Source organism: Cannabis sativa, chromosome 1 (genome assembly GCF_029168945.1).
Source record: "Cannabis sativa cultivar Pink pepper isolate KNU-18-1 chromosome 1, ASM2916894v1, whole genome shotgun sequence".
In the NCBI taxonomy this organism is placed as follows: Eukaryota; Viridiplantae; Streptophyta; class Magnoliopsida; order Rosales; family Cannabaceae; genus Cannabis; species Cannabis sativa.
In genome coordinates this window covers 49,498,651-49,570,739 of record NC_083601.1, presented here as the reverse complement: position 1 = coordinate 49,570,739, position 72,089 = coordinate 49,498,651, and the positions used below count along the sequence as shown (strand labels likewise).

At 33.4% G+C, this 72,089-nt stretch overlaps 6 protein-coding genes across 8 annotated transcripts; 2 read left to right on the top strand and 4 right to left on the bottom strand.

Moving 5' to 3' along the window:
• The first annotated feature begins 36,558 nt into the window (after positions 1 to 36,558).
• Positions 36,559 to 36,912, top strand: LOC133034958 (uncharacterized). The gene has a single exon (XM_061110527.1). The coding sequence runs from the start codon at positions 36,559 to 36,561 to the stop codon at positions 36,910 to 36,912; it is 354 nt and encodes a 117-aa protein (XP_060966510.1).
• Positions 36,913 to 37,058: 146 nt separating this feature from the next.
• On the bottom strand, positions 37,059 to 38,441 carry LOC115703690 (uncharacterized). The gene is made up of 3 exons (XM_061108468.1): positions 38,058 to 38,441; positions 37,421 to 37,944; positions 37,059 to 37,317 (listed from the first exon to the last, which is right to left on the bottom strand). The coding sequence occupies exons 1-3, from the start codon at positions 38,376 to 38,378 to the stop codon at positions 37,179 to 37,181; spliced, it is 984 nt and encodes a 327-aa protein (XP_060964451.1). The 5' UTR covers positions 38,379 to 38,441; the 3' UTR covers positions 37,059 to 37,178.
• A 113-nt stretch (positions 38,442 to 38,554) lies between these two features.
• LOC133034956 (uncharacterized) lies at positions 38,555 to 41,607 on the bottom strand. The gene is made up of 4 exons (XM_061110525.1): positions 41,368 to 41,607; positions 39,462 to 39,927; positions 39,059 to 39,414; positions 38,555 to 38,968 (listed from the first exon to the last, which is right to left on the bottom strand). The coding sequence occupies exons 1-4, from the start codon at positions 41,374 to 41,376 to the stop codon at positions 38,555 to 38,557; spliced, it is 1,245 nt and encodes a 414-aa protein (XP_060966508.1). The 5' UTR covers positions 41,377 to 41,607.
• A 7,436-nt stretch (positions 41,608 to 49,043) lies between these two features.
• LOC115706754 (aquaporin PIP2-2) lies at positions 49,044 to 52,453 on the top strand. Its single transcript, XM_030634488.2, has 3 exons — positions 49,044 to 49,534; positions 49,619 to 49,914; positions 51,887 to 52,453. Exons 1-3 carry the CDS (start codon positions 49,240 to 49,242, stop codon positions 52,148 to 52,150), a joined length of 855 nt encoding a protein of 284 aa, XP_030490348.1. The 5' UTR covers positions 49,044 to 49,239; the 3' UTR covers positions 52,151 to 52,453.
• Positions 52,454 to 60,731: 8,278 nt separating this feature from the next.
• On the bottom strand, positions 60,732 to 65,683 carry LOC115706733 (bifunctional dihydrofolate reductase-thymidylate synthase). Of its 3 annotated transcripts, XM_061108475.1 has the most exons (14): positions 65,576 to 65,683; positions 65,421 to 65,489; positions 65,232 to 65,306; positions 64,050 to 64,550; positions 63,564 to 63,963; positions 63,423 to 63,471; positions 63,177 to 63,238; positions 62,889 to 62,950; positions 62,733 to 62,807; positions 62,468 to 62,633; positions 62,252 to 62,375; positions 61,767 to 61,873; positions 61,436 to 61,615; positions 60,732 to 61,209 (listed from the first exon to the last, which is right to left on the bottom strand). In XM_061108475.1, the coding sequence occupies exons 4-13, from the start codon at positions 64,496 to 64,498 to the stop codon at positions 61,505 to 61,507; spliced, it is 1,605 nt and encodes a 534-aa protein (XP_060964458.1). In that variant the 5' UTR covers positions 64,499 to 64,550; positions 65,232 to 65,306; positions 65,421 to 65,489; positions 65,576 to 65,683; the 3' UTR covers positions 60,732 to 61,209; positions 61,436 to 61,504. The 3 variants fall into 3 exon arrangements, with proteins under 3 accessions (XP_060964458.1, XP_060964457.1, XP_060964456.1); XM_061108474.1 differs by having other exon boundaries at positions 64,050 to 64,589; positions 65,421 to 65,674; XM_061108473.1 differs by having other exon boundaries at positions 64,050 to 64,555; positions 65,421 to 65,674.
• A 1,198-nt stretch (positions 65,684 to 66,881) lies between these two features.
• On the bottom strand, positions 66,882 to 70,717 carry LOC115706734 (diaminopimelate decarboxylase 2, chloroplastic). The gene is made up of 8 exons (XM_030634457.2): positions 70,129 to 70,717; positions 69,785 to 69,959; positions 68,785 to 68,934; positions 68,372 to 68,533; positions 67,930 to 68,115; positions 67,542 to 67,664; positions 67,322 to 67,411; positions 66,882 to 67,189 (listed from the first exon to the last, which is right to left on the bottom strand). Exons 1-8 carry the CDS (start codon positions 70,617 to 70,619, stop codon positions 67,109 to 67,111), a joined length of 1,458 nt encoding a protein of 485 aa, XP_030490317.2. The 5' UTR covers positions 70,620 to 70,717; the 3' UTR covers positions 66,882 to 67,108.
• Positions 70,718 to 72,089: the final 1,372 nt, after the last annotated feature.

Sequence of the window (72,089 nt, the reverse complement as noted above, 5' to 3'; positions counted from 1 at the left end):
TCCCTGTAGGGTAAGATTATTATGTTCACATAATTCATGTCCATTATGTGATCTTAATCCACTTAATATATATAATTTTATATAATTAAGGATGCTGTGGCTACTCCCTAATTATTTAAAATTATGTGGTTCACTAGACACCAAAGTATAAACTGAAGATTAAAATTTTACTAAATCCAAAATTGCCTGTGGGCTAAATTTTAAATTTAATAAAATTAGATGAACTTTATGATAGATTTAATTAAACAATTAGTTTTGGAAAATGAAGGTTTATTATCTATCTTTAATTAAATTTGTGATAACACTATTAAATTAAATCCCCATAACTCCTGTGGGGTAAATTAAGAGAATTTAATTTAACATATTATCCTAATTAATTATACAAATATAATAAAATCCCTGTGGGGTAAAATTATTATACCTATATAATTAATTACAAGTTATGTCCATTAAGGTGAATTTTAATTAATATATAATTTTATACAAATAAGGATGCTGTGGCTACTCCCTAATTATATAAAATTATATTTTCACTTTGACATTAGGTATTTGGCTCTACCTAAAAGTAATTTCGTTATTAACATAGTAGACAATCACTGAGATTAATGCTCCTAGTGTGGTCGTCCGAAGATCATTAAAAACCGTTCTAGATATGAGCATTTGTCCCAAATTCATGTTTCTTATGTCAAACCACAAAATTACTTACATTTTATTCATATTTTATTCATTTTAGGAAGTTTTATGAATATTTTATGAAGTTTTATGAAACTTAATGTGCTATATAAAATATTCAACCTATCTTAATGTTTGAATATTTCTAAATATATCTAGCACTATAAAAGGAATTTATGTATAGCATTTAAATCATACAAATCTAAATTAATTGCATTAAACATAAATTTGCCAAATAAATACAAATTAATACAATTATTGTATGATAATAAATTAAATGCTTAATTCCATAATATATAATTAATTATGCATTTATGACCATATAATATCTTAAATATTTATACTAATAATTAATTTGTATAAATAAGGTAATTATACAAATTAGTACAATTAATTATATGGAATGAATTAAATGCAAAATTAAAGACTATACTTAATGGCAGATTTTTTCAAATTTTATTAATTTAAACAATAAATTACATAAATTTGGTAATAAATAATTAAATGCACAATTATACAAATTGCACAATTATTACATGCCTAAATAAATCATGTAATTAATTACCATATTAAAACAAATTTCCATTTTCAGTTTATACTAAATAACATATTAATTCTAAATATATGTATTAAATTAAAAATGGAAATTAATGAATGTAATTTATTGACTAAATTAACAATAGGAGAATAATTTATATTTCCAAATAAATAAAAAATATATAAAAAAAAATCGAAAATTTTTCCCTTTTTTTTTTTTTTTTTTTTTCGAAAAATACACTGCCATAAACGACATGATAAAATTTCCTTAAACTTCCAAAAATCATGAAATCAATTCCAAATGAATCTAAATGCAAAAATTAAGACATTCATATAGATTTTATGCATCGAAAATACATAAAACAAAGACTTTAAAAATCACCAAAATTTTCTGAAAAATAATTTTGAGATTTCTTTGTTTTTTCAAAGTGGATTTTCATGCTTAGAACAATCTATATTAATATATGAATGTATTAATATATATACAATATATATATATAAATATATATACATATATATACAGAAAAATAAAAATACTGTATGTATATATATAAACATGAAATGTATATATATGTATATATTTGTATATAGCATTTAGATATATAAATAATATATACATATACAACATATATACGTAATGAAATGAAGAAAAAAAAATATATATATGTATATGAATATATATATATATATGAACTGAATGAATAAACAAGTATATATGTATGAAAATATATATGTAGATATATAATTGGGATTGAATGAATATGAATATATAAATATATACACAAACGAAAATAAATATATATATCAACACTGAATTAAATATATATATATAAACACTGTATATACGAGTATATATATATATATGAAACTCAAACTAAAATCAAGGCAGAGATAAAAACCGCTCTGATACCAACTGTTAGACATTTATATGTATAATATAAAATATATGTATGTGTATATAACATGCGGAATAAATAAACATATACACAATATAAGGATCGAAATACCTCCAGCCATTGATTCTTTGAGCATTAATCCCACATAAGCTTGATCTGCAAAAGAAACCGATTGATGTGGGTAATCGGGCTTCCTCGCTCTCTCAACTCTCTTTAGATGGATTTTCTTTGTTATGAACGAGAATGAGTGAGGAGCTCGGGGGCCGAGACCTATATTTATAGGTGAGATACTCCATCGATATACGTGCCACATTAATTGTCAGAATATTTTGACAATTAATTCAGGAAATCAAATCAGGTAATGAATATAGAAATCTGACCATATATAGAATATTACGTAATTGATTTTGTCCAGATTCAATGAATATAAAATATTCATTTATCAGAAAATCAATTATTTATTTATTTCCTTAAATAGAAAATCATTTCCTTAATTAGAAAATAATTTCCATAATAAAAATATTCTAATATTTATAGGACAAGTAGTGTCTTCATTTTTCTTTTTATGAAGAAGATTTAAATTTAACACCTCTTTATTTTTGTTTTTGAAAGAAACTAGTGTTCTTATTAGAAGTTAGAATCATAATAAATCACACCTTTTTTTTGAACAAAACTAAAGAATTTTATTCAAAACTGAACAATACAAAACAAGAGACTAAAACCTCACCACCTCTTTACAACATTCAAAATATTATGTTAAGCACACTTACTTATTTTACATATTATGTTAATCTATTTCAAGTCATTTGATGTAGGATAAACAATAAATAAGAAAAGAGGGATTTTGGTCACATCACTCAAGGTTTGATCACGCTCAATTATTAATGTTATGTATTTGTTTTGTGGACCACAAATAAGTGTAGCACATATGGAATCGAATAGTGGTCCAACAATACCTTATCACTCATTCTTCATTAATGAGGGTCTCTTAGTATTTTTTTTTTAAAAAAATTGTGAATCCTATTTGGTATTATTGATTGCATAATCTTAATTTCTAGTCCCCACAAAATCTTTTTGTGGTGCAACTTCATGTACAAGTTTTTGAGAACTACACATGCTAATGGAACATATAATTAAATATGATTCAATGACATTCTTGTAAGAATTTGTTTATATTTTTATTTTTATTTGGGTGTCTTAAATTAATATGTTACTCATTTGTGGGAGTCAATTAAGTTTTCTTTCATTATTTTGGATAGAGAAAAATAGATAATTTGAGCTATGGTTCTTTGGGTTAGAGCATTTTCAATAGGAGCCCACCATGTGCCAAAATTATACATATCATCACTAAATATTATTAGTTTTATTTTCTCTCATCCATATAAGTTTACTATATTTTTCTACAAAAATGATCCAATAATAGTCAACTCCAAAAATTATCAAAAATACACAATCTATTTTTGTTAATTGAAAAGTATAGTCGGAGAAATTTAGACAATACAAATAATGCGAGTATTCAAGCAAAGCAAGAATAGTCACCAGCAGTTATGCTAGTACTCACCAAGAATAGCGAGTACTCAAAGTATAAGTTACGAAATAAATAAAAAAGCAGAAATATAGAAAAAATAAGAGAACTATAGTGGTTCAATCAGAGCTTGGTCTGTTTAGTCTATTTTAAGAAAGAGAAATTTACATGGTATACTTGTTGGAATTTATTTTACCACGATCTTAGATCTACTCGCAAGTATGTTGTTTAACACCCTAAATATGAACTTTCTAAAACGATAAATAAACACATATAAAGTTAAGAAAACCTTACATTGATGCAGCGGAATTAATGTCTCCTTCCACTCAGATCTCTAACCCTTGTATCCTTTCTGTCGCAGAGTATTATCAAGATCTGAGCCCGAATGTCCTTCTTTTTGTGTGTGATCCTTCACAGTCTTCCAATCTATGATTGAGTTACCACTTGCTGTGTGTGGGCACTTACTCTATCACTAAGGTTCGAAATTTATGAAGAAGAAAAGAGAGAGAATGATTTCGGCCAAAGAAGAGAAAGGGAAGGCTCAGTTTTTCTGAAGAGAAATTTTCTGACAGAAAAGGTTATTCAAAACATGTGATTTGACTGAGCCATCACTTTCTATTTATAGGCAACAACTAGGTTTAGGTTAAGAATTATTTGGCATTAAAATAATGAAAATATCAATTTGAAAATCCACTTTAAGTGGTCGGCCATGGTGTGTGTAATGGGCCCCACTTGGTTTTGCAGTTTTCACAAATTTTATTTCTATTTTCTCAAAAACGCCAATTTTCCAATTCTAACCTTTTAAATGCCAAAACTAATTATTTAATAACTAAAATAGATTATTAAATAATATTGTCATTTAATTTAATTATTAATTGACATATAAAGTCTATTAATAAATAAATAAACCTAGAATCTCTTTTCTTTACAATTTCGCCCCTGCTTAGTGAAAATTCACAAATTAGACATAGTCTAACTTTTGAATTATAATTGATTAATCACAAATCAATTATTGAGTCTTACAAGCAGTATGTTCTCAACTAGAATGGGGACCATGGATCTATATGCTGAGCTTCCAATAAGTGAACCGAATTTACTAAGTAAATCCCTACTTATTAATTCTTCGTTGAATCCACTCTTAGAACTTAGAATTGCACTCTCAGACTTATATAGAGCATATTATATGTTCCACGATATAGATATGCTATCTCATTTAACCATTGTTATAATCTTATTGTGATCAAAGATCCTCTATATAGATGATTTACATCGAGATGGGATAATTTTACCGTTCTCACCCCTCAATGTATTTTGCCCCTTAAAACACTTAGCTACCTGTAAATGATGTTTAGTGATCTAAGAATTAGTCACTTAAACAAGAGCTCATCCATTTACTTCTATTTAGCTAAGTTCGAAGGGAATCATCACTTGACTTCTATACACCAGTAGAAGCTATAGATTCCTTATTTATGTTCAGCACTCCCACTCAATCATACTATCATGTTCCCAAAATATACGGATCACCCTGACCCAAAAGTAGGCTTAACTAATAAATCAAAGAACATGAATAGTACTCCTGAGTTGAGCCCAAGCATATCAGGATTTAGATTCTTTTAATCTTAAGATCAACTACTGATATTGACTTGGAAAGATATAACGGTAAGTTTATAATATCTTAACTAAGTTGCAATATCGGTCCAATCCAATGTATACTCCTTACATTCGAAACTAGTATACTTTACTAATGTCCTGGAACGAACATAACACTTACTCCAAGTGTAAGTACACATCATCGCTGATTATCACATTAGTGTAAATCCAAAATACTGATGAAACAGGGACTTAGTCTTTTGATTCATATGATCACAATCACATTCCACTGTGTTGACGATACTGTAATTGTGAATAAACATATGATCTGGATTTAACTGATTTTGTGTATAAATATAATAAACATATTAAACCTTAGCATGTAAAATTCATGCAAACATAAATCACTTCAAATTTCTTATATTGATTACTAATGAGATTGTAAAGAGTTTTATTTAGGGCATAAAACCCAACAATACTAACTTTTGTCATTTTTTTACCAAAATACTGCTAGGCGAAATTTTTTACTTTTTTACTGTATTTTTTTATAAGTTTCATACTGCAGTATACTGTATTAAGTTTTCACTGGTGTTCTACTAGTGTTTTACTAGTGTTCTACTGTTGTTTTGAGTTGTTCTGCTTTGTGTTTTACTAGTGTTTTATAAAAACATAGTATTTTTGAAAAGATATCCGTGTGACAGTATTTTTGTAAAAGTTAACTCAAATTCCAGTATTTTTGTAAATTTCCCAAAAAATAATTTTACCTTAGTTTATTTTATTTGGATCACCCCTTTATATAAAAAGTTAGTGTCCTTTAGGATTACATAATCAGCCATATCTGTTTTTACAATAAATGACATAATTAAATCAAGATAAACGTTTAATGAATAAATTAAGAACAAGTTCGTCTGTTCTTGATAAGTCGCAGATTGTCTATTCATATTCTAAACACACGAGCTTGCAGGCTCTACGGTGTTGTACTCGTAGGATGGGCCTTTGGGCCTATTTCGTTGAATGTCTACGTTCACCCTTGATTGCATAATCGGACATTCTATGCGTTGATAACTTGAAACATGCAAGTCCCTGATGAGTCGTCGAATACATTAGTCATTCGGACTAAACTTATGTAAAGAAACCGTCTTTACTCATTGCAGGAGAGATATGCTTGGTTATCACATATAATCGGTATATGCGCAACCAATATTAATTTCTCTTGGCTCTACTTATCGTTGACTATGTGGGGCATAGTATGCAACTAGACCCTGTCTCAATTGCATCTTCTCGCAAGTTCACATCATGCGAGGTGAACTGATCATTCTTTCTCTAACTGCACTGGTTGTTGTGTCCACACTTCTTCTTTCTGTAGTTAACAAAACTTTCTGCTGTTAATAACACTTCCTGCGATTAACAACACTTTTTGCAGTTAATAGCACAAGAATGGAGACAAGCGTACACTTGCAGCAAATCATCTTTTTTTGTGAAAACTGGTGCCACGTGGCAACTTTTCACGAGACTGTACTCGTATTTCTAGACAAAAAATTTTCACTATAATACATGCCCCTAGTTTTGCGATGACAACTATTTGTCAAATAGCAAAACTATTCATGAGGGATAGGCAAATTGCTCTGTCACATGGCGGTGATCTTTGATTATTTTGTCGAGGGTTTTGAAAAGACAACCATATTTATTACTTTATCTTCCCAAGACGCCATGTCATTGAACCCTTAGAGGTTTGTGCAGGTGTGGTTTGAGACAACCGTTAGATTGGATGACCTTTGGTTTTCAAATGCCACATGTCATGATCTTAACAGGTGAGATTGATCTATCTTCAAACCACTTTGATAGAAAATGATTAATTTAATTTTCCCTCTCATTTTCGATTTTCATTGAAACTTTTCTCTCTAAAATTTCAAAAACTATTTTCAAAATCGTAATCTACTTTGAAGAATTTCCTTTTGCTGAAGATCGTTTTGAGGTTCAAAGGATTCTCCGAAGTGGTAATCAAGCTCAGAAACTCTAATAAGCTTTTGGATTAAAGGTTGGTTTCCTCTAAAAACTTTCTCTCACTTTAAAGTGTTTTCTTTGAATAATCACATGCTTTCTGAGTTTTTTGGGTAAAAATTGTATGAAAACGATAGGTTAGATTTTGGGCAATAAATCTCTAAGAAGAAATAAGCCAATAGGGGGACTTTTTTGGAAAACTTTTACTTGTAACTTGAATATTCTCATCTTTTTTGTTATGAACTACGAATGCTTGCACCTTTTAGGTAGAACTCTTTGAATGTCCGCACATGCCTGCAGGTTTTTCACTTAGGACATGAAAAACAGCATGAATACTTGTGATTTTCTTGGAATTTTATTTTTACTTGCTTTATTATTGTCAACTTATGCGTGTGAGGATACTTTTCTTGAAATTTCACGCACAACACGTTGAAAAGATCCTCTATCTTTTAGATGAGCTGTAACGCCCGTATTTTATAATAATAAAACTCGAAAATTATTTTAATAATTTATATCTTAATAATCACATGGATCGGGATCCCGAGTATCAAAATACAAATTAAAAGTACATTACTACTATATACATATATATTTTTTTTTAAAGTTTAGCGGACATGCATCCTCAAAATATAGACTCCAAAATACTAGTAAACCGGAACCCTCCAGGTTGCACTGCCGCGATATGTACAATCATGCCGAGTTCCGCCTCACTGTTCCTCCAGCTTTGCTTTTCCTTTACCTACACAAGGTAGCAAACTGATGAGTCAACAGACTCAGTAAGATATGCAAGAGATATATAAAAGTAGCACGCTGCCAGCTTTATGATCAAGCTGCCCTGAGCTTAACAATGAAGCTCATCAAATGATTAAGAACGTTCTTAAGGGTAGTACGACTGCTATACCAAATGCACTAAAGTACCAACTCTGTACTTGTGTTGGTAGAGCCCTAACTGTACTCCCAGAAATACTGAGTGTTGTACCACGAACACGACGTACCCTGGGTACTCGTGTTGGTAACACCGTAACCACCTTAACATTCAAAACAAGCATATACATTCATATATATATTCTTACGCTATCTTACCTCGTTCCGTGCTCAAGTGTGCCGGTCAGCCTGAGTGGAAGTGCAGCTCGACGTTTAACAGGGCCCTAAACCATTATGTTCAAAAACCGATGAGAGACTCGCTAAAATACTTATCGGGGATATAAAATAGAAACTAAACTTAGCCCTATCGATAAAAAGGATGCCAACATCCTAAATTACTTGAAAATGGGAAAAACTAGGGCTTGGGAAAAAGTCCCAACCAAGCAATAGGTTGCCAACCCAGGAAGTCCGGTTCCTGGCACCAACCGGTCGACCGGTTGCAACAGGGCCCCAGGAACCGGAATTCCGGTTCTGAGCTGGGAACCCAAAAACTCCTCCCCTTTACTCAAATCAAAACCAAATCTTCTAAAAACTTCCAGAATACCTGCATATACTATTCCAAACCAAACCCAACCAACAGAATTCAACAAATCAAACAATATTCCAATTCACCATTAGAGCTCCAATTGAACTCACAAACTCAAATTCACTTCAAACATTAAAATACTCACCTAGCTTAGCTTACAATAAAGATAACAATCTCTATTTAACACCAGAAACTAACCTAAACAATTCCCAAATCAACAGCCACCAATTTTCCCCAATTTCACTTCAAAACCTAACCTAAACTACAACAAACTTCAAGTAAGAGTTAGAGAGAAAGATTACCTTGAACAAAGCTTTAATTACCACTAGAATCCCTTAATTCAACACAAATTCTCAATCCCCCAGCTTCTGCCCAAGAGAATCGAAAGAGAGAGAGAGAGAAAAAGCTATTTTCCTATTGTTTTTCAATTTTCCTTCAAACTTAAGTAACCCCTCATCATTCTTCTTCTTCTTTTTATTTATTATTACTTAATAATAATCCATTCCCAGCCAAAACTTGACTACTTAAGTCAAAAGAAAAGTCTTACAAAAAGACTTCCTTGCCCCTCCATTAATAACAAAAAAATTAAACTACTCAAGGGTAATTTAGTCATTACCAAACCCCTAAAATACCAACACCGCTAAAGCTTAACAATGATACCCCGAAAAAATATTCTAAACCATATAATACAATTCTCTAAAGGCCCCAACGCCGCTTTCCACCGCTTCCGAACACAAACACAGAAATTGGGTAATTAAACATTAAATAGCATAATAAATACATACGAACTCAAATAAATTCACATAGTTGTCTTATTATCAATAAAAATAAAATCTCATACATAAACCCTAATTATTTAATAATTCAAAGTATTATTCATATGCGGTCTTTAAAATTATCCCCCCGTTAAAAAGGATTTCGCCCCCGAAATCTACCTGAACAACTCAGGATGCTGAGTCCTCATATCAGATTCAAGTTCCCAAGTGGCTTCTTCCACTTTACTATTCCTCCAGAGTACCTTGACTAATGATATAGTTTTGGTTCGGAGAACCTTTTCCTTTTTACCCAGAATTTGCACTGGTTGTTCGTCATATGATAAGTCAGGTTGCAACTCCAATGTTTCATAACTCAGAACATGCATTGGATCAGACACATACTTCCTCAGCATGGAAACATGAAATACATTATGCACTGCTGATAATGCTGGAGGTAAGGCTAACCTATAAGCAACTTGCCTAACTCTTTCCAGAATTTCAAAAGGTCCAATAAACCTCGGGCTCAATTTACCTTTCTTCCCAAAACGTCTGATTCCCTTCATCGGGGATACTCGTAGAAAGACATGATCACCAGGTTGGAATGTAACATCCCGTCGCTTAGGATCTGCATAACTTTTCTGCCTGCTTTGAGAAGCAAGCATTCGAGCTTTAATCTTGTCTATTGCTTCATTCGTCTTCTGGACTAATTCAGGGCCCAAGTATTTCCGTTCTCCTGTTTCGTCCCAATGAATTGGGGAACGACACTTTCTTCCATAGAGCAGCTCATAGGGAGCCATTCCTATGGTACTTTGATAGCTATTATTATAGGAGAATTCAAGCAGAGGCAAATACTTACTCCATGACCCTCCAAAATCCATGACACAAGCTCGTAACAAGTCTTCAAGTATCTGAATGGTTCGTTCAGATTGCCCATCTGTTTGAGGATGAAAGGCTGTGCTGAATTTCAAATTAGTTCCCATAGCCTTTTGCAAACTCATCCAAAACTTTGAGGTAAATTTAGGATCCCTATCTGAAACGATTGACTTCGGTACTCCATGAAGACGAACAATTTCTTTCACATACAAATCAGCATACTGATCCACTGAATAGGTTACCTTAACAGGTAAGAAATGTGCTGACTTTGTAAAACGATCCACCACAACCCAAACTGAATCGTACATTCCTGTGGTTCTAGGCAAGCCAACCACAAAGTCCATTGCAATGTCTTCCCACTTCCATTCTGGAAGTGTTAATGGCTGAAGTAACCCCGCCGGTCGTTGATGCTCAGCTTTGATTTGCTGACAGGTTAAGCATTTAATGACGTAGTCCACTACATCCCTCTTCATCCCATACCACCAGAAATAGGGCTTCAAGTCTTGATACATTTTGGTGGTTCCTGGATGTAATGAGTAAGGGGTAGTATGAGCTTCTTCTAAAATTTCCTTTTTAAGCTCACTGAAATCAGGGACGCACACCCGTGCTTTGAACAACAACATCCCATTGTCAGAAATGGAGAAGTCCTTAGCTTTGCCTGCTAAGACATCTTCTCGAATTTTAGTCAATTCTGAATCTTCTAACTGAGCCATTCTGATTCTTTCCAACAAATCTGACTGAAGTGTCAGATTAAATAATTTCTCAGTTACCAACTCAATGTTTGCTCTAGTCATTTCCGAGGCTAGCTGAGAGGAAATCATAATCATGTTGGATATCTGATCAGGTCCTTTTCTGCTTAAGGCATCAGCCACAACATTTGCCTTTCCAGGATGATACAGGATTTCACAGTCATAGTCCTTTACCAATTCTAACCACCTTCTCTGTCTCATATTCAAATCCTTCTGAGTGAAGAAATACTTGAGACTCTTGTGGTCAGTATAGATCTCACACCTTTCACCATACAAGTAATGTCGCCAAATTTTCTAGGCGAACACCACTGCTGCAAGTTCTAGGTCGTGAGTTGGGTAACGCTGCTCATAATCTTTCAGTTGCCGAGAAGCATATGCTATGACTTTATCTGCTTGCATTAACACACAGCCTAAACCCTGCCTTGAAGCGTCACAATATACCACAAACTTTTCTTGATCAGATGGCAAGGCCAGGACAGGAGCTGTAATCAATCGTTGCTTCAGCTCTTGAAAACTCTTTTCACATTTATCTGACCATATAAATCGCTGATTTTTCCTAGTTAGCTCGGATAACGGCATCGCAATTTTGGAAAATCCTTCCACAAAACGCCGATAATAACCCGCTAATCCGAGAAAACTTCGAATTTCAGTGACTGTTTTAGGTCTAGGCCAATTCTTCACCGCTTCAATCTTCCCTGGATCAACCATAATTCCGTCTTTCCCAACAATATGCCCCAGAAAAGACACTTGTGACAGCCAAAACTCACACTTTTTGAACTTTGCATAGAGTTTATGATCTCTAAGCCGCTGCAGAACCATTCGAAGATGTTGCTCATGCTCTGCTTCTGACCGAGAGTACACAAGAATATCATCGATAAATACAATTACAAAATTATCGAGGAAATCCTTGAATACCCTATTCATGAGATCCATAAAAGCTGCCGGTGCATTTGTTAACCCAAAAGACATAACCAGGAATTCATAGTGACCATACCTGGTTCGGAAAGCTGTCTTCGGGATATCCTCTTCTCGAATTCTCAATTGATGATACCCAGACCTCAATTCAATCTTAGAGAATACAGTCTTGCCCTGAAGTTGGTCAAACAAATCGTCAATTCTGGGCAGAGGATATTTATTCTTAATGGTTAACTTATTCAGCTCCCGATAATCAATACACATACGAAGAGTTCCATCTTTCTTCTTCACGATTAGCACAGGGGCTCCCCAAGGTGACACACTAGGCCGAGTAAACCCTAGATCCAACATCCCTTGGAGTTGTATCTTTAGTTCTTTTAATTCAGCAGGTGCCATTCGGTAGGGTGCCTTTGAAACAGGTTCTGCTCCAGGAATTAAATCAATGATGAAATCTATCTCCCGCTGAGGTGGTAATCCCGGCAATTCCTCTGGAAATACATCCAGGAATTCCTTAACCACTTTAACTTCTTCTGGTCCAAGTAACACAGGTTTACTGGAATCCACTACCACTGCCAGAAATCCAACACATCCATCTCGTAATAAATCCCTAGCTTTCAACGCTGAGATTCTTGGGACACGAGAACCTTGGACCGAACCAACAAAAACAAAAGGTTCCTCATTTTCCGGCTCAAAAGTTACCATTTTTCGTTTACAATCAATACTAGCAGAGTATTTGGACAAAAAGTCCATACCAAGTATAATATCAAATTCGGCCAATGGTAACTCCACGAGATCAGCATTTAATTCTCTATCTTCAATTCTAATTACTACAGATCTAATCCACTTTCTTGAAATAATTAATTCTCCATTAGGCAACAGGGTTCCAAACCCCGTCTCGAGAATATCACTAGGCCTATCAAACTGATCAAGGAGTCTTGATGACACATAAGACCGAGTAGCACCCGAATCAAATAAAACAGTATAGGCAAAACCATTGATTAGAAGCTGACCTGAAACTACTGAAGGACTGGCAGCAGCATCAGCCTGAGTTATTGCAAAAACACGAGCAGGTGTAGGCACAGGTTTGACCTCGGGCTTCGGTTCCTCTTTCTTCAACTGAGGACAGTCTTTCCTGAGATGTCCCACCGAACCACACTGAAAACAGGCTCTCCGGTTACAAACCCCGGGATGATGCTTCTTGCAACGCGGGCACTCAGGATAAGAATAAGTCTGACGTCCTCCTCTATTCTGGTTTCCTCGAAACCTTTTTCCTTGCCCTGAACTTCCCGAAGATGGAAAAGTTCTTTTCCTCTGTTCAAGGGTAGAACCCCCACTCTCTTTTTCAGGACCCGACATAGGGAGAGTAGTGATCCCACCAACACCAGAAGACTCTCGGGTTTCTTGTAAAAATTTAACTGCTCCTTCAGCTCGAAGAGCCTTATCAACCATTTCTGCATAAGTTGTGGTATCATTCGTTGTAATAACCAAGTCATGTCTAATTTTAGCATTCAGCCCAGCCAAATACTTTTCTTTCTTGCTGAAGTCTGTTGGTACTATTCCGGAGGCTAACTTGGCCAAGCGATCAAACTTGGTTGTATATTCAGTCACTGTCATACCCTCGCCTTGTACCAACTCAACAAATTCCTTCCGCTTTGCACTGCGGACCGCCTCATTGTAATATTTGGCGTTGAACAATTCCCGGAACTCTTCCCAGGTCATTCTAGTCACATCTCTAGTGAGGGATACCATTTCCCACCAAATCAGGGCATCCTCCTGAAATTGGAACGTGGCACATGCCACCCTATCATTTCCAGCTACTCCCATAAAGTTCAATATTTTCTCAATAACGGTCAACCACTGCTCAGCTTTTAAAACATCAGGGCCTCCCAGAAATACTGGAGGCGCCTGCTTTCTGAACCTCTCATATAAAGGCTCCATGCGGTTACCAGCAATATTTTGCTCAGCTGGCACCACAGGGGCTGCAGGAACCACAACAGGCGGTTGCAGGGGAGGCTCAACAGGGGCATCCCGTTGCCTGAGTCGTCGGATCTCTTCTTCTTGTTGCTCAATTCTAGTTTGCATCTCGGCAAACCTTTGTTCCCAATCAACAGGGGCCTGAGGTGGATTCTCCTGTCCACCTCTCGGGACTCGACCGCGGCCTCTACCGCGTCCACGGGGGTTTTGGGGATTTCTACCACCCCGACCACCTCCGGTCTCAACCAATTCACCCTGCCTTCTAACGTTTCGCTGGTCGTCCATTATTTAGGACTTAGCCTGCGAACCCACAAGGCACGTAGGTCAGACAGTGGTCAAAATATTTTCAAGACCGCAATTAAGATTTAAAACATCTTATTTAATCATATATATATATAACACAACATATCTTAAAATAGTTTGCAAAAAGAAATAAAACTTACGGAACCGTGAGTTGAACTCGACACTGGCCTTGATTGTACATATCTTGACGGTCTTCAGTGAACAACCCGGTGGCTCTGATACCAAACTGTAACGCCCGTATTTTATAATAATAAAACTCGAAAATTATTTTAATAATTTATATATTAATAATCACATGGATCGGGATCCCGAGTATCAAAATACAAATTAAAAGTACATTACTACTATATACATATATTTTTTTTTTTAAAGTTTAGCGGACATGCATCCTCAAAATATAGACTCCAAAATACTAATAAATCGAAACCCTCCAGGTTGCACTGCCGCGATTGTACAATCATGCCGAGTTCCGCCTCACTGTTCCTCCAGCTTTGCTTTTCCTTTACCTACACAAGGTAGCAAACTGATGAGTCAACAGACTCAGTAAGATATGCAAGAGATATATAAAAGTAGCACTCTGCCAGCTTTATGATCAAGCTGCCCTGAGCTTAACAATGAAGCTCATCAAATGATTAAGAACGTTCTTAAGGGTAGTACGACTGCTATACCAAATGCACTAAAGTGCCAACTCTGTACTTGTGTTGGTAGAGCCCTAACTGTACTCCCAGAAATACTGAGTGTTGTACCACGAACACGACGTACCCTGGGTACTCGTGTTGGTAACACCGTAACCACCTTAACATTCAAAACAAGCATATACATTCATATATATATATATATTCTTACGCTATCTTACCTCGTTTCGTGCTCAAGTGTGCCGGTCAGCCTGAGTGGAAGTGCAGCTCGACGTTTAACAGGGCCCTAAACCATTATGTTCAAAAACCGATGAGAGACTCGCTAAAACACTTATCGGGGATATAAAATAGAAACTAAACTTAGCCCTATCGATAAAAAGGATGCCAACATCCTAAATTACTTGAAAATGGGAAAAACTAGGGCTTGGGAAAAAGTCCCAACCGGCAAACCGGTTGCCAACCGGAAGTCCGGTTCCTGGCACCAACCGGTCGACCGGTTGCAACAGGGCCCCAGGAACCGGAATTCCGGTTACAAAGAACAAAAACTCCTCCCCTTTACTCAAATCAAAACCAAATCTTCTAAAAACTTCCAGAATACCTGCATATACTATTCCAAACCAAACCCAACCAACAGAATTCAACAAATCAAACAATATTCCAATTCACCATTAGAGCTCCAATTGAACTCACAAACTCAAATTCACCTCAAACATTAAAATACTCACATAGCTTAGCTTACAATAAAGATAACAATCTCTATTTAACACCAGAAACTAACCTAAACAATTCCCAAATCAACAGCCACCAATTTTCCCCAATTTCACTTCAAAACCTAACCTAAACTACAACAAACTTCAAGTAAGAGTTAGAGAGAAAGATTACCTTGAACAAAGCTTTAATTACCACTAGAATCCCTTATTTCAACACAAATTCTCAATCCCCCAGCTGCTGCCCAAGAGAATCGAAAGAGAGAGAGAGAGAGAAAAAGCTATTTTCCTATTGTTTTTCAATTTTCCTTCAAACTTAAGTAACCCCTCATCATTCTTCTTCTTCTTTTTATTTATTATTACTTAATAATAATCCATTCCCAGCCAAAACTTGACTACTTAAGTCAAAAGAAAAGTCTTACAAAAAGACTTCCTTGCCCCTCCATTAATAACAAAAAAATTAAACTACTCAAGGGTAATTTAGTCATTACCAAACCCCTAAAATACCAACACCGCTAAAGCTTAACAATGATACCCCGAAAAAATATTCTAAACCATATAATACAATTCTCTAAAGGCCCCAACGCCGCTTTCCACCGCTTCCGAACACAAACACAGAAATTGGGTAATTAAACATTAAATAGCATAATAAATACATACGAACTCAAATAAATTCACATAGTTGTCTTATTATCAATAAAAATAAAATCTCATACATAAACCCTAATTATTTAATAATTCAAAGTATTATTCATATGCGGTCTTTACATGAGCTATCTCTTAGACAACCAAATCTTCAAGTTTGATGGAGGAGCACTTGTGGATGAACCTAAAAAAGATGATAGCTTTATTCCAACATCGCTATCAGAAGATGAGGTCCCAGCGAGATCAGATTCGCAAGCTTTATGGTCCATTGGAGAGATAGCTTGCATGGTTAAAGAACTTGAAGAACTAGTAGTTATTGAAGTCCAGGAACGTGAATCCACTGTATCTGCCCAAGGAAGCTTTATCCATCCTAGGGCTGCTCCAGATAATGAAGTCGAGAAAATAGGGTGAGACTTTGAATTGCCTACTTGTGGGGATGAAGGTAAAGATGATGAGGATGTCGCGGTTTTTGCTAAGGATGCACCATTAGACGAACCATTTTCCTGTGAGGATTTGGTTTTGCGTGTAATGAAGTCTAGCTTGATGACATTTTAAAAGTTGAAATTGATCAGCACCGGTTGTACAAAACCTGTGTCAATACAAAGTCCACATAGGGGTGAGCAAAAAATCTAAGAAACCGACCAAACCTAATACACCGACCGTCCGACCACCGAAAAAACCGACAACGAAAAAACCAAAAATTAAAAAACCGTCTTTGATTAAAATTGCCTTAACATGGTCGATTTTAATGTCAATGACAAACCGACCGAACATATATATATTATATATAGTATATATTATTTTTGTACATATTTAATATACAATTTTATTAAACTAGTTTTACTTATATTTTTTTATTTAAAGTCTCAATTATTCATTGTTTTATTTTATTATAATTTAATACATTATACACACATTCATAAAATAATACGAGTTTTATAATATAACTCACTACCATATTAGTAGCACAAATAATTTGAATAAATTTAAAAAAGTTTATTTTACATTATTTATTTAACTAAGAAAGTTTTATTCTTAAATTATATGATATTTGGTACAATACTCTATTTTTTTTTTTAGTTTTCAAATAATTATAAAAAATTTAAAAACTTACTTTTTTTTTTTAAAAAAAAAATGAAGTTCAATTTGGTCGGTTTAAACTGACCAAACCGTGGATTAAAACGGTCGGCTTTTTTCTACATTTGTATAATGGTCAGTCGGTTTTCGAATTATAACTGTTGTAATTCCAGCGGAAATAACCTTGAGGATTCGATCATAACATCTGCAATGAACTCACAACTTTTGACAGTAAAATGAACATAAACCAATTAATCTCCACAATGAATCAAATCCGAAATCAAGCAAAGAACAACACACGATTTTATCCTGGTTCCGGTCCTAGAGATCAATATGATCCCTGGCCATACTCCAACTGAGAAACATCACCAATCTTCATTAATATGTGAATAAGAGAGCAATAGTACAATTACAATAACCAGAGCAATCACAGCTCAGATGGTACTCGACACACACCAGAGAAACCAGTCACAGTTTTCTCTCTATCAACCCGAGTACACCCCTTGTTCTTGACCCTCTTCAAGAACAGAACTCTCAGCTTAGAACCCTAAACAATTCTCTCTGTTATGTTGGAAATTATTTTACCAGGATCTTAGATCTACTCACAAGTATGTTTATTAACATCCTAAATAAGAACTTTCTAAAACGATAAATTAAACACATATAAAGTTTAAGAAACCTTACATTGGGTGCAGCGGAATATAATGACTCCTTCCGTTCAGATATCTAGCCCTTGATTCCTTTCTGTAGCAGAGCATTATCAATATCTGAACCTGGATCTCTTTCTCTGAATCTTTGATGCTGAAACTCCTTTGCTGATGATCTTTCTTCACGATCTTCCACACTATGATTGAGGTATTGCTTGATGTGTGTGGGCACTACTCTAATCACTAAGGATTTCGAAATTCAAAGGAAGAAGAAAGAAGAAGTGGTAGCTAAAGATAGGGAGAGAGAAGGTTCAGTTTTTCTGATTCAGAAAGTGTGAGAAGAAAAGTCTTATTTTTTTGAAGCCTTCACTATCTATTTATAGCATTCCACTAGGGTTAGGTTTGAATTATATGGCATTAAAATAATGAAAAAATCAACTTAAAAAAGCTACAATAGGTGGCCGACCAAGCATTAGTGGATTGGGCCTTGGGCTTTGCAATTTTGCAATTTTAACACCTTTTGTATCTGATTTTCTCAAAAATGCCAATTTCCTAATTCAACCATTTAAATGCCAATTCTAACTATTTAATAACTATAAATAATTATTAAATAATATTGTCATTTATCATATTTATTAATTGAACCATACAAAGTATCATAATTAATAAATATGCCCCTATAAACTCTTTCTTTACAATTTCGCCCTTACTTAGTGAAAAATTCACAAAAAGACATAGTCTAATTTGACAATTATAATTGATTAATCAAAACCAATTACATGAGTCTTACAAGCAATATTATCTCAACTAGTGGGGGGACCATGGGTCTATATAACCGAGCTTCCAATAAGTAGATCAAGAATTTAGCACTAAAATTCACTAACTTATTAATTCTTTGTTGAATCCACGCATAGAACTTAGAATTGCACTCTCAGTATATAGAATGCTCTATATGTTCCATCATATAGACACATCATTAGTTATCCATTGTTATAATCCTAATGTGATCAATGATCCTCTATATGAATGATCTACACTGTAAAGGGATTAAATTACCGTTACACCCTACAATGTATTTATTCCTTAAAACACTTGACCCCGTATAAATGATATTTCAGCTTATGTGAAATGAGTACTCCACCATTTATGTTCGTTTGGTCAAGCTCAAAGGAGATCATCCTTTGCTTACTATTTGCCAGATAGAAGCTATAGATTACATGTTTATGATAGCGCTCCCACTCAATTGCACTACCGTGTTCCCAAAATGTACGTATCACCCTGACCTAAAAGTAGGTTTTACTAACAAATCAAAGAACACGAATAGCCTCTCGAGATTGAGCCTAATCATATCAGGATTAAGATCATTTGATCTAGGATCAACTAGGCGATATTGACTTGAATAGATATTACGGTAAGTTTAATAAATCTAAGTCAAAGTTCAATATCGGTCCCTTCCGATGCATACTCCATGCATCCAACCTGAGCTTTACTTTAACCAATGATCTGGAAAGAACATAGTATTTCTCCAAATACAAGTAAACTCTTGTTGTAGATTATCATATCAGTAAAACCCTGTGTCTGATAAATCTAGGAAACTTTATTCACATAGTCATGTTTACTTTCCAATGTGTTGACGGCACAATAAAGAGGATCAAGTATGTGAAAAGGATTTCAGATGAATTTATACATTATGTAAATATAATCATGAAATAAATCATGTGAACCATGCAACATTAAATGTTATTTCTGATCTATATTAATAAGTAAATCTGATTATATAGAAATGAGTTTTATTTAGGGCATAAAACCCAACAAACTCCCACTTGCACTAATATAAAACAAAAAGTGCGTTTCAAATAATCTCAACACCTTGATATACAAATCAAGTGTAGTAGTAGTAACCTCCTCGTAATAGGATCTGAAAGGTTGAATTAACCACAACCTTTTCTCCACTATTACTCTTCCTTTAATCACAAAATCATTGATAATGTGAAATTCCTCGCTATATGTCGACTCTCTTGGGATACTGGATTCTATATCTTTAGCAACTACTTTTGGTTAATCAGGAAATTAACACTAGTAGTTTAAGGCAATTTGGAATGGTGCCAAAGATGTATAGAACTTTCCTTAGACTGAATAAGTACCTTTCCTGCAACTTTAACATTCAGTCCCTCTCTGGTAGACCTAGAGACTTCAGATAGGTTTTTACACTTCTCCAAAATCACTATTCCACTCCCAGAGTAACCACCATCTTATCAGAAAGATTTACTAGTACAAAGGCAAATTTCGAAATCTGATATGGTGTAGTCTAAGAGTTTTAAACACACCCTTATAGACTAACATATAGTTCCTCTTCTTTATCTTAAGATTTACTTGATTGTCTTCCAATGTTCTTCTCCTGGATTAATCTGATACCTACTCATTACTCCCACTCAACAGCAGGTGTCTGGTCTAAGGCATATAAAAGCATATCTAAGACCTCTCACTGTTGATATAAGAAATTCTTTCATGGCTTTATCTTTTCTGGAATAGTTAAGACTTTTCCTTAGATAAATAAAATCTATACCTAAGAAGTTGTGAAGCTTCTATAGATTGCCATTAGAAAGAAAATGCTTCAGCATCTTACTAAAGTAAGTTGCTTGCATTAGAGTAAGTAACTACCAGGTATACCACAAGCCATAGGTTTAGATAAACTCAAACCTATAATACTAGGAACATGAAGTTTTGTTAAGTCCATTGAATGGACTTATAAACTAAAATTTCCTTTTATGTCCTTGTAATAGAAAACTTTAGGTTATTCCATGTGAATGGATTAAACCATAGTTCTATTGGCTTTCTTCTTAGTTTCTTATCTTGACAATCCATTACTTGTTTAAACTCACAATGGATTTTAATCACTAGTGTCTCCCAAGTCATAAGAAGGTGAGTTCCTAGAAACTCTCCCACTACGACAAGGCACCGTGAATTATGTCTAAGAAAACTAAATGGTATTGATCTCTTCGGTTGTGACAAGACAACAGAGGCAGTGGGATCATCATATGTTATATAAGATGATAGAATACTTTTGGAATCAAGAATTAAATATCTCCTTTATTTGCTACTTGTTTTCAGACTTAGTCATTTTCTTAGAAAAGTAGTATTTGTTTGAACAAACACTTTCTTATCTATTGACAATGGGATGGTCCACCCCTAATCACTTAGAATAGCTAACAAACCATGGTTAACAGTTCTAGCTTTTCTTAAGATTTTGATTAGGTCATCCATGAATCTAGTAATGATTTACATTAAGTACCCAACCATTACATCATTCTGAAATTGTATTACCATAGAAGGATTTAGGCAACGACTAGTAACTAATCATCAACATGCAACTCGAAATTTCTGGGGAGGTAAGTTTGGATATAATTCAAAAATCAATTTAATGATCTTTGAACTGCATATCTTCTAACTATTTCTCCACCCCTATCAGTTCGCAAGATCTTTAACCACTTACCTTAATAGTTTTAACCATTGCTAGAAATTAATGAAATTTTTCAAACATTTCAAATTTCTTTCCTAAAAGGTATAATCTAGAGTTATCGTTTTAAGAATACAACGAAAAACTCATATCCACCCCTGAATGTACATCCATCTGCGAATGAGATGAACTACTTTCAGTGGATATAGGCATATTAACTCTTTGCAGAGATTGATCTTGTCAAATCCACTATGAACAAGATACAAATACCATAGATTAAAAAAAAAGTGGTAGTGTCTTTTGATGACTTAGGTATAGTTACATCAAAGAGTTCTTAGAATACTTCAAGTGGATCCTGGTCACAAAATACCTAACTCATATTCCATACAGTTTGAATCCATTAATAAAAGATGGATATTAAACACTTGAGAAAGTGTAACTGTATTGTATCTGGAATTAGAAATATAAGAAAATTTCTGTTTGGATTCTAAAATTAAAGTCAAAGACTTAAATTCAACCAAATATAATGAGTAATTCTTTCTTGGACCACCACTACTAATACAAACTCTAAGTCAGATTTGCCCATACAAGTAGGAGATTTCTAAGATTGAGGATTTATATCAATTGGGAATAGAATTTTGGGATTATAATCATATGCGTCATTTAATTTCTTAAGAGAAAATATAGAATGATATGAAATGATTTATAGACCATTCATCCAATGATATGTTATAAAGCTAATTCGAAATGAATAAGCTAAGAGGAATTAGGATAATTTCGTTTAAAATAAGAATCCAACGATGCTTCGATTAGCGAAAGACAAAGTAATCTTATTTATGTAATCTTCTTGTTTTATATTGTAAAAATACTAGTCTAAGGTGTCATCAATTGATGAACAGTTAGATGTCGCATATACAATACTTATCTTTCGAGATCTTACACTATTATGTATGTCTAATGGTGAAAATCCACTAGGGATTTATCTCATTAGATAAACAAACATGTTGGACCAACAATGAAGATTCGAAATTAAACTACAACTTAATAACAGAAAATAACATGGTTCAATATAAATTCATACACAATTCAGAAATTATAAACATATAGCAAGTAGGAATGACTAGTGAAAATACTAAAACATACAATCCTAAATAATTTCCAAGGTTTTCAATAAACTGATACAGTGTCCCGGTAGGCGAGAGTCAAAGCATCATTTATTGAATAGAGTTGTCAGCTCATCTAAAATAGAAACCATTCTAGCAACCTTTTATTCGATCAAAATAAGAATCCAACGTTGTCCCGGTAGGCGAGAGTCAAGGTTATTCTCATTTTATGAGCTTCCACCATTGTTTCATGTTTCATAAGTTTATCTCTAAGTAGTCACCGTAGGGGAGAGTCTAATAGAGACGAAAACTTACAAAACACTTATCAAATGAAATCTTGCGGTGTTAAATGCGTTCAACGAATAACCATCCATAGGGGGACGAAGTCTAGCGTCTCGAGGTTATATTGAAAACATTTAACTTTTGTAAGACCAACAATGGAGATCGAATATCTTAATAATAATCAAGCCCATTATTTAAAGTGTGTTGTATTTTCTTTGATTCTCTTTATTTAATTTATTTATTTTAAATATATATTTATTTAAAATTTCCAATTTAGAATGAAAAATTCTAAATATAAATTTTAATTTAATATTTATAAATTTTACTTAGATGAATATGAAAATAACATGTATTTCTTCCATCTTAGTAATAATTTCTAATAAATATTTAGAAAAATATTCAATTTAAGTTGTTACAAAATTAATATAAATTAATTTACAACTCAAATTTAATTTTCTATAAATATATATTGCATTTCGAAAAATTAAAGTATTTAAGAATACAATTTTCGAAAATGCATGTTAAAATAAAAAATTAATCCTGGAAAAATTATTCTAATTTAATGTTGGCCCAAAATTAATTAATAAAATTAATTTACAACAAAAAATATAATTTTCCTATTTAATTAAATATATAAGAAAAATTTCTAATATTTAAGTATGATGATGAAAATCAACTTAAATATTAATTTTCTATTTAATTAAATACACTAGAAAAAATACTTCAAGCAAAAATATCACCTATCTAGATTTTCCTTTGACTAATTAATTTAATTTCTAATAATATACTTTAATTCAATTTATTTTAAATTAATCAATAAATGAAAAAATCATTGATTTAAGTTGATCCAAGAATTAATTAAAATAAATAATTAATTTACAACTTAATCTATTTTTCAAGATAAAATTCGAAATTCTAGCATTTAAGAAATGCAATTTCGAAAATTGATTAATAAAATAAAGAAAAAATATATTTTGAAAATTATTTAAATTTAGTTGAAAAAATAAATTTCAGCTAAAAATAATTTTCTATTTAATTAAATGTTATGAAAAAGAAATATTTAAGTATGATGATAAAAATCAACTTAGATATTCAATTTTCAAATTAATTAAATGTATTAAATTCAAGAAATAAATAATTAAGTGTAGAGAAGGCTTAATTATTAATCTCTAGTTTAATACTAGGAAAAATATACTTACAATAAATTGTACCAAAATTAATTATTTAAATAATTAATTTCACAATGTATAATATTTTCCTATTTAATATTAGAAATAATAAGTAGTCTAGAAATAACTATCTAGAAAATATCTTATTTGACTAAGTATCTTTTCCACAAAATTTGAAAAAATATCTAATTTAAGTTGTATTAGAAAAAATCTAGAACTTAAATATTTTTCAAATTTAAATTTAATTAAATATCATAAATTAAGTTGTAACCACTTAATTTAAAAATATTCCATTTTAAGTTAATATTCGAAAAGATATTAACTTAAAAAATATCTAAAGAATCTTAATAACCAATGCCTAAAATTCCTCAACTTAATTTTGAAATTTGAAATTCAAAAGATATTCAGATTTAAGTTGGTTAGTTGAAGATAACTAAATATCAACTTAAATAGGTATATTTAATGAAAAATTTAAATTAAGTTCCAGAAAGAATCTAGATGGTTATAATTCTATATTTAATTAAATACAAGAAAATACATATAGTTTAGCTTAGAATAAAGAATTCTTTAAACTATAATTTTCTTAAATTAATTTCAAAATAAATGAAATTACTTATGTTGCTAATCAATTTTATTAGGTTAAACTAGTGTAATTAACCTAGTACAGTTATTCAAATCAGGCAAATGGGCCTTCACAATTGGGGTGATTTGTGTGAGGGGGTGCTGGGTTCAGTATGTCGTACCCACTTCTATGGCTCCCAACTCTCACACAAGGCCCAAAAGAGAGGAATTTAACCTTAATAAGAACAACTGTTATTAATTGATTAGGCCCAAAAACTAAATGGGCCTAAATAAATTCTATCAATAACTATGATAATTTATTTTAGCAACATTAACCTATATGCATCTATAATAAAATTAAACACATAGGCTCACACAGGCACACTTTGGATGGGTCCTATCATGTTGCTAGGTCATACACAGATGAAAGAAGATTGTAAATATACCTGTTACAAATTATTATCTTGACCAAGGGAGCCATCAGATCATTAGATCTGGCAAAAGGTAACCATGGCTATTTGCAATCAAGTAATAATAGGTTTTGAAAACTTACACATAAGCTAAAACACATACTCCTGCAACAAGGTTAGCTGGATAGTTGGATGTAGGATTTATTTAATTTTAAATTAAATATTTAATTTCGAAAATAAAAAAAAAAATTCGAAATTTTAAAAGAATTTGAAAAAATTCGAAAATTAAAAAAAAAAAAAAATTTAAAATTAAACCTACAATTTTGAAAAATTAGGTTTCAACCAACCTAAATATCATTTCAAAAATTTGCTAACTACTTTTAAATTTTAAATGTTATTTTAAAAATAAAAATTAGAAAAGATAAATGAAATATCTTTTCAGATTTTAAATTTAATTTAAATAAATAAAATAACAAAATTTAAAAGTTAGCAAAATATCTTATATCTATTTAAAATTACATGATTATAAATATCTTATTTTAAATTTAAATAAGGTCAAAATATCTAAAAAGATTTAATTTTAAAAATATCTTAAAAGATAAGATATAATTAAAATAGGGAAAAAAACAAAAAAATACAAAAAAGGAAAAAAAATTACAAAAATACTTTGGGCCGGCCCATTAAACATTTATACAGTCCACATACAAATATTTACAAAAATACCACATGCACTAAGCCTTCAGCTGTACTGAGCGAACCATGAAGATGAAAATACGCGCTCGTTTCAAACTGCAAAACAACCAAAATGAAACCAAAATGAGAAAAATACAACTATTAATTCAATTGATTTGATTCAAATAAAACTGATGAAAAAGCACAATGACCACAACTATATTAAATTGAATTAAGTGTTGTGGTTTTTCAAGTTGATTTACAGTTGCATCATTATTTTATATTAGTTTAATTCAATTGTTTGCAAGAATTTATTTTGGAAATAAGAAAAGGAGAAAACACTTTGAGAAATAGTTAGTTTCTGAAATAAATTTAAACGTTTCTTAATAGTTTCATTTTAGTTTTATTATAGTTTATTAACAGCAATAAATATAAATTGTAAATAAACAAGTATACAAACTATAATAAAACTATAAAAAAACTAAAAACAAACTGACAAGCAGAAACAACTCTACGAATATAAACTACAAACATCTAAATCGAATTGTTACCTAAAAAAGAACAGCAAACAACTATACCTAATAATATTCCCAAAACACATCATACATAAACATATTAAACTATTAAAAAATTAGAAAAAAAAAAAAACTAAAACCCACTGATTAGAGACACTAAAACAAAAACAAATGTTTCAAAATATCTAAAAAAAACTAGAAACACAAACAGAACATAAAACACAACAAAAATGAAACGAAAGTAATAAGAAACAAACTAAAATGCCAAACCCAAGAACAAAATAAAATTGATTAAACAAAATTAAAGTCCTAAAAATCCAAAGAAAACCAAACGAAATTTTAAAATGAAAAACCTAAAATATCACAAACCAGAAAAAACCAAAACGATGAAATGGAAATACAAGAAAATGTTTAAAATGGGGGGAAACGAAAATGAAACCGAAAACAAATCTCAGTTCGAACAGCAGCACCAAACATTATTGTTTTTCCCATAAACATCTTCAGCCATTTTTTCTTGCACACGGACCTTTGTTTTCTTCTTAGGAGGAGCTCTCCCACGCTTCGTTAATGGAGGAGCAAAATCAGAGTCTTCCTCCTCAATAAAAGGACGTTTTCCCTTAGCTTTATTAGCTAGTGATTTCAAACCCATTTTGAATTTTTTTTTTGAACAGGGGAAGGAGATGAAGAAGAACGGGTCACATCCATTTTATATAAAGATTGGGAAACAAAAAGAAAGAGAGAAAAAGGTTATGGGATGGTTTAGTGGGAGTTGAAAAAATTTGGAAGAACAAAAATGAGAGGGAAAATGGTTGAGGAATCGTGGGGAGTTAAAGGTTCAACAATGGAGGTTATTTGTTATTTCAAAAAAAAAAAAACTGAAATGAAATAAAAAAATCAAAGGAAAACAAAAAAAAAAAGAGAGAGAGAAGTGATTGAGGGATGCATGATGGTTGATAGGTGAGTTGACGTGACTGATGCATAGATGTGATGTGTATGTGGTATATGTGTAATAAAATATAAAGAAAAGGTAAAAAAGTTGCTTTAACCGTGTATAGGTTTATATGTAATAAAGTGTGCAAAATGGATTTTTGGTATAAAAATTTCATTAAAATATCTTAAAAGATAAGATATCTTAAAAATATCTTAAAAAATTTTATAAATATCTTATAAAATCTGACCTTAAATTTAAAAAAAAAAAGATATAATCAAATTTAAAAATAAGATAGATTTTTAAGCAAGAAGATAGATACTAATTCTATTCAAATTCAAATTACACTAATATCTTGAATTAAATTTAAAAAATATTAAATTAATTCAAAATGATACAAATTCAAATTACACTAATATCTTGAATTAAATTTAAAAAATATTAAATTAATTCAAAATGATAATTAGAATTGAATTAGGAATAGTAATAGTATAAATACAAAACTATACAAAAAATTGGAAGTTAATTCCATGAAAAAGCATGAAAAATCGAAGAAAAACAAAAAAAATTCGAAACTGTACGGACAGATTTGCGATCGCAGGAAAAATCAGCACATCCCCGATTTTTTCAAATCTTCAAAAAATCATAACTAATTCAAATAAAATTCAAATTAAGTTCTGTAAAAGGCTAACTTGCTTAATTTTTTCCATACTATCCAATAAAAATAATTCCAGAGATTAAATCGCAATTATTTTTCACGAAAATTTCACAAACATCAATCAATCATCAAATAACACTCAATACAACATGATACCATCCAAAGAACATACAAACTATCGTTTTAAAGTCCAAATTTCTTGCAAGTAAATCAATTACCATGGCTCTGAGGCCAGTTGTTGGAAATTATTTTACCAGGATCTTAGATCTACTCACAAGTATGTTTATTAACATCCTAAATAAGAACTTTCTAAAACGATAAACTAAACACATATAAAGTTTAAGAAACCTTACATTGGGTGCAGCGGAATATAATGACTCCTTCCCTTCAGATATCTAGCCCTTGATTCCTTTCTGTAGCAGAGCATTATCAATATCTGAACCTGGATCTCTTTCTCTGAATCTTTGATGCTGAAACTCCTTTGCTGATGATCTTTCTTCACGATCTTCCTCACTATGATTGAGGTATTGCTTGATGTGTGTGGGCACTACTCTAATCACTAAGGATTTCGAAATTCAAAGGAAGAAGAAAGAAGAAGTGGTAGCTAAAGATAGGGAGAGAGAAGGTTCAGTTTTTCTGATTCAGAAAGTGTCAGAAGAAAAGTCTTATTTTTCTGAAGCCTTCACTATCTATTTATAGCATTCCACTAGGGTTAGGTTTGAATTATATGACATTAAAATAATGAAAAAATCAACTTAAAAAAGCTACAATAGGTGGCCGGCCAAGCATTAGTGGATTGGGCCTTGGGCTTTGCAATTTTGCAATTTTAACACCTTTTGTATCTGATTTTCTCAAAAATACCAATTTCCTAATTCAACCATTCAAATGTCAATTCTAACTATTTAATAACTATAAATAATTATTAAATAATATTGTCATTTATCATATTTATTAATTGAACCATACAAAGTATCATAATTAACAAATATGCCCCTATAAACTCTTTCTTTACAATTTTGCCCTTACTTAGTGAAAAATTCACAAAAAGACATAGTCTAATTTGACAATTATAATTGATTAATCAAAACCAATTACATGAGTCTTACAAGCAATATTATCTCAACTAGTGGGGGGACCATGGGTCTATATAACCGAGCTTCCAATAAGTAGATCAAGAATTTAGCACTAAAATTCACTAACTTATTAATTCTTTGTTGAATCCACGCATAGAACTTAGAATTGCACTCTCAGTATATAGAATGCTCTATATGTTCCACCATATAGACACATCATTAGTTATCCATTGTTATAATCCTAATGTGATCAATGATCCTCTATATGAATGATCTACCTTTGTAAAGGGATTAAATTACCGTTACACCCTACAATGTATTTATTCCTTAAAACACTTGACCCCGTATAAATGATATTTCAGCTTATGTGAAATGAGTACTCCACCATTTATGTTCGTTTGGTCAAGCTCAAAGGAGATCATCCTTTGCTTACTATTTGCCAGATAGAAGCTATAGATTCCATGTTTATGATAGCGCTCCCACTCAATTGCACTACCGTGTTCCCAAAATGTACGTATCACCCTGACCTAAAAGTAGGTTTTACTAACAAATCAAAGAACACGAATAGCCTCTCGAGATTGAGCCTAATCATATCAGGATTAAGATCATTTGATCTAGGATCAACTAGGCGATATTGACTTGAATAGATATTACGGTAAGTTTAATAAATCTAAGTCAAAGTTCAATATCGGTCCCTTCCGATGCATACTCCATGCATCCAACCTGAGCTTTACTTTAACCAATGCTCTGGAAAGAACATAGTATTTCTCCAAATACAAGTAAACTCTTGTTGTAGATTATCATATCAGTAAAACCCTGTGTCTGATAAATCTAGGAAACTTTATTCACATAGTCATGTTTACTTTCCAATGTGTTGACGGCACAATAAAGAGGATCAAGTATGTGAAAAGGATTTCAGATGAATTTATACATTATGTAAATATAATCATGAAATAAATCATGTGAACCATGCAACATTAAATGTTATTTCTGATCTATATTAATAAGTAAATCTGATTATATAGAAATGAGTTTTATTTAGGGCATAAAACCCAACAAACTCCCACTTGCACTAATATAAAACAAAAAGTGCGTTTCAAATAATCTCAACACCTTGATATACAAATCAAGTGTAGTAGTAGTAACCTCCTCGTAATAGGATCTGAAAGGTTGAATTAACCACAACCTTTTCTCCACTATTACTCTTCCTTTAATCACAAAATCATTGATAATGTGAAATTCCTCGCTATATGTCGACTCTCTTGGGATGTTTGGATTCTATATCTTTAGCAACTACTTTTGGTTAATCGTGAAATTAACACTAGTAGTTTAAGGCAATTTGGAATGGTGCCAAAGATGTATAGAACTTTCCTTAAACCGAATAAGTACCTTTCTGCAACTTTAACATTCGGTCCTCTCTGGTAGACCTAGAGACTTCAGATAGGTTTTTACACTTCTCCAAAATCACTATTCCACTCCCAGAGTAACCACCATCTTATCAGAAAGATTTACTAGTACAAAGGCAAATTTCGAAATCTGATATGGTGTAGTCTAAGAGTTTTAAACACACCCTTATAGACTAACATATAGTTCCTCTTCTTTATCTTAAGATTTACTTGATTGTCTTCCAATGTTCTTCTCCTGGATTAATCTGATACCTACTCATTACTCCCACTCAACAATAGTGTCTGGTCTAAGGCATACAAAAGCATATCTAAGACCTCTCACTGTTGATATAAGAAATTCTTTCATGGCTTTATCTTTTCTGGAATAGTTAAGACTTTTCCTTAGATAAATAAAATCTATACCTAAGAAGTTGTGAAGCTTCTATAGATTGCCATTAGAAAGAAAATGCTTCAGCATCTTACTAAAGTAAGTTGCTTGCATTAGAGTAAGTAACTACCAGGTATACCACAAGCCATAGGTTTAGATAAACTCAAACCTATAATACTAGGAACAGGAAGTTTTGTTAAGTCCATTGAATGGACTTATAAACTAAAATTTCCTTTTATGTCCTTGTAATAGAAAACTTTAGGTTATTCCATGTGAATGGATTAAACCATAGTTCTATTGGCTTTCTTCTTAGTTTCTTATCTTGACAATCCATTACTTGTTTAAACTCACAATGGATTTTAATCACTAGTGTCTCCCAAGTCATAAGAAGGTGAGTTCCTAGAAACTCGCCCACTACGACAAGGCACCGTGAATTATGTCTAAGAAAACTAAATGGTATTGATCTCTTCGGTTGTGACAAGACAACAGAGGCAGTGGGATCATCATATGTTATATAAGATGATAGAATACTTTTGGAATCAAGAATTAAATATCTCCTTTATTTCCACAATAACCATGAAAATTGAAAACCGAATTTTGGATTTTTTTGTCTGTAAAAAACTAACCAAACCGACCGTTGCTCACCCCTACGTCCACACCTTCCTTTCACCAACCCAGCAATTACGCAACTGATGTTGTGGTGATTTATGTTCCCATTCTTTGCTTCAGAGTCCCAGTTCCATTATTCCATTCTTTCGTAAAAGCAATTTTGACGTACTATGACATTGCTCCCTTCCAGCTTACCCCCAACAATTATAGAATTGTCCTTGAATTCTATCCGATGTATATGGAATACACACAAGGGGTACCTACCATCAATGACTTTTGCTATTTCTACGACGTTAATAATGTTGGCCCCGATAATGGCTTCTACTGTTTCAGTAAGTAGGCCAACTCAAAAGTCAATTGAATTGAAGGCACAGTTTCCAACATGGGAGACTAGAAATTGAAATGGTTTTATTCGTTCTCTCTGTCTGGGATTAGGATAGATTTTTACCGTTGCCCTCGTACATTGCATACTTTCACACTTGTATTATTTTTATTCTAACTTTTGAAGATCTTGACCTTTTCTTTATACTTGCAGGAAGACCAGCTTGATCAAAACTCACTGGGAATCATTTTGAGATTGTAGAGGTACTAAGTAATCTACCAATTAGAGATTGTGCTTGGTGCATTCTTTGTACGACAGCAAAGCTCCGAGAACACAGACTGACCCAAAAAGACGCTAGACTCAAGCGAGAACTTGTGTACAAGAAGCCTTCCAAGAAACTAAAGGTAAAGATTGAAAGGAGTCTCTCAAAAAAACTCGAAGCAGCTCATGGGTAATGTTCTCCTAGTATGTTTAGTAAGACTTTCATCAAATTTATGCAATTACTTACACTTTCAAGTAGGCGCGCAAGAGCACACAACTAGCTTCCAACATATGGGCAGCTCGAATGAGCCGACCAAAGAATGTGAGTTTGACATTTTCAGAGATATATCCTATATATATATATATATCTTCATGCTTGCAAGACTAAGAGCACACAACTAGCTTCCAACATATGGGCAGCTCGAATGAGCCGACCAGAGAATGTGAGTTTGAAATTTTCAGAAATATATCCTATATATATATATCTTCATGCTTGCAAGACATGAAAATATCTCTAATTTTATGAGATGGATACGCAATATCAAGGAAGAAAGGCAACTCGCCTAGTTTTCTATTTTACTCATTGTAATTATAGAAAGTAAATGGTTTCTTTATTTATTAATTTCTATTAATCTTTATAAATAGTGGAATTATCTCACTATTCAGGGACACAAAATTCATCGAGAAAACACACGAGAGAAATCATAAGAGAGAATTATAGATTTAAGAGAGTAAAAACTCAAAGATCATTGTAAGAGCTTTCGAGAGAGATCAAAGAATTTTTAGTTTTCACCTCATAAGTCAATACAAACTAAAAGAGAATAATTTATTATCGCTATCAAGGGGTCTAATTTCTATAATTTTAGTATTTTTTTTACTTATATCAGCTATTATTATTATATTATTTAATTATTTTTAATATAACTTTAATTTAATTTACTATCATTAGTTAAGAATGAGGTTAACAGTATAATAATTAATATATATATATATAGAGAGGATGGTATGCAGACCTAGTGGATTTTAAAAGGGAAATTTGAATTTGTATGCTTAATAAATAATAAAATTTATCCTCAAAACTCATAATACCCTATATTTAAAATATATGACAATTTTTCTATTATGCCCAAAATACCCTCTCTTTTTTCCTTCACCCCCCTATCACTTCTTCTCTCTTTCCCTCTCTCTTCTTTTCTCTAACCTAACCGAAGCTACACAGAGGAGGTCAAATTTTGCTCCTCTATTCTCATCCTCACTACACTAGCACCACACTGCACAAGGCTCACCACAAGGCTCACCACATAATTTCTCTCATTTTTGGACGAGCATCATACACTAACTTATGGGTAATTTTTTTTTTGTTTGAACAATCTTGTTTGTTGTTGTTATATTTAGTTTAGAATGTTATTTTGATGCTTGATCTGTAGATTGTTGCTGTTATTTAGCTGTTTTTTTCGATAAAGTTCCGCCTGTGAAATCTGGATTTGTTACGGTTTTCTCGCATTTTTTTCGTCGGGCCCGTCTTGGCCCGTCTTTGGCCCGATGGGGGTCCGATGAGCTGAAAAATTTGATGGCAGGGAAGACGGCCCGATGGGTCCGATGGTCGGACCATGTGGGTCCGATGGTCTGACCCGTTCTGTATTTTTTAATTTTTTTTTTATTTTTTGGACCTGGGTCCGATGCTCTTTATGTGGGCCCGATGGGTCCGATGGTCGGACCATGTGGGTCCGATGGTCCGACCCTTTTGGTTTTTCTTTTATTTTTTTTTTATTTTTTGGACCTGGGTCCGATGCTCTTTATGTGGGCCCGATGGGTCCGATGGTCGGACCATGTGGGTCCGATGGTCCGACCCTTTTGGTTTTTTTTTTAATTTTTTTTTTATTTTTTGGACCTGGGTCCGATGCTCTTTATGTGGGCCCGATGGGTCCGATGGTCGGACCATGTGTGTCCGATGGTCCGACCCTTTTGGTTTTTTTTTTTATTTTTTTGATGGGAAATTTGATTTTTTAATTTTTTTTGACCCTGGGGCCGATGCTCTTTATTATTGTATGCTTAATTTATTTTGTAGTGATTTATTAATATTTGTGTTATTAATTTTTCTTTTATTAATAATTATTATTTTATTATCAATTAATAATTATTTTTTATTATTAATTATTATTTTAAATAATAATTGTTTTATATTATGAATTATTATTAATTATTGTTTTATTAATTATTGTTATATTTTTTATGGTTTTAGTAATAATTATTAATTATATTTTATTATTATTTTTTTTGTAATTTTTTATTATTAATTATTGTTTTATTATGAATTATTAATTATAGTTTTATTTTTCATTTTTTTATTAATAATTCTTTTATTATTATTTATTAATTATTAATTATTGTTTTATTATCAATTAATTATTATTGTTTTGTTATTAATGATTAATAAAGATTTTTTTCGGTGAGATTTTTGTTGTAAATTATAACTGTGTTTTTTTAAATGTTTGTGACAGATTCAACTGTTAATGCGTGTGTTATGTATAATGGTGTTTGGGAGCTTGATGGTAGAGATTGGATTTATAAAGGGAGTGCCGCTTTGACAATTGACATTGATCCGAACCTAAGCTACTCAGGTTTGGTTGATGTTTTGTACGAAGAACTGGATGTTGACAAAGCGGAGTATGACTTGAAATTGGAAGTAAATTACAAGTACAGGAAAGGCTATGAGTATCCTGCTGAAGTTATTCGAAATGATAAGCGTGCAAGGTACTTTTTATCTACACTTGCGAAGAAGCCAGATGAATTTATTCCTTTGTTTGTGACTTTGTTAAAGAAGAATGTTTGGGTTGATCCTAGTCCCACACCAAGTTCTGTTAAGGATAATCGTAGCGAGGTTGGGAGTTTTGTTCCAGAAACAAATCCAGAGGTGTTGGTTGCGGATGTATTACCTGAATTAAACACTATGATGCCGAGTGCTGATATTGTAGCACAAATGCCCTTCATTGATGGTTTTTGTGATGGTCCAGACCCTGAATATTATGTTGAGGGCAATGATGGCGTAAGAGACGACGAAGGTACAGAGGCCCCTGTTGCTGTACCTTTGAACTTGACTCCACTATCGTACCAAATACCACCGAGGCCACCGAGGCCACCGACACATAAAAGAATGCCCCGTAGAGGAAATTGCCAAACACCTGGTACTAGTAGTAGTCGTCCTGTGCGAAACCGGTCATGCTAGAGGAACTACCGACAAGACAGTCCTAATAATGGTAGAGAGACCAATGATGTTAGTGGTCCCACGATGCTCGAGGTACCAATGTGATTGGATGGAGCGATCCATTTTCTTCTTCGACAAGTTACGGTAAATTCAAGGAGAAAATGTATACAAGAGAAGACATCGAGGATCATAGTCATTATATATCTACGGGTGGCACACGGGCGGGGAGTTACATGTGGGAAAGTTTTTTAGAGACAAAGAGCATTTAAAGATGGTTGTTGGCTTTGTATGCAATGAAGAAAGGGTTTGACTACTACGTTAGGAAGTCCGTGATCGATATTTGGTACGTCACATGTAAGGATACGGATTGTGGGTGGAGATTAAGAGCGAAGAAGAACGTACTTTCTAACATGTTTGAGGTGAGAACATTTCATAATGTACATACATGTTCCCTTGATCTTCGAGGAAAAGATAACCGTCGAAGCATCACCTGTAATAGTTGCCCATCTAATTAAGGATAAGTTCACAATCGACGGCTCGGATCAGTTGCCCTCTGATATAAGAAAAAGTATGCACAAGGATTACGGGATCCAAATGAGTTACGAAAAGGCATGGAGGTGCGGAGAGAAGGCAATACACCTGACTCGGGGTACACCTGAAGATTCGTACTCTTTATTACCTAGTTACTTGCACATGCTACAGCTTGCGGAATCCGGTACCATCACGGAGTTTGTGGTAGAAGATGGTCGCTTCAAGTATTGTTTCTTCTCTCTCGGGTCCTTCTATTCGGGGGTTTAAGTTTTGTCGACTGTTATATGTGTTGATGGGTCTTTCTTGAAGACTAGGTATGGTGGGCAAATGTTGTGTGCGGTGGCTTTGGATGCGGGAGTCATATCTTTCCGATAGCTTTTGCTATAGTTGACAAAGATGAAAACCACAATTCCTGGACCTATTTTATGAGAAAATTAAAAGAAACGATTGGTGATGTTGAGAACTTAGCTTTTGTTTCGGATAGGCATCAAAGTATTGTTCGTGCTTTGGATATCGTGTTCCCTGATGCACACCACGGTGCATGCTACCACCACATTATTATGAACGTGAACCACAAGTTCAAGACTGACGTCTTCACGAATCACATTTACACGTGTGCGTACACGTATTCAAGATCAGAGTTTCACAGAGAATTTGAGAACATTCGGGCCATGAATCCAGCGGTTGCAAAATATCTTGAGGAAATTGGATTTGAAAAATGGGTTCGGTCGTACTTTCCAGGGGTACGTTACAATGTAATGACGAGCAAGCTGGGTGAGAGCTTCAACAACACAACTAAGGATGCAAGAGGCTTCCCGATCACTGCTGCTGTAGCATTCCTGAGGTCCAAAGTCCAGAAGTGGTTTGCTTCACGAAAAGAAAAAGCTGACAAGTGGACGAAACCCCTAGCACCGTAAATGGAGGAGGACTTGGCATTGCATTTTGAAAAAGGTCGGTTTTTGAACGTTGACTCATGCGGGCCTTACACGTTGCGGGTTCACCCCGGAAGAACAAGCTTCTCACGGTGGCGTAGTGGACTTGCGGGGAAAAGAGTTGCACTTGCGGCTTGTTCCAGTGCATGAAGTTTCCTTGTCCTCATGCATGTGCTGCATCTCAGGAGCGAAGTATTAGCGTGTACACACTATGCTCGCCATATTACACAACCGAATATTGGAGGAGAACATACGAAGGAACAATTATGCCAGTTGGTGACGAGGATGATTGGGAATTACCTGATGACATAAAGAACATGACAGTTGGAGTGCCTGTTGAGAAGCAACCAGTAGGGCGACCCAAGAAGCAAAAGGTTGGAAGAATTAAGAACAACCGAACTGCTTGTAATGGTGAAAGGATTATCAAATCACGAAAATGTAGCAAGTGCGGTGCCACGGGACACAACAGAAGCACTTGCACCTACCGAGGTTTAACATAAATTTTTAGTTTATTAGTATTGTGATGCTATTTGGACTATTATGTTATTTATATTTATGGTGTAAAAAATTTTTAATTTGTGGCATGAACATGTGTTGTACTGTTACGTATTTCGCATTGCATTATTTCTAAACTTTGTTAAAAATCTGAGCCAAAAACAAGTTCTACTGATAAAATAAAATAATTTTAGTGAAAGTAGTTTGTTAAAATTGAAAAGTGTAAAAGTAAACATTGTTCAACAAATATAAAAAATTAAACATCTAAAGTTCATGCCAAATTCTGGTAGAATAAATCTACTGCCCATCTCTGGCGAAAGAGCGACATATGCTGATCATGTACTCCATCGAATGGTAGATCCAATAACTTATGCTCAATATGCTCTATGACGTACATTCCACAATCGCCGCTGCAATAGTAGGTAAACGCCAAATTTAATAAACCATAGAGAATATTATAAAATTTTTTTTGTTAATTAATAAACATACTATAAAAAAATGCATTTAAATTACCTCGATTTTGTCTGAGGTACAACTTTATTGTCCATCATTTCCCAGTCGAAGGGTCTGACCTGACTTTCGGAGGCTGTCATTTGAGGGACCATCACCATGTAATGAGTGTCACATACACCACACTGGTCCACCAATTTGGCTAGTAAAGGGCACCACACATCCATAAGCGAATTCAGTTCGTCTTTCGTTAGAGATCCAAGACTCGAATCGAAGAGGAATATCTTCCACAACTCAAGATTGACCTCCATAGCGATCCAATGTTCCGGTCTGTTCAAGAACATGGACATGTATATGCACTCCATACCCTTCCAAGAAGGCAAAAATTGGTTTGGATCCCCACGAAGGAGTTCCAAGATGGACTCATCCCAAACAAAACCATCATGGTCAGTATTGCTCTTCCAAGCATCCCACCGACCCCTCAACGATGAGGTAAACCAAGATGGCATCACAGTACACTTACGTGGGTACAACTCCGGGAAGAAGTGTTGCCTCCTCCTCATCATATGGAAAGCAGCATCCAAATGCTGCACAGCACATATAAATAAGTCAGCAGTAAATAACAACATTAAAAAAAAAAACAATAACAACGGTAAAAAGCAGTAAATATCAACATATAATACTTAGTTAATAAACTTACGTCATCAGAAAGCCATAGTTTGTCTGTATTTAGGGTCGAGAACCAAGCCACGCCACACAGACCGGTGAAGACGTCCCTCGGATACTTGTTTCCGATGGTTCCCACTAACCAATTTCGAAAACTATGTAGTAGCTTCTCATCAACGGGCCGAAGTGGGTCAACATTCACATTGGTTGTTGATGGCTTCATCTTCTTCTTCATTTCGGTGTACTCGTCAAACCACCTTGGCCTTTTCTTCGTTCTCTTCTCCACCGGTGTTGGAACGGTCTCTAAAACCTGAACCTCTGAATCTTGGGTATCTCCAATGGACGTGACCGACATGTTCTGAGGTGTCCGGAGTACATCTTCCTCATCATTAGGTCTGTAATCATTCGGAAGAATGAACTCATCTCTGGAGACACGGCGTACGGCCGTGGCTCGCCTCGCGCCGGGCCTTCTCTGATCTCCCATCAGAGCCAATAGGGTCTTCAAGTAACCCATTATCTCATTCTGCCCTTTCAAAATATCGACCGGCCTTGCTTCAAAGCAAGCCGTTCCTTTTCAACACGGCTCCAATCTTGCCAATATGGCGAGAAGATATTGGCACCTGAGGCTGTGAGGTGCTGGGAATAGATGCTGACTGCGCCATAGATGCAGAATCGGGCATTGAGGCAGACGGTGGAACGAACGGGCCCCCGATGGTGGAGAATGTGGTGGTGTATCATCTCCGAAGATTCCGGCCTTCCTCCGCTCGCCGTTCTAGCGTGAGTGCAAGCTTTGAAGCTTGGGCGCAAACTATCCCGAGTAAGCCGGCCATCATCGCCAATAACCAATTCTTCCATATCCACAAATAGAGGCGCCTCACCTCCAGTGACGTGGCTCAAAAACTCGGCCTCATTACTCCGCGGACATAAAACGGAGTACACTGTCAACTACAAATTATAACAAATTGATTATTAGACTTAAATTAAAATAAAATAAATAAATAAACGTAAGCAAATGCAATGAATTAACAAACTCACTTTTTTTGCAAATAATCTGATGACTTCCTCTTTCCCGAGTGGGGCATCCTTACTCTCCCAGTTCACCATTCGGGGAAAGCGATGCGATCTTCTGATTGCAAATTTCTCAGCAAGCTCGAGGATGGACTCATAAGCCCAATACTGCAATGCTACAGCATATCCATAGGCCGAATACTTTGACTCCTTCTGAGTCGTTCCCTTCACAATCTTCTCATCCATATGCTTTTTCTTTTGTACGAAGTCCTTACTCCAAGTATCTTTCAACAAGTTGAAAGAAATTTTCCCCCACGGGTAATTGTAGAAAAAAGGGAGGTCCTCAACCATTCTAATGATAAATGGGGGAACCGAGTTCTTCTCTTCTTTCCCGGTCGAACACCCATCACGAACAAAGACCAAACCCAACTTGTAACAATCATCCTTCTCGGTTGCAACTCTCGAAAGACGCCGCGCGACGACCAATCGTCGATAGATGGATCCCCATTAAAATATTCTACTATCAAACGGTCTGACGTCGCCCTCTCCGAAACCTCAGCCTCAGTCGGTCCACGTAACAAATTAAGCCCAGTCACCAAGGCAAACTCAGTTCGGCCGAATCGGCATCTCTTCTTTGCAATATAAAAATGCACCTCATCATCTTTATCTGATTTTATCTTATGCATGAAGAGCTGATGGATAAGAGCACCTGAAAACGCTAATGGCTCTCTCTCAAAAAAATTGTTGAAAGGGGATTCCTCCTTCACCCTTTCCAACAACTGCATTTGTACAAACTTGGCTTTTACTTTGGGGTAATAGTAACTACCGCCCCGCCAAGTAACACGACCAGTGTAATGTTCAGACACTGGCAGTAAAAGTCGTGGAACTTTGGAAGACTGAAAAAAAAAAAAATTATATTACACCCTAAACCTATAAATAAACAACAATTAATCATTAATAATAAAACAATAATCAATAAATAATAAAAAATTAATAAGACAATAAAAATTAATACAAAAAATAATAATTAATAATAAAACAATAATTAATAAATAATACAAATTAATAATTAATAATTAGTAAAAAAATAATAATTAATAATAAACATTAATTAATAATTAATAACTCATAATTAGTAAAAAATTAATAAATAATAAAACAATAAAAAATAATACAATAATTAATCATTAATAATAAAACAATAATCAATAAATAATAAAAAATTAATAAAACAATAAAATTTAATACAAAAATTAATAATTAATAATAAAACAATAATTAATAAATAATACAAATTAATAATTAAAAATTAGTAAAAAAAATAATAATTAATAAAACAATACAAATTAATACAATAGTTAATAATTAATAATAAACATTAATTAATAATTAACAAAAATTAATAATTAATAACTAATAATTAGTAAAAAATTAATAAATAATAAAACAATAAAAAATAATACAATAATTAATCATTAATAATAAAACCATAATCAATAAATAATCAAAAATTAATAAGACAATAAAAATTAAGACAGAAATTAATAATTAATAATAAAACAATAATTAATACATAATACAAATTAATAATTAATAATTAGTAAAAAAATAATAATTAATAAAACAATACAAATTAATACAATAGTTAATAATTAAGTCATAAACATTAATTAATAATTAACAAAAATAAATAATTAATAACTAATAATTACTAAAAAATTAATAAATAATAAAACAATAAAAAATAATATAATAATTAATCATTAATAATAAAATAATAATCAATAAATAATAAAAAATTAATAAGACAATAAAAATTAATAATAAATAAAAAATTATTAATTGGTAATCAAACAATAACTAATTAATAATTAATAAAAAAAAAATTAACCTACGGGTCCGATGGCTACCAATCGGACCCACTGTGAAGTCCGATTGGTAGCCATCGGACCCATACAAAACCACAAAATTGGCACCATCGGACCCGACATAATCGGACCATCGGGCCTCAATAACACCCATCGGACCCCTGTACAATCGGGCCCAACTATGACCATCGGACCCATACAATCTGACCCCCTATGACCATCGGACCCACACAATCGGGCCAACCTAATTTGACCATCGGACCCCCCCCACACCATCGGGCCTTCTTCATCTACCCAGTCCGAAACACATCCGAAGCTTCATCTACCCAGTCCGTTCACAGATCCGAAACAACCCCACACCAAATCGAACCCAAACAATTTTTAAATCTAACAACTAACAATTCCAAACAAAATCACACACTTAATAAATCTTAAAAACACTTTCTAAAAAAAACAAAAAAATCACACCTTGGCCATTTTTTTGCTGCGCCGTCACCGTCGGTCCTCTGCTGCGCCGTCACCGTCGGTCAAGGAAGGGGCTGCGCCGTCACCGTCGGTTGAGGAATGGGCTGCGCTGTCACCGTCGGTTGATGAAGGGGTTAGGGTTGCGAGTTGGAGAGGCTTCGGTTTGAGAGAATAGGGGACGAAGAGAGAGAGAGAATTTTGAAATGAGAGGGGTAAAATTGGGATTTAGGGAAAATATATCCCACTTTACAAATTATGTTTAGTATTGTATTAGGATTCAAATTTTATTATTTATTAAGCATACAAATTCAAATTTCCCTTTTAAAATATGTTGCAATTAGAGGTTTTTGCATTGACTTAAATTATCTTCAAAAGTATCATTATTAAATTTGGTGCGAGTTAGTAGTACGTAAAAATAATAAGTTATTTTATTTTTTCAATGATCTTTAAACTTTTTTACTTTTATTTTGACACTTATAAATATATATTATTAAATCCAAAACGTACAATTCTTATTTTTTTTTTTTAAAATAGATAATCATGTAACTACCATAATTCATTTTACATATTAAATATATGTACTTCATTTATTATACAGGATCCCCCACATACATTAACATCATCATATAAATATTCATACATGTATATAACAAACTAATTACAAAAGAGAAGAGGAAAAAATACAGTTGTATTGTATATTATTAGTTTCTTTTTTTGTTTGAAAGGGAAATACAACTGTATTATTAGCTTCTCTTATTTACTCATACAAAATATTTTAATTAATTTGCTCAGGAAAATTTATTAATAGCCAGAGATGATACAATGAGTAAGTGAAATATTTTGTTATAAAGTATTTGAATATTATATATATATTTTGATTTGGACTGATGCCTGGAGTTGCCTTAATGACAAACAATGACCACACTAAAACCTGCAGAAAATCACGCTGACGTGGACACCTCACATGGATGTCACGTCACACCCTCAACCAATAGAAAAACTCCAAGAACCAGCCTGTGGAGCCTAGCTAGCTTCACTCCTCATTCCCACCTAATTAACTTCCAACACAAAACAAAAATATTATATTATATTAGTATTATTAAATAAAATATTACAGTGTTGATTTGTATTAATAAATTGTATAAATTTATAATATCTTTTTAATAGACTCGATCCAATACGGACTATGAGTCCAGGTCCGGGTCCCAAGTCTAAGTCTGGTTTCGAGTCTAGGTCTAGATTCGGTTCTGGAATGATCTTTTTACCAGACAGACATTTAAGACTTCTACTTGTAAATGAATGATCTTTGAGCAACACGTGGCCCCTACTTTTAATAGTTAAACCTTTGTACGACACATGTTCAAGTGGTACAAAATGGTCTTCATTATCCAGTTGTTGCACGCACGGGCATAATGCTACCCACGGGACCATCCAATCAACTCTAACATTGTATGTAATTTATCCAAATAGTGGGATTTAAGCAGGAATCTTAGGTGGGTCATGGGCATGTCCATACCCACCACCAGTGACGAAGCCAGAAATTTAGTTGAGTGATGGCTTGAATAAATATTAAGTCAAAACTAATAAAAATAATTGATAAATGTATCTTTCAAATTTTCATCTTCAACAAAATAAAATAACACTATTTACAAAAATAAAATAAAATATTGTTAATAGTATTATTTTATTTTTTAATAAAGTATTATTTTTTTTTATTATTTGTATTGGACTACTTTTAAAATGGGTTTGATTAGAATAAGAGTAGGCTCATGAATCATGATTAAGATATTGAGTGAGGGCTTTTGTGAATTGGACTTTAATAAATTGAGCAAAGTGAGTTAATAAATATATATCTACATATAAAAAATTTGATGTATATATTTGAGTGAGGGCTTTAGCCTACATATGGGCTAAAGTCCCTCCGTCCCTGCCCACCACTTAGCCTATAAATACCTATTTATTCTCATTCAAATGGGGCAAGCTAAAACTCAGTCAATATTGCTCTAGGTTTTCTTCTCCAAAAGAAATTTAGAGTACAAGAGTTAGGGTTTTCAGCCAAAATACTGTAAACGCATCAATACTGTCCTTAGAGGCTAATAGACTGACTCGTGGACTAGGGTTTATTAATACTTGAACCACGTAAAAAAATCTTCACCTCTTCATTTCTGAAAATTATTATTTCTTTAGCTCTTAAATACTTAATTTCCAAAAATCTTGATAAATATTTTGGTATTTTCATTGAGAGCTGAAGAAAGACGTAAACCACTGCAACTGCCATGGTGTTCATGCAAAAGACGGTTATAAAAAAGACTCTTCAAGGTGGCCTTAAAAATTTCATGGAAGAAGTAGACCCCCTCTCTCTAGAGCATGCCCAGCCGAGCAATGCGAGAGGTGGTAATACGTCTAACGTGAACGATTGAGAGGATGACTTAGACAACCAGCGTGACCACGTTGGTGACAATAGGAATGCTGAGAACCATGAAGAGGAAGAAGACGAAAAAGATTGCGTCAAAGATGGATACTACAAAGACAACTATCATTATGATCAAGACCCCAAAGTGGCCTGAGTGTCTAACGAGCTACTCAAAACCAAAAAAAGTTAGCCCGCCAAGAGAAGTTTTCTCATAAAATGAAAAAAATTAATGATGGCTTGTCTTTGAGCCAAGTTTGGAGATCTAGATGAGGAAGATTTTGACGATGACCCTTTAGTGGAGCACGTCGGAGGAAACACTAAGGAAAATCCGGCCAATGTTGGAATCTCTACTCTTGCACAGGATAAGGGGAAGGCAAAAGTGATTGAACCTAAGAACCCACGTGCTCCTAAACCTCCTAAAAAAATACGAATCATTCCAAAAATATTGTGTGGTCGCAGGATGTCATACTAATTAATATACATAGTAATTTTAAACAAAGATAATCACTAATACTACCCAACATTATTGAGATGTCATACTATTATCAGGGTCTACCCTAGGTATAGGTGGGCTAGGCTCGCACCTAGGGCTCACTCAGTTGAGAGGCCCAAATAAAAAAATATACATATTTTTTTAATAATTTCAAAAATACTATTTATTTTTATAATAACGGCCAAATATTCTTTTTTGTTTATAACCCATTTCAACTCAGGGTCGGCCCTGACTATTATTGTTATTAGTTTGGTTTTATATTAAATTTTACATAGTATTTAATTTATAGTTTATAAAAGGGATTATTTCACAAATACACAAAACACAACAAAAAAATTATAAAAATACGGTTTCACAGAATTTTAAATATTTTTACGATTTTTTGATTTTATTTACAGAAAATACGATCTTTTTATGTTGTGCTCTTGTTAATTTGTTGTTGATTTTTTGTTATTTGTATGTTATTTTTTTTGTTGTTGTTTTGATATTACTTTTATGTTACTTTTACATAGTTTTTTTTGTTGTTTTAGTGTTGGTTATATGAAAAACCGTAAAAAGTTTAAAAAAAATTCTTTAAATGTAAAATTGTAATTTTTTTACAAATTAATAGTGCCGTAATTATCCCTGGGCTATTTTCAAAAATATGGAAAAAATTATTAAGGTTATGATTAATATGACATAAAAAATAAATGTCACTAAATATGGCATTATCTAACCAATCAAACTAAAAATATGATTTTTTTTTAAAAAAAATACCATATAAAACATTAAAAAGAAAATCTAAATTTAAGATTCGTAAAAAATAAAAACTTAATTAAATTACCATAAACAATATTAAAATTCCCTTCATATATTTTTTTTTTTTAAGAATATAAAACTATAGTGATCGTCGGAGTTGTCACTCGTGCTGGAAAAATTAATGGAGTTTGCTGTTGGCACTGGAAAATTCATCGGAGTATCTTCCGACGCCGAAAAAGTCGTCAGAATTAGCATTGTCCCCGGAAAAATCACAGGAAAAATTACCAAGAAACTAGTTTCTTGGTGATTTTTTCGGTGACAATGCTAATTCCGACGACTATTCTGAAGTTTGATGTCGGTGCTAGAAAAGTCGCCGAAGTAGCTGCTAGCGTCAGAAAAGTCGTCAGAATTGGCATTGTCAACGGAAAAATCACCAAGAAAGTGGTTTCTTGATGAAAAATCACAGGAAAAATCACCAAGATTTTTCTGGTAATTTTACCGGTGACAATGCCAATTTTGATGATTTTTCTAAAATTTGCTGTCGATGCCGGAAAAGTCGCTGGAGTAGCTGCTAGCGTCAGAAAATTCGTTAGAATTAGCATTGTCAACGGAAAAATTACCAAGAAAGTGGTTTCTTCACCAAAAAATAGGTTTCTTGGTGATTTTTTCGAGTGATTTTTCCGGCGACAATGCCAATTTTGACAAATTTTTCGGCGCCGACAGCAACTCCGACGACTTTTCTGACACCGAACGCTATTCCGATGACTTTTCCAGCACCAACCACTACTCCAACGAGTTTTCTGGCACCAACAGCAAACTCCAGTGACTATTCCGGCATCAGTAACAAATAAAACTTCCTAAATTAACAAATAAAATTATTAAATATGGGATTTGAAAACCTAATTACATATCAAATACCATAAAAAGACCTAAAAACAAAAAAATACTATATAAATTAATCAAATTTAAATGTGTCATATTTATCGTAACATCCCTTAAAATCTCAAAGTGTAATTTCCTTATTATCCCTTAATAAAAGTGTTCTTATATTTGTGTTTAGGACAATCCGTACCCAAAAAAACTAGAAGAAGCTAGTCACGTGAGCCAGCCATGTCGACGTCACGTGACACATGAACTTTTTTGTTGCCATGTCATAATTTTGAAGTTTGGCCCTTTAAATGAAAATAAATAACGTGTATACATACATCACTTGTAGCTAGCTAGAGTAGGTGATGACTCGTTTTGACTCATGAGCTAAGCTAGCTTGAGTCCTTGAAGTTGCCCTGCCACGTACGCTCATTCCTCTAACTCTGATCTCTGATCTTCATCTCACTGCCTTACCCAGGTTTCTGTTTTTGGGTTTCCTCTCTTAACTCTTATCTCTTAATTCAAGGGCTTCTTCGTTTTGCACGTGTTTCCGACATAGTATAAAGCTCATATATAGCTCCCCAAATTTTGATTTTGACCCTAAAAAAAAAATGTTATTTTAATAATGTTCAAGATAACATTTAATAGACCCTATGCTAGTATTTAGCTGGACAAGGTTTTTTGAGTTAAGTTTCAACAAAATTTCTCATTTCTCATTTCTTTTGGAAAAAGTAAAACTTTTTGTAAACTAGTATGTGAGAATGTTGCTGTTACATTAATTTTTCTCAAGATTAATTAATACGCAGTAAGTATTATATATAATGTAGTAGATAAGAATATTATTATTACCAAAAGGACAGAAAGAAAGGTTATAAGAAATCCATAATATTACGTATGTACCGGTTGAAAATAATTAGCACTAATGTAATGATCAAGTATGGCCTCTCTCTTTAACTAATATTAATAATAACATATTTCAACCAAAGTGTACTAGTAAGAGAATCTTCTTTTTTCCTATATATAAGTATGTGTGTGTTAAATTGTGTTCTTCCAATTACATCTGTTTTGCCAAAAGAAGCATTTTATGGGTATTTGAAATACGTGGAAACAACTAACTGTATCGACAATATCTAGTCTTTCAAGAATCTTAAAAAGTTTTTCCATATAACTAATATAATATATATATATATAAACAGTACTATATCTCAAGTTGTCTATAATATATGCAGATAGATATAGACCGAATAGATCAAAAGTTATATATGCTTATGTCAACTAAGCTAGTCTTAGAGTAGTAATATTTTTTTAATGGAATTGCTTTCACTTGCAAATTAAACCATCATATATGTCTGTATGTATGGAACTTTATCTCAATTTTCTCTCAATGATGAAGAAAATATTGTTGAATGTTTCAATATATATATCTATATCAGTGGGCTGAATTGAATATGTGGTCCACAGTATTTAATTTAGATTCACTAGCAAGTAGCTAGCTAATAGGGTTCTGTAGATATGTAGTGCCAAATAACAAAACGCTAACGCCTGAAAATTTTGATTTATATGTATTATATATATTTAACTTTTGAAAGGTGTGAAAGCATGTTTTAGCATGCAATACACTAAACTACATATTTTTTTAACAGCACCACATTTTTGTTTCTTCTCGAAAAGAAATATTTTTCAAGACTCGTGAGTGTTGTAAATTTGTAAGTTATTATTCAAGGTGTCAAACATTTGTTTCCCCATTTCTTGAAAAAAAAAATTGCTTCTCCAAAATATCTATGTTACAAGTTAAATGTTTTAATGTAATATATTTGGGACAAAAATATATATTGTATAGAAAAAAATAATTAAAAGAGAAGTGTATTATAAATTTTCTTATTTTAAAAGAGTAAAAAAAATATAGAAGATACAATTGTTTAGTAATTTTTACTAAATACTTAATCTAAAATAATATTTATTCAATTTAATTAATAGTAGTATATTACTTCATTGTATTACTATACATTACTACTATTACTTTTTCAAAATTATTATTGGAAACGGTTGGTGCTTAGCATACTAATATCTTGCTATTGGTTAGTCGTATGAAAAAGAAAAGTGAATTGTTACAAAGTATTATTTGGTCTCTAATACTATTATCAGTATTATACTGTTATTAGTATAATTAAGTATCGATATTAATATAACTTAAAAAAATAATTTTTAGACAATATCGCTAACTAATCATAAGATGTCACTTATAAAAACTGTTGGGCACCACTAGTGCCCAATGACAATGCTCAAAAGAAAAGATCATTACTATTGGATATCAGTAGTGTCCAGTACCTTCTATAGGTGGTGCTATATGATTGGTTAGCGATATTTATTAATTTTTTTTTTAATTTCAAGAGAACTGCTACATAATTATATAAATAGCAATATCACATGAAGAATAATGTAAAGCACCACTAATACTTTATAGCAATTCTCAAAATAAAACTCTACACTTTAGCATTTCTCTTTATAAACATAAATTGTAATTGATTAATGATTAATTGACTCAGCAGTGATGGCCATTGGTTAATATATATAGAGAGAGAGAGAAAAACAAAATATATAATTGAAATTGAACCATATTTACTGCTGAGTGAGAAAGACTAGAAAGTGGGAGTGACGTGGGTTAAAGTGAAATGGAGGTCGGTGAAATTAACTTAACAAAATCATATGCAATGCACAATCCTAATTTTTCATTATTATATTTATTTATTGGGTAAGTAACGGTATAAATACTTAAAGTTTTATGTTATAAGTGGCATAAACTCAATGTTTATGTTTAGCGGCATAAGTACTAAATGTTTATAAAATTGTAATTTTTTTTCTAATTTTATTAATACAGACTCTGTTATTATCTTAAACAGGACACATATAAGATTTGAATTCTTGATTATTGAGTCTAGATAAAAATATGTAGTATCAGTTACTTCTAAAATGTTCTTTTAATAAATTTAAAACAAAGTATGCACACAATTTTATAAATATTGAATATTTATGCTCCTAAAAATAAACATTAAATTTATACCGCTTACAAACCTTAAAACTTTAGGTAATTATGTCGTTATTTACTCTTCTCTATTTTATTTGTTTTCTCCCTAAAATACAAATAATCTCATCTCCAAGTGCTCAACGGTCATTACACTCTCTCCTCCATATATAGACCCAACTCCCTATACTCCCCTCCATATCCCTACCTCTTTTCTTTCTCTATCCTTATCTTTTTTCTCTCTCTCTCTCTGCATAGTTCAGTCTTTAATAATTCCGCCATTAAAGCGGAACCTACAAGCTTTAAACTTTAACTAAACAAAGAACCAGCTAAAGCATCACCATGACCAAAGACATAGAAGTAACAGGAACTCACAAGGATTACCACGACCCACCTCCAGCAGCATTCTTCGACACTGCCGAGCTCGGAAAATGGTCTTTCTACAGAGCCTTAATAGCCGAGTTCGTTGCTACCCTTCTCTTTCTCTACATCACTGTTTTAACCGTTATCGGTTACAAATCCCAAATCGACCCTAAAGCCGGCGGCGACCAGTGTGGTGGAGTTGGTATTCTCGGTATCGCTTGGGCTTTTGGAGGCATGATTTTCGTTCTCGTTTACTGCACTGCCGGAATTTCAGGTGGGTTTTTCTTTTCTCGATCTACAGTTTTCCTTTTTCTTTTTTCTTTTTTTTTTAACATTTTTGTTTTGTTTGAAATAAAAGGGGGTCATATTAACCCGGCGGTGACATTTGGGTTGTTGTTGGCTCGGAAGGTTTCGCTGATTCGAGCGGTGTTGTACATGGTGGCTCAGAGTTTGGGAGCCATAGCTGGAGTTGGGCTTGTTAAGGCCTTTCAAAGTGCTTACTACGTTAGGTACGGCGGCGGCGCCAATGAGCTAGCTGACGGGTACAGTACCGGCGTCGGCTTGGGAGCTGAGATTGTTGGGACCTTTGTTTTGGTTTACACAGTCTTCTCCGCCACTGACCCCAAAAGAGTTGCCAGAGATTCTCATGTTCCGGTAACTGTTTTTTTTTTTTTGGATTTATTTGGTAATTAATTATTAATATATTTGCTTTATTTTGTCACATAATGCTAATTAAGAAGTTAGTAATAAATGTGAACACATACACATTATTACATATGGTCGTGTGCATTTTGTTTAAACATTTCAAATTAATTTTATGAATATGATTGTCTAAAATAAGCAATAATCTTGTGGAGTTAATTTTATATTTTTTTATCAACTAATTTTTCAAAAGTTGCCTACTATAGAATAATTTTTATAGGAAAAAGTGTTATAAAATTAATTTGTTATTTTCATAAGTTTGAAAATTAAACCATCTTAAATAAAATTAATGACACAAATAGTGTGTCTAATATTTGTGTGCACATATATTAATCTATTCTTTAAATATATATATTTTTTTATTTTATCTCTTTTTCTATATTTTTTTCTCCATCATTTAAATATTATATTTTTTGTTAATTAAAATTAAAAAAAAAAAGACCAAAAAAGAGTAATATTGAAATAAGAAAATAATAATTAAAAGAATAAGAGAGAAAGAGAAAATAATAAATAATATTTTTAGTTCACCACTATATTAGCTAAAGGAATAATTATATATGAGCTATTTTAGTTCACCATAATCTCACTTGTTGAAGTGCTAAGAAATTATTTTAGGCCATTTATTGAGAATGTTTTGAAAAGTTTTGCCGGAGTAATAATGTGTTGGTTATTTATTAATAATAATTAATACCTCCTTCTATATTTGTCACATGTTGCTAATTAAGAAGTTTTGCCAGAGTATAATATTGTTGATTGTTGATTAGTTAATTATTAATTTAATATCACTGTTAGCTTATTTTAAAAGTACGTGCATTAATATATATGGTGTTGGGATTTTTATCTATATTTGATTTCGATTTCTTTATTAAAAATATTCTATACATTAAATTTTAAGTTCTAATTTCTAAACCATTAATTTAGAAGTTAGAGCCTAAAGATGCTTTCTGTAGTTAATAATAATAATAAAAAAATAACTATTTAGGAACGTGTCCTTACTGAAAACAGACGTAGATGCAAAGTGTTTAAGTAGATATTCTTCTGGGACGTATCTACGTTATCAGGAAATAATTATAAAGAAAGAAAGAAAGAAATCTTTTTTATAGCTACTTTTTATTTGTTTCACTCCCCCACTTGTATTTTTTAGCCTAAATATTTGTTTTCTTTTCTTATAAGAAAGTGGGATATATTGCCTGAATATGGTTATGGGAATCAACACCCATCAAGTACCAAAGCAATAGAATTATTTACTTTTACTTTGTTTACTCATTATGAGGTGTTTGAAACAAAATCTAAGCTAAGGAAAAAATATTATTAATATACCAAGTGATAACATGCGCAAAACTTTAGTGGGTTGTTCAATTGATTACATAAACAGAATCGATTTTTGTGGTTAGAATAATTTGAGACTGACCACAAAAATTTACCTCACTTTACAGAAAAAGAAAACTCACTTTTTTGATTTTTGTCCACTACCATCACGTCACAATAATAAATATGTTCATCTTGGATTATTTCCTAAAGACAAAATAAAACCCTTTTTACTGTTACGCCATTTCCCATTGATATTTAGATGAGATGAAATTTCTATGTCTATACAGTGGTTTTTTTGTTCTGGTTATATAGATATGTACAAAGTTAATAGTAATAACAAAATTTAAATTATAACAAGAACATATACGTCCACAAGAGTACTTCTTCACTAGTCTTGATTGTTTAACATTTTGTGTGGTTTTTCTTTATCTTCTTATTTTTCGTTTCACGGGTGAGTTGGTCTGATTTTCATGTGGTCCAATAATTCTTTCGTTACATTCCATTCAATGCAGTGTACCTCTTTATCTGTCTCATTTCTTTTTGTCCCATTTATGATTCAATCAACAACCACTTGGTTTTACTAATAACATTTTTTTAACCATTAATTTTCAAGGTTTTGGCACCACTACCAATTGGGTTTGCTGTGTTCATGGTTCACTTGGCCACCATTCCGGTCACGGGTACGGGCATCAACCCGGCTAGAAGTCTTGGAGCCGCCGTTATCTACAACAATGAAAAGGCTTGGGATGACCATTGGATGTTCTGGGTTGGACCCTTTATTGGTGCAGCCATTGCAGCTTTCTACCATCAGTTTATTTTGAGAGCAGGAGCTGCTAAGGCTCTTGGGTCCTTCAGGAGTGGCTCTCATCATGTTTAATTCTTAAGGCTACTTAGTTATATTACTTCCTTCTATATTGGGGTAATATGATCAATCATAATATTATCAAAAGAAAATTAAATTATTATTATTGTTAGTGTTCTTTTTTCCTGCTTATTAATGTATTTGTGCTTTTATTATTATGAATTATGGAAATGTAGATACATTCTATTATTGAAGGGGGGTTGAGCTTGTAGTTTGTACTTTTTACTGATTATTATTCTCTCTAAGCAAACTCTCTCCCCCCTTTGAATGTACTTTTTAATTCTATTCTTGTCTATCGATTTCCTGAGTTGTTTGTCATGTTCTCTTTATTTGTACCACTCATTATTATCGTTCTTCTAAGGAAAGTTATTTGGTGGGTGTAATTGGATTTTAGTTGGTAAATAGAAAACTTAGTGGGAGTATAGCTAGGTAGGTAAAAGATAACAACTTTCTTTAAGCTTTGTTAAATGTATAGTTAAGAGCATTCCTTTTCGTTTTAGACACAAGTGTTATTGCTCTCTTATAAAGTCAAATGCTAGAGTATTAGTGGTGGTGTCATAATTTTATATATTTTAATTATATATCTTGTTAATCTTAGAATTTTCTGGGGACGTGTACATCAATGTTTGACACGTATCAAGAAGGATGACGTCACGGAGTTGAGTAGATTTGAGTCATAGCAGTCGACTTGAGAGGGGACCTTAGCCTTGCGCCCAGGTTGATTTCGAGATTTCTAGGATGGAAGTTCGGACTTCAATAACTTGAATCTAACTCACTAACTTTCAGTATTTTGTACCATGATAGCATGGAGCAACCTAATCCAAGCCCCGAGAACTAAAATTACAAGAACCTGCAACCTGAAAGCCCTGATGCCCAGGTTGACATTCTTAACCGGGGTTTTAGTTTCTGGGACCGTCTTAGTTCAAATGGGTCAAAACTTGCATTGGAACATCAACTAGACATATCACAGACATATTCGAGGAATCAGAATTAGAATCGAAGCAAATTTATTTTTAAGCACTCGGGGCCTGAGCACCCAGCACCCAGCACCCAGATTGACAATCTATCGATCTGGGTGCCTTCCAAGTATCAGATCGGATATTCAACTTTCGCATCTTCTTCATCTTCATAAAAAATGGGAAAATAGATCCTTTCAGAAAGAAACATCATTTCCTAGGTGCTAAAAGTAAGGCCCAACGCTCAGGATGAGATTTTTCAACAACTCTTCCAAGAATCTTCTTTGTTTTTAGAAAATATTGAGATTCAACCGTTTTCGAGGACTAAACAAAATTTTTGAAGGGCTAGAACTGGGACTCAGCACTCAGGTTAACATGGGCTGTTTCGATCAAGTTCACCAAAAAGTAGTGAAAGATGCTTTTGGCAACCAATTCGCTCCTTCCCAACAACATTAGATCGGACTAAATGATTTGGTATATGTCAAGTAATAGGAAGACGGGCCCCTTAAGGACTACATCCAACGGTTCTTAGAGGTAAATGCTAAGACCTAAAGTCTTAGCGAGGATGTAAGGGTAATGGCACTCGCATCCAGGCTCAAGGAGATAAGTCTTCATTAGTCCAACCTTCGTCTCAAAGCGGTATACACCATGAATGACTTCTTAAATAGAGCATATGGCTTTATCAAACTAGAAGAAGCCATCACCCAAGCTAATGGCTCAAAGGGTGGCAAGAAGAAGTCATCAGACTTTGAAGCCCCTGCTACTGAGACCCATGGAAATGGGAAGAAAGGAGGTTAGAACAAAGGAAAGAGAGCCAACAACGGTGGTAAGCCAAGAAATTCCCCTTAGGAAAGAAGCCCAAGGTTGTGGGCAAGCCCTTACGAGAGTATGAGCCTTGCTTCACCACCTACTCCATTCTCTTGGTGCCAAGAGAGGACATTTATACGACTACACAGTCAATAATGTCATATCACAAACCTCTTCCCTTCAAATTCTGTCACTACCACGGCAATTACAGTCATGACACTAATGAGTAATCAATTGTGGGATGAGATAGAGTTTCTCATCAGACAGTATCATGTTGCTCTTCAGCGGTATGTATGACTTGAAGCTCCAACTAGGAACAATGCACCTTTCCAGCATGTGTCAGTTGCAGGCAGGCTGGAGATCATAATTGGAGGCCCTCACCTAGTTGAGAATTTGAGGAAGGCCTTAGAAATGTATGTAAGATCACTTCAACATGAATCAAGAGCTAAAGTCGTGGAGGTTGCAGAACGTTCTCTAAAGTCTAAACACTACGAATGTGAACCTATAACCTTCGGAGAATTAGATTCTTATCATGTCAGCTATCCTCACAACGATCCTTTAGTTGTTGAGGTACAAATAGCTAATGTAATGGTGGTCAGGGTGATGATCGACGACGGAGCATCTTAAACATCTTGTTCAAGCAAGCCCTTATTAGAATGGATTTGTCCTTAGAAGACCTGGAACCATGCGAGCAGCTTATATATGGTTTTAGTGGAGCTGACATCGCTCCATTTGTAAAGATCAAACTGCCACTCACTGTCGTCACAACCCCTAAGCAAACCACCATCATGGCCATGTTCATAGTGGTGGATGTGAAGTCTCTGTACAACGTGATGCTCGGAAGGCCTACCCTCTACGACCTTCGAGCCATCTCCTCAGTGTACCATTTGTCCGTCAAGTTCCCAGCGACATCTGATATCGGTTGTTTCTTTGGCAATCAAGTAACTGCCCACGAGTGTTATAACGCTTTGTCATCACTCGCCAAGAAGACCTCCTTTGTTGCTTTGGCTTCAGAGGGGACGAACAAGACCTCCCCTGCTGCTATGGCACCAACAGGGATGAGCAAGGCCTCTCTCGCAAAGGCCAGAGAGACGACGAAGACCTCCAGAGACCAAAATACAAAGAAGATGGAGACGATACCTAAAACCACTTGAAGGTGCACCCAAGATGGGGACGACATTGACCCACCTTTGGGGAATTGCTTGGGAGTTGGTCTGATCGAGGAACTCAAAAAACTTCCCTCTAATACATCGGACCCAACCTAGGTTGTCAAGATTGGAACATGTTAATTCCAGTTTTGGCATATTTAATTGACAAAAATATTTTATTATTCTTTGTATATTTCGGCTGGCATATATTGATATGGTTTCCCTATTTGTGTATATCTAAACTTGGAAGGAAAGTTGACTAGCTTTTCTATTTATGGAAATTGAGGTAAATATGGTAAGTTTTGATTACACATTGACTCTTTGCTAACCAGCTGTTATTCTGATCTTGTGTTGAGTTTCCCATTTTCTAAGATCAGGTTTCTTGAAGAGAAAAACGGAGCTAAACTTTCCTTTTCTATAAAAGGAAAGTTGTAGTTACTGCCCACGATTCTGTAGGTACAGAAACGGAAATTCCTGGACTGATTGAAGAATTATTTTAGGGAAGTTTCTAGTGGGTTGAGGTCTTGTTCAGACCGAATGTAAGCTGTCTATGAGATGTATATTCATTATAAATACATCTTATAGCTGCTAGGTTTTGTATCTCTTTCACACACTTAGAATTGTCTTCATATCTTAAGGAAAGAGTGTCTTTGTTTTGTTAAACTCTTTTATTCACTTTCATATCTTAAGAAAAGAGTGTCTTTGTTTTGTAGAGAAGAGTTGTTCTACTCTTACTCTGTTTATTTGTTGTTTGTATTGTCTTGAGTCTGTATTCAAGTCTACAACGAAGAAGAACATCAGTGCACCTTCGGGAGAAGGGTATTTACAAGCTTTCGGGAGATTGCTTTTGAAGTCTTGCATCAGGAGGATACAAGCACACAACCTTCGGGAGATGGTTGTATAGGCTTTCGGGAGATAGCCTTTAAGCCTTGAATCGGGAGGATTCAAGCACTCTTCAAGGTGATCGAAGGGAGTTCGAGCTCTTGGAGTTTTATCAACATTCGGTTAGTAGGTGGAATACATCAAGCTTGCGGCATACAATAAAAGGGAGTCTATTTATGCATAAGTCAATTACTTTGTATTTTTGATACCGATCTAATGAATCTTATCTCTGGGCGTGGCCCCGTGGACTAGTAACAATCTGAAAGGATTGTTGAAACCACGTACAAAAATCTTGTGTGTTTTTACTTCTATGCACTGTTTGTTTATCTGGGTTTCTCTGGAGTTACAGAGTTGTATTCTGTAACTACAGAAAACTGTTTTCAGTACCAGTTTTATTATTCCGCATTTAATTAATCACTTAATTAAATAATCAAACTGGGAATATTAAAATACGGAATTTCAGAACAAATCTGACGGAGGTCTTGAGTGAGATGCTAATGGCTTGCCTTAGGATAAATCAAGATATTTTTTCTTGGTCCCCTGAGGACATGATCGGGATCGACCCCCAAGTCATCTGTCATGCCTTGAACATAGACAAAGTAAACTTCAAGCTTGTATAACAAAAATGCAAGCTCCTAGACAAAGAGCGCTCCAAAGCTCTCAAGGAAGAAGTTGAAAGACTACAGGAGAACAACTTTATTAGGGAAGCTTTCTACCCAGTTTGGGTATCCAACCCTATTCTGGTGCCTAAACTGAATGGAAAGTGGAAAGCTTGCGTCAACTTCACCGACCTTAACAAAGCATGCCCTAAAGATTGTTTCTTGCTACCATGGATTGATCAACAGGTGGACGTGATAGCTGGTCATGAACTCTTCACATTCATAGATGCCTATTCCAGCTACAACTAGATTAGCATGCACACAATAGACGAAGAGCGTACTAGTTTTTGGACTGAAATCGGGCTTTAATGCTACAAAGTAAAGCCATTCAGACTCAAGAATGCAAGTGTTACGTATCATGAAATCAACATAGTTGAATATTCCCTTGTACGGCCGATGATGGTGGTCTGCCAAAATTGTCTAAAGTTATTTCTAGTTTAGTTTTATTTTTGTTTGGTGAGTAAAATGCAATTGCTTTATAAGCAAATGATACATATATTATCATTAATAATAAATAATCTATGCACTGGTCTAGTGAATATGGCCGCTTCATCTATTTATTCTGTTATTGTAAATGACTTACTAGTTTAATTTATAATAACAAGTATTTATCTTAAAAATAATTTAAATTTTGGAACAGTTGTTTGGAAAATTTATCTTTTTTTTTTTGTTTTGCATAATTTAAAAGAAATATTGTATAATAAAAATTAAAAGAAAAGAATTATTAAATAAAGTTTTAAGATAGAATAATTTTAAAAAGAAATACAAGAAAGTATTGTGAAATTTTATCTTAATTTTCAATTGACTGAGTGGTTAAAATGGTAAAATATTTATATTTTACACTCATTTGTTCTGAATCTGCATACAAGTGGATTACCCAATTTTTGACTAATAATTTCTCTGTAATTTTTTAGAGGAATAAACAATGTTCTTCAAATTAATTTTTAATATTATTTTTATATTTATTAATATTATTTTTTGTAATATAAAAATACCAAAAAAGCCATCCATATTTTTATTGGGATTTAGATAATAGAATATTATATCATATTCATATAGAACCGAAATTAATGAAGCCAAAACCAGGAACATAGTAATCATCAAATTAGAGTAATTTTTTGAAATAAAAGATGTGAAAATTGAACAAGCTTCTTCTTGTTGATATCATTAAGAACAACACTATTGGGATCAAGCATTTGGTTATTTGTGCTAATTGATGACTATTGTCCACATCAAGCATTTGGTTATTTGTATTTCATGAAATTAATGGTGTTAGTTTTGGTATCTTATGAGAAACTCTAGACGTTTACATGAGTTAAATCAATCAAATTCTTAAGACATATTGCTTTTCTAAACTTACTGGTGTCAAGGTCAAGCATTTGCATGATCATAAATGTGATATTTTACTCCAACCACAACACATGGACATTCCCAAAGAAAGTACATTGGTTTCTATATTTCCTTTTCTTTTATAAAATTTAAGAAAGTATTTTGTTTTCTTATTAAAAATGTCTTTGCAAAGAATAACATGTTCTCCAATGAAACAAATCCAACTCCTCTGCTCCAAGTAAAGGATGACACTCAAGCTTAATTTTAATCTGAAATCGATAGATGGATCTTTACCCTGCCCACCCATTGCTTTCCATTGATCAAATATCAAGCCATGAAGCTCCAGATTAGGGTAAGTAGCAGCCCAAAGAGATCTCAATGCTTCTTGTTCTCATAAATTTTTCTTACTACTGATCATATTCATAGGTACGGGTACAGAAGAATAGTTCACACTAAATCATATACATGAGAAGAAAAACAAATCATCTTCTTTCTATAAAACATTTTAGAACAGACAACAGAGAAACAAATCATATTGTTCTTATAATATAAATAGGAAATTTCTAGTTTTAAAAGCATGAATATACAGCTGATGATTTGGCTTTGAAGCATCAAAATAAACCTTCATTCGTGCTTTAGCCGTTTCAGTTTCTCCTCTTGCAAGTTTTGAAAGAAGAACTCAAAAATATAAAGTTGATTGAAACCAAGGTCAGGAATCAATTACAAAGCCATTTTATTTAATCCCCAATTTTTCTAAACAGAACATTTCCTCATAAAGTTTTGAATTACATTAGCTAATGTAGTTCATAAACTTAAAATGTTCAGAAAAATCACTTTTACCAAACAAAAATCCTAAACAAATATAACTATGATAACCATAGGTCTACGAAAGAAACCCAAATTGCAAAACTAATCGAATACAAATGATTTTTTATAGGAATCAAATGCCCATGGATTAAATTTGATCACCAAAGAAGATAAAAAAAAAAGTGGCATTAACAGTGTTGGGAATGAGAGGAATGCCATGCTTTTGTCGTTGCTTCAATTGGGCTACCTTTTCTCGGGTCATCAACATCTGAAGCATTCTCTCCATGATGAGTTCGTACTCACACTTCTCATATTTATCTCTATCGTTCTCGCACCTCCATGGCTGAGAAGACTCAGAAAAATTTAGAAAAATATGTGTAGTGTATATATGGAATCTTATTATTTTTTGTAATACTTTTTAATAAGAGATGATAGCAAGAAGGAAGTGACAAAAATCCTAAAACGAAAGTATCTAGAACGATCGAAACAATACTGATTTTTTTCAAAGAAAATTCCATCGAGATGATTATTTTTTGTAGGCTAATTAGGATTTTTTTTTTCCCACATGTACTAAATTATGCCTTTGGATTTTTTTTTTTTTTCTTAAAAATTTCCACTGAACTATTGAGATTGTTAAATAAAGTGCAGGAGACATGATTTAGTATATATCAAAGTTTGAGGGGTATGATTTAGTAGATATCAAAGTTTGGGAGCATAGTTTACTACATAAACAATTACTAAAATTGTAAAAATGAATGAAATTATAAATCTAACAATCTCAATAATTCAGGGGGAATTTTCAATGACCAAAAAAGTTCAGGAGCATGATTTGGTACATGTCAAAATTCGGAGAAAAAAAAAAAAAATCTTAATTAGCATTTTTTGTAATACTTTTAATAAGAGATGATAGCAAGAAGGAAGTGACAAAATCCTCAAACTGAGGTATCTGGAACGATAGAAACAATACTGATTTTCTTTAATGAAAATTCCATCGAGATGGCGGAAGAGAAATTCATATTGGAATTGAGTTAGGGCTTTGAGGGTCTAATTTATATTTTAGGGTTTATTGTTATTTAACGGAATAAAAAAAATTATATTATACCATAAATTCCCATTAAATAACTCACTTATAATATATAAAGATATATGCGTCTCTTGTGTCAGCCACATTCTTTGGTGGGAAGAATTTTCAAAGCCAGATACTACAAGAATGGAGACTTCCTCTCGGCAGAATTAGGAGGCAACCCAAGTTTTGTCTGGCATAGTATTCTTGAAGCTCAGGATGTGGTTCGTGAAGGGGTTAGACGTCGAATTGGTAATGGGTCTTCAGTGAGTGTTCTTCTTGATTCTTGGCTGCCGGATGTTGATAATCCAAAAGTAACCTCTACTCACCCGGCCTTGTTAAGCCAATGTGTTAGTTCGTTGATGATTACTGGAGAATATGCTTGGGATGTAGACTTGGTACTTGATCTGTTCAATAACCGAGATGCTAATTTAATACTTAGCATTCCTTTATTAAACGGTCTGCTAATAGTGTTGCTCACTCGTTTGCTCGAGCTTCCTATTTTATTGCTGATTGTACTCTTACAAGCAACAATGTTTCTACTGAGTTGCTTCATGTAATCATGAATGATTGGAATTAATAAAGTTGATGACTTTTCTAAAAAAAAAAATGAGTTATTTTCTGTAAATAAATTTGTAAGAAAATGTCTTGAGACTTGATTCTACCAAGGTTGTGTATACAATTTTCCAAGCCTGATTTTTTGTACCAACCTACCTTATAGGATAACCAGCCAGCCAGAGTTATTTACTTCAGCATTCAACCAAAATTCGAAAGCATTTAAAGCAAAAAGAGAAAAAGAAAAAAATAACAAGCAGATCAATAGTTAAACAAGTCTAAAGATATATTTATAAGCAAAGCCTAATGATACTCATACTATATCAATTCATCCAAAGGCTTCAAGTTCTAATCCCTTCCCCAATAATATATATAATAGTTAAACAAGTATAAGGCCAAGAGCTTGACTAGATTGCCATTGAGAATCATTTTTAAGGCTTTTTTGCATCACAATCCATTGTAATTTGGGACTATCAATCCAATAGCTGAAAACTTGGGTAGAGCTTGTTTAGCTTCCATTTTCAGGAAGCTAAAACAACCCAAAACATGATTGAATATCCCACCACCATAGGTAAAATCCTGAGATTTCGTGTTCTGGAACATGAAATAAGCATAGCAGTACACTAAAGAATTTGGTAACATAGTAAGTAATAAAGTAAATGAGGACTCCATTTGAAAACCAAAAACACTCTGATAGAAGCACATTACACTAAATCACCTTGGAACCACCAATCCCAGTGTGCGGAACTAAAGGATTCTCACTACATTTTGCGAAAAATAAAAACAAGCTTGTAGTACCATATCAACTGGCTGTTCATTATTAATGTGTGTGAACTCTATAGTAAGATAAACTTCCACTTGCTTTTTCCTGAAAAATCACACATTACAAAAAGTCTTGATCTTAGACAAATCGAATAAAAACAACACAAAGGCAGTATATTTTAACTGAGTCATAACAAAAATGCTTACAACCATCTTTGCTAATGTTAATTCCTTACCCATTTCTCACCAATTCGACCAAATAAAAAATTCCAAAGTCTTAAGAGTAGACAAATATTATGGTAATAAGGTAGAGGAGAGAATTGAGTACTTGCCTTAAAACTAAGAGCAAGGGTTGTCTGCAAATAAACTAGAGCCTCTGTGTTTCTAAACAATTGAGTGCACTATACAGCCATTTTCATTTCTATCTTCTGGTGCGGATCGTAACCAATGAGTGTGAAATCATCAGCCACAAATGAATCTATATTCTTTTTCTCAGGATTGATCTTTAAAATCTGCAAAAGCATAACGAACACAAAATGGTAAAGACCAACACAACAAGTTTAAAGGATTTCAAATTTTTTTTTTTTTTAGAAAAAAAAGGCTCTGCAACACAGTAAAAATAAATAAATAATGAAATCTATTGTTAAACATCATTGTGCTTACGGGAAAAGGCTTAGGCAGTTTCTGAAGCTGATCCTGTAGAGGCCTGACATGATTTCGGTAAACATGAGCATCTCCAAGAACATGGACAAAATCACCTGGAATCAGACCTGTATAAGATAAAACGTTATTTAATATTATATCCAACAACTCATAAGTCTAGAAGTCCATCAATGAAAGAAAAAAATTAGGTGTCATTTCAATCACATTATACAGTTCTATAGGAGTAGTAGGCCCCAGATTGTAAACATGCAAGATTAGTAAAATGGTGTAACAAGTACTTGCATATAATGAATCCAACTATTGGAAAAGGTTGTTTTGTCATTTTTGGTTTGAGCAAAACAACCTATCTCAACTGGAGAAATAATACAATAACCTAAAAAATAAGAACAAACAGCAAGATCTTTGCTGACATTCCTGTAAACATAATATAATCTTTGTAATTCATGCTAAGAAATTAAAATTGATGTTCTTTAAGAATAACATACCACAAACATGAGCAAGCATGCATGTTAGAAGTGCATAAGATGCAATGTTAAATGGCACTCCCAGGCCCATGTCAGCAGATCGCTGATACATTTGACATGATAACTCCCCATTGGCTACATAGAACTGCAAAGAAGAGATAGAGGATGTGCTTCGAGAGTTAAAGACGAATAGAAAGTGAAGTTAAATTTAAAAATTATACTACTACAAGAGTCCACCTGAGCAAACATGTGGCATGGTGGAAGGGCCATCAATTTGAGATCAGAAGGATTCCAAGCTGAGAGAATTATTCGTCGGTCATCAGGATTATTTTTTATTTTGTCAATAACATCAAGCAACTGATCAAATCCTTGGCCAGAGTAGTCAGCATGCATATCAGTATACCTAAAAAATGTGTAAGGAGATGCATAGACTTGAGAGATTGACTTCTGTAAAATTATAAAATCAGAATTTGAACAGGAATTAAAATAAAATTCCACCAACCTAGCACCAAAATGCCTCCACTGAAACCCATAAACTGGCCCTAAGTCACCCTCTTCCCTGTCTGTCAAACCAATGCTGAAATAGAAAATATAAACAGTTGAAACATAGAAGCGCATAGCATATCATACATACATTTATGGCATGTCTAATACTAACCCATCTAAATAGTCTCTAGATGCATTGCCATCCCATATATGAATGCCTTTCTCCTGAAGGACCTGTCAATTATTTCAAATTTTATTATACATTATTCATCTTTCATCATTTCATTTCTAACAAACTCATAGTTAATCATCCAATGTGCACATTATAAATCATCTTTTGATAGTATCATGCAATTCATTTTGCCAGCATTATTGTGAACATAATCAAAGATATACTGTAATATTTATTGATAAGTACCCATGCCAACATACCATCAGGGTTTCAATAAAACATCATTACCTTGGCACTTGTAGAGCCACTTATAAACCACAGAAGTTCTTCCACAACCCCTCGCCAGAATACTTTCTGAGGAGCAAAGGATTAACATAGATGTCAACCTATTACTCTTAAGTAAATGATAATTGATCTCGTTACTGTTTTTTCAGAATTACAACCTTACAGAAAGAGACACATGAAGAGAAAAACATTATGCACAAAATAATTGCAATCTACTGCTGAAAAGAACTGTCAAAAGGGAAATAATACATGCCTTAGTTGTTAGAAGAGGGAAAGTTTTCCGGAGGTTGAACCGCATCTAAAGGGACACAGAACAAGAAAAATATAGGGTATGTTGTTTCCAAAACAATACATAAACATAACCAGATAACTAATGAGATTGATCATTACCTGGCAACCGAATTTCGAAAAAGTTCCAGTACCTGTTCTATCATCTTTAGAATTTCCATCAGAGATGATATCTTGTACCATTCTTAGATAGAGATACTCCTCATGTCTATCAAAAATCATCTTGGGAAGGAAAGAGAACTTCTTAACCTCAAACTTATTAATATCTGGCTTACCATCAATGGTCAGGTCACCATTTTCATTTAAGGATTCAACTGCAGGACTTCTCACACGGACATAAGTGGTAAAGGAATAACGAATGTTATTCTCCACCGCAGGAAATGATGAGTACCAAGGCTGAAATGCAGAAGAATCAATAGCAGGGATAAATGTGTCACACTCAATGTTTGTCTCAATATCCGTAATGTGGATAGCGTCACAGCTAGACGAGTTAAGAGCTTCCCTGAAAACAGGAATTTCGATCAATTGAAAACAGAAGGAATGGTAAAGCGGAAGAGAAAAACAGCAAGCAATGTATAAATCTTGAACCTTAGTACTTGGCCACCCCCTATGACGAAAACCTTCTCAATGGACAGACAGTAAGGGGAAGCAGCTAACAGCTCCAAAGCAGATGTCATGCTTCCACAGCTAACTACATTCTCAGCAGTGGCGATATCAAAACTACCAGAGCGAGTCAGAACAACATTGAGGCGACCGGGTAGTGGACGATGCTCAAGAGGAATACTCTCCCATGTTTTCCTACCCATTAAAACAGCATTTTTCTTCCCAGGATCTGAGGTGGCTGTTGTGATGTCCTTAAAGAACTTGAGATCAGAAGGCAATCTCCATGGCAGCTTCCCATCCTTACCGATACCCATATCTCTAGTTGAAGCCACAACAACTTGGTAAGTCCTCTGTGGATTAAGCTGCACGTTGCCGTTGACACTGACACTGTCGTTGCCATTGCCATTAACACTGATCAAAGCTTCACCAGCCATAACTGAAACCTTTTACCCCAGAAAACTTAAAGATAACACCTTAAAACAAGAACTGCACTGCCAATTTTCGTAGATGTACAGTACAATGAATCTTCCATTAAAGGAAAAAAAAAACAAAATAGTTCAACAAAGAGCAAGAACTCGAGAATTAACAAAAAGCAATCCTACATTGTGTCCTAACATCAAGAAAGTTCAGACAGAAAACACATTTTATACAAAGCAAAGGAAATGGCAAAGGCAAATTAAAAATGTCTCATAAAGCAATTGATTGAATTCACACCTAAGAAGAAATTGAGAATAATGAGAACACTAAAAACTAAGAAATGTCATCTGGGCATATAATCTTAACTCGATAATTATTGGACCTCAAGAGAAACATAAATTCTAATAGTTAAGAAAAAGAAAACCCAAAATGAAATTTAGCTAATTAAGCAAAAACTGTAATAATTGTATTAGTTCATTAAGCTAAACTAAATAAAAAAAAAAGGGAAAAAGGAAAAAATGGAATTATAACACAATCATAACCCATAATATTAAAACCTCCAGTGAATTAAAAAAAAACATTTTGAATGACTAAAAGAACATGGAAACTGAAAGCTACCGAAAATTCAAGTATTCAAACATAATAAACAAAAGATCTACACTAATAATTCAAACTAAGAACCAGAACTAAGAGTTAATCATAAAACAATAATAGGAAAATGCAGCAAAGTTCGAGTTAGAGGCCACAAACCGATCTCTCCCCCAAAAGTTAAGAAGCCCAGATTTTCAGGAAGTACGAAAAGGCAAGAGCAAATTAGGGGTTTGACTGTTGAAGAAAATAGAGTGAAATATAATATTAATAGGGAGCAGAATCGTAAATTTAAAAGTAATTTAGAAGATGATACATGGGTGTAAATAGTTTTATTTACTACAAACACACCTGAGAAATGTGGGTATCGATTTCTTCGATTTGCTTTTCTTTGTTGTGTTTTTGGATTGTGATTTTTCTCTGAAAAAAAAAATTAAAATAGAAAAAAGAAAAAGAAAATGGAGAGAAGGCGAAAAGAAAAATGAAAAGGAATTTGTCTGACAAACCCAACAAAATCCAAAAGCACGGTTGACGCGGAATGCCGCCACAGAGAGAGATGGTGGTGTTTGTGTTGTTGTGTGTGCGTGTGTATATTATGTTTGTTCTTTTTAGGGGCACCAATATTTTATAAATTCAATATTTTTTATTTCAATAAAAATAAAATAAAAGATTAATTCAAATTTTTACCGTCAAATTTTGACATATACTAAATTATATTTTTTGAACTTTTAAGGTAGTTAAAAATTTTCTATGAATTATTGAAATGGTTGGATTTAAGAATTTTTTTCTAATTTTAGTAAGAAAAATCTAACATGAATAAAAATTCAGGGAGCATGATTTGGTAATGTTAAGATTTGAGGGACATGATTTGCTAGATATCAAAGTCTAGAAAGTATAATTTAATACACAAACAATCACCGAATCGGTAAAATTGAATAAATTTTGAAAAAAAAAATCTTTAAATCCAACAATTTCAATAATTCAGGGGAAATTTTTGACGGCCAAAAAAATTCAAGGAGCAAGATTCGGTACATGGTAAAGTTCAGGAGACAAAAATCTTAATTAGCCAATTAAAAATGAATAATTTGCGGCATAATCTCCTTAAGTTACCATGTTTTTGCAACTAACCCACAATTCTAAAATTTTGGTGGTATACTTTGTTCACATATTTATTTCATGATTATATGTTTAATATATAAGTTCTATTAAACCTCGAACTGAACATATAGTTACTCACAATAGTGGTTATCATAGTAAAAGATAATTGTAATTATATGCTTCAAATTATTTAATCTCGTAATTTATCAGTGCATTAAATTTACACTGACGTGATAATTAACGTTGTTTACTGACACTTGGATAAATAAAATGTATTAAAGTAAAATGTTTATTTTAGAATATTAAGTAAACTTATATCAAATATATTATCTAAATATGGGATTAGAGTGATATTGACAGTAAAAAAGATATCATAAATATACCATTATATCTTTTCTGAATAAATATCACTTAATTAATTATGAATCAAATAATTAAAATGCTGACTATAATTGTCAATACTCAATCCACTTAAAAATCCTCATCGGAATCTTTATATTTTATTTGATGCTAGCTAAGGTTACTAGTAATTTACACACATGAACACTATAATCCCAATTAATATATTTATGTGAGACTTTTCCATTTTAATTTATGTGATTATAAATATAACTATATCATATTATGCATATTTTATGTGAATAGGATCCCAATTGTGTACTTTGATTGCAATGTTTGGCAACGACTTTTCTAAAACAATAAAATATATTAGGATAATATCAAGCAGAAGATTTTTTATTTTATTTTTCTAGATTTTCTCAACATTTTGTTCTCTACCCTTTTGGAGCTCCCTATGATTTGGGAGCTTTTTTCACTTTCCAATTCTCAAATTAATCATCCAATCAGATCCAGAGCAACATGTTTGATGGTATGGTGATAAAATATCCAATGCAAACCAAATCTTAACCAAACAGCACAATGAAAGTTCAAAAAGTCAGAAATCAGAGACCATCGAAGAATCGAACGTGGTCTTCAAAGGTTTCTCCGTGACGGATTTTGGCCAGTGAACCATCATCTTCAACCTATGAGCAATAAGCATCACATAAACATAAACTCAGTAATGCGAAACCAAACTGTAAACCAGTAGAATATTTTCTGAACATTTTCTTGGGTATGTGAGATTAAACATGGTTTCTTAAGTTAGAGTTGCATACCCAGTATTCTGGAGGGCGCATCTTCAGATTGTAAGTTGATGCCATGCTCATGCAGTAAGCACCTGCATCATGAACTACTAGACCAGCTCCCTGCATAGTGAAACTTTATATCAGAAAAGCCAAGTAAAGGGAAAACTACTATGAATAGAATATTTAAATAGCATTTTCTTCCGAATATGGGTGAGTTTTGATCATTTACTTCAAGTTTAACAATTGTTACCTGGGCTGGGGTTGGAAGTTCTCTTTCCTTTCCCAGGAAATCAGCAGACTCACACACAGGACCCACCACGTCAAAAGTTGAGACCTCGGCAGCAGGTGGAGTAGGAGAAACTAGCTCTATGTGCTGCAACCAAATGACAGTAAACAAAGAAGATCCAATCAAAATGGGAGAGTGGGAATTAAATAAATTTGAAAGGGCAGCAAGAACACCTAGAGTCACTTATATGGTAACTCGCCCATGAAATACATTTATAGTATTTTAAAATCCCAAGTGATTTATTGAAACTCAATAACTGAGTTATAACTTTCAATATTTTGAAGAGGATGTCCATTACATCAATCAACAGTTAGAAAATAATAAAAAGATAATACAACTTTAGGAATCTTACCTGATAAGCATCATAAAGACTAGGACGAATAAGTTCAGCCATGCTGCCATCAATTACAACGAAATTTTTTGTTCCATTAGTTTTAACACCAGTTACCCGGTTAACCAAACAGCAAGTGTTTGCAATGAGCGATCTGCCGGGTTCGATGATGAGATTAAGATTTCTTGAGAGGACCAGTTCGCGAACCTAAACCAAATCAATATCAACAAAAAGAATGAGAATATATAATGGTCATACTCAAAAGAGAGAACCTTACTAGTTCTCTTTATGACAATATCCAACTAGGAGGCGAAAGAAATGGGGGCAATCATGAATCAAATGCGGAAAAAAACTTTCATTTCTGACACTAGTTTAATAAAGTATGATAACAGCAATAATTGAGGTGCTTATGTACTTCAATTTTCACGCAAAATGGAAAGCATGACTCAGAAATGATCCTTACAGTATTAATTAGATCTCTTGGGGTAGGAAGCACAGCACCAGAATGATAATAATCTATCCCAAGTCCGCCTCCAATGTTCAAGTAATCAACTTCAAAACCTTGAGCTCGAATTTCATCGATATAGTTAACCATAAGGACAGCAGCATCCCTGAATATGTCCACCTGGAAAAATTAAAACAAAATCTTACATAAAATGGAACCTCCTTCTCTTAGTATCTCTACAAGAATCAACAAAATTAGCATTTTAAAACTTTTCGAATATAGTGTTATTTGCTCCTTTCCTAATACCTAGTCAATATTGAAGGAATTGTACATTAAACATATAAGATTTACATACTTGTAAAGAACTATCTATTACTGCAACTGATTGAAATTTAAATACATATATCTGGGGACTCTGGGGTTTTAAATACCTTAGTAATGGTAGATCCGAGATGACAATGGGCCCCAACAAGTTTCAGCTCTTCAGGATGTGCCTTCACAGCATCAAGAAACCATTGCAGTTTCTCATTTCTAATACCAAATTTGGAGTTCTTATTCCCTGTGGCAACATATGCATGGACCTGAGAATAAGAATTGACAGGATATTACTGGCAGCAGATGGGAAAACAAATTGGTGATGGTTCTACTTCTAGTTGCAGCATTACAAAATGACGTACGCGAGTTACAAATAATAATGAGGATATAATAATTATTTGACTGTTTCTTTAAAAGAAAAGTTTTGAAAATTACTGATATTCTTAAAATATTGTTCTTAGTAACTCTCCGCTGTATGCTTATAATGTGAATTTGCTGATTATTAGTTCCTTTCAAAGCAAAATTTGGAATTTTTTCAACCTATGCTTTAGGATCTTCGGAATAAGCAGAATAACTTTTTTCACAAAGGCTCGCAATGATCTCCCCAAGATTTGGTATCCTGGGTTTATTATTTTTTGCAGGAATATAAATTTGTGTGTGTGATAATAACCAGATTACAGTTCCATCTTCATGTTCATGTTCTAGTGCTGGTACATCTTCATGTATCAGAAGTAAAATGAGAATCGGTGCAGAAGGAGCCACTTTTGCCCCTTACTACTAATGGGGGTTATCAGCCTACTGTTCTGATGATGAGTCTGATGCAGAAGTAATTGGTGGATAAAAATCAATAAAACAGATGCTAATTTTTCCGTTTAGATGATCTTATATGTTGAGAAATCAATATGGCTGCTTGCTGACATTTTAGTCAAATTTGCATTAGGACTAGATAATGACAAGATATAGAGTGATTGATGTTAATCCATATCCAATTTCTAACATCCTGTGTATCATAAGCTTATTCTTATTAATGAAAAAAGGAAACAAAAAAAAAAAAACAGCTTTACATTAACCAAAGAACAGTGTAAAAGGGGGAATTTACATGAAGGAGATGCATACCTGTGGATCCACATCTGGGTTAATCCGGAGTAGGACATTAACCTTCTTTCCAGCAATTCTTGCAGCAGCTACTATATTGTCCAAGTCAAATTCACTATCAATATTAACAAAGACACCTTCTTGCGCAGCTAAAACCAAATCGTCTAACAACTTGCCATTCCCATTAAAGATACATCTGATCAACAGAGTATAAAGTATAAACACAACATCAGATGAAATTGAATTTGACACTAAAGAGAACAAGAAATGATAGGCAATGTCGAAGCTTTCACGCAAGGAACTAAGGAAAGAACAAAATAATTATCAGCTTGCATAAACACAAACACATGGGGAGCACATTTTACCTAGTAGGATCGAACCCAGCTAGAAGAGCCAACCTCAGCTCATTCCCGCTGACAAGAACAGCACCACAACCCTGTTGCCTTAAATGCTCCAAAATCTTCAAATTATTGTTGGCCTTAATGGCATATCCAATAATGGAGTTCAAGCCCTCTAAAGCCTCTTTATAGGCCTTAACATTCCTGGTGATTTGAGGCTTACTGTAAAGGTAGAAAGGTCTTCTCTCGACAGAATCCATGACGTCCTGAACTTTGATACCCTCACAGTAAAGAAACCCATCAGAGGATTTAGTGAAGCAATGGTTAAATGAGGCTGTTTCGGGCTTTAGAGGTGAGGTTTTGGTGGGGTTTTGGGAGACGGCAGCTCTAACAGTTAGAGTTTTAAAGGAAGATCTTTGAGGTAGAAATGACAAGTGAGAAAGTGGGTTGTGGAGAAGGGAGCGAGTTAGAGTTGTAGGGAGGAGTTGGGGGTGAGAGAGGGGTTGTGTAGCCGCCATTGATGAGTTGAAACTGATGGTCAGCTCTCGGGTCTCGGATGTTAATGTTTGATACTACTTGGCTATATAAAGAAAGTTCTTTTAGACAAGTTGGACCCAGAATTTTTCATTTATCGGAGCTTTTTATTATTGAAAAATATTTATACAAATATTATAATCACTCTTATTAAATTTATTTAATTTGGTGGTGATTTTTCTGCTATTTTAATTTATAATTATCAAATTAAAAAAAAAAATAATTTAACTTTTTAAAAAAGAATATTTTTGTTAGTGGATACTATAACCCCACATTAAAACAATTGGATTCGTCCCTAACAACTCTGCTCTAGTTAACCAGCAATAGATAATAATATAAAAAATGAAGTTTTCCTATAAAAATAAATGTTAATTTTTGATTTTTGCCTCACAACTCTAATTTTTACTAAATCATGTCTTTTAAATTTTTAAGATTGTTAAAAATTTCTCATGAATTATTGAAATTATTAGATTTAAATATTTTTTTTTCTAATTTAAATAAGAAAATTTAGAGAATTTGATTTAGTACATGTCAAAGTTCGATTAATTATTGTCTCTCGATTAATGGCAACCTTTCTGAAAAATTCACCTCTACTAGGAGAATCAGACAAGAAGATCCTCTGTCCCCTACCTCTTTCTGTTAGTAGTTGAAGGGCTCTCAGCTGCCATCCGTGTCAAAGATCAAAGTAATAATTTTTCGGGTCTTAGGATCTGTAGAAGTGCTCTTATAATCTCTCATTTACTCTTTGTTGATGATAACATCTTATTCACCCCTGTCACTGAGAGGTCTAGTACTACCATTACCAATATTTTAACCACTTATCACAGGGCTACTAGTCAATCAATCAATCTGGCTAAATCTTTTATTTTGTTTTCTCCTAATAGCAACAATGAGGCTAAAAACTATTTTAGAAACTCTTTGAGCCTAGGCAGTGAGTAAATACCTTCGTGTTCCACATTGCATTGGCAGAATGAACAGTTTGGTTTTCCATTATCTGGTACAGAATGTTGCATCTAAAATGAATGTTTGGAATGGTAAATTCTTCTCTAAAGCTGGAAAAGAGACCCTCATTAAGGCTATTTTACAGGTTGTCCCATCCTATGACATGTCTTACTTTAAACTCCCCAAAGCCACCTATAAAACTCTCTAAAGACTTATATCTAAGTTCTGGTGGGGATCACGCAACAATAAGAACACAAAATCCATTGGAAAGATTGGTCTAGCCTTTGTGTTTCCAAATTTTATGGAGGCCTTGGCTTTCAGTCCTTAACCAATCACAATTGAGCTTTACTTGCCAAGCACGCTTGGAGGATCTATACTAACCCTTCTTCCCTTCTTCACTCTCTCCTCAAAGCTAGATATTTTAAAAATAATGATTTTCTCAATGCTCCCAAAGGCCATAGCTCTTCGATTACTTGGAAAAGCCTTCTATGGGAAGAGACTTACTGAAGAAA

Bases quoted from the DNA above. Each gene is read 5' to 3' on its own strand.
- LOC133034958 (XM_061110527.1), top strand. From the start codon at position 36,559: ATGAAGTTTCCTTGTCCTCATGCATGTGCTGCATCTCAGGAGCGAAGT.
- LOC115703690 (XM_061108468.1), bottom strand. From the start codon at position 38,378: ATGTCGGTCACGTCCATTGGAGATACCCAAGATTCAGAGGTTCAGGTT. The intron at 37,945-38,057 runs GTAAGTTTATTA...TGTGCTGTGCAG, and splicing joins AACTATGGCTTTCTGATGAC to CATTTGGATGCTGCTTTCCA. The intron at 37,318-37,420 runs GTAATTTAAATG...CTACTATTGCAG, and splicing joins GTACCTCAGACAAAATCGAG to CGGCGATTGTGGAATGTACG.
- LOC133034956 (XM_061110525.1), bottom strand. The intron at 39,415-39,461 runs GTTGGGTTTGGT...CCGGGAAAGAAG, and splicing joins GAGAAGGATGATTGTTACAA to AGAAGAACTCGGTTCCCCCA. The intron at 38,969-39,058 runs GTGAGTTTGTTA...TATAATTTGTAG, and splicing joins TCAGATTATTTGCAAAAAAA to TTGACAGTGTACTCCGTTTT.
- LOC115706754 (XM_030634488.2), top strand. From the start codon at position 49,240: ATGACCAAAGACATAGAAGTAACAGGAACTCACAAGGATTACCACGAC. The intron at 49,535-49,618 runs GTGGGTTTTTCT...TTGAAATAAAAG, and splicing joins CTGCACTGCCGGAATTTCAG to GGGGTCATATTAACCCGGCG. The intron at 49,915-51,886 runs GTAACTGTTTTT...TTAATTTTCAAG, and splicing joins CCAGAGATTCTCATGTTCCG to GTTTTGGCACCACTACCAAT.
- LOC115706733 (XM_061108475.1), bottom strand. From the start codon at position 64,498: ATGGCTGGTGAAGCTTTGATCAGTGTTAATGGCAATGGCAACGACAGT. The intron at 62,376-62,467 runs GTGGACTCTTGT...TCTTCTTTGCAG, and splicing joins CATGCCACATGTTTGCTCAG to TTCTATGTAGCCAATGGGGA. The intron at 61,616-61,766 runs GTAAGCACAATG...ATGCTTTTGCAG, and splicing joins AACTGCCTAAGCCTTTTCCC to ATTTTAAAGATCAATCCTGA.
- LOC115706734 (XM_030634457.2), bottom strand. From the start codon at position 70,619: ATGGCGGCTACACAACCCCTCTCTCACCCCCAACTCCTCCCTACAACT. The intron at 68,116-68,371 runs GTAAGGATCATT...GATTTGGTTTAG, and splicing joins CAAGAGATCTAATTAATACT to GTTCGCGAACTGGTCCTCTC. The intron at 67,412-67,541 runs GTAACAATTGTT...TTCACTATGCAG, and splicing joins AACTTCCAACCCCAGCCCAG to GGAGCTGGTCTAGTAGTTCA.